The sequence below is a fragment of the Mercurialis annua genome, linkage group LG8 (genome assembly GCF_937616625.2).
Source record: "Mercurialis annua linkage group LG8, ddMerAnnu1.2, whole genome shotgun sequence".
Classification (NCBI taxonomy): domain Eukaryota; kingdom Viridiplantae; phylum Streptophyta; class Magnoliopsida; order Malpighiales; family Euphorbiaceae; genus Mercurialis; species Mercurialis annua.
In genome coordinates this window covers 29,914,806-29,986,894 of record NC_065577.1, presented here as the reverse complement: position 1 = coordinate 29,986,894, position 72,089 = coordinate 29,914,806, and the positions used below count along the sequence as shown (strand labels likewise).

General features: G+C 35.8%; 4 protein-coding genes across 4 annotated transcripts; 2 read left to right on the top strand and 2 right to left on the bottom strand.

The window, feature by feature from the left end:
* The first annotated feature begins 24,350 nt into the window (after window positions 1-24,350).
* On the top strand, window positions 24,351-25,153 carry LOC126659686 (germin-like protein 9-3). Its single transcript, XM_050353013.2, has one exon. The coding sequence runs from the start codon at window positions 24,464-24,466 to the stop codon at window positions 25,079-25,081; it is 618 nt and encodes a 205-aa protein (XP_050208970.1). The 5' UTR covers window positions 24,351-24,463; the 3' UTR covers window positions 25,082-25,153.
* A 15,608-nt stretch (window positions 25,154-40,761) lies between these two features.
* LOC126661864 (uncharacterized) lies at window positions 40,762-44,047 on the bottom strand. Its single transcript, XM_050355744.1, has 5 exons — window positions 44,044-44,047; window positions 43,898-43,996; window positions 42,163-42,428; window positions 41,234-42,015; window positions 40,762-41,095 (listed from the first exon to the last, which is right to left on the bottom strand). Exons 1-5 carry the CDS (start codon window positions 44,045-44,047, stop codon window positions 40,762-40,764), a joined length of 1,485 nt encoding a protein of 494 aa, XP_050211701.1.
* A 2,703-nt stretch (window positions 44,048-46,750) lies between these two features.
* On the bottom strand, window positions 46,751-47,620 carry LOC126661863 (uncharacterized). Its single transcript, XM_050355743.1, has one exon. The coding sequence runs from the start codon at window positions 47,618-47,620 to the stop codon at window positions 46,751-46,753; it is 870 nt and encodes a 289-aa protein (XP_050211700.1).
* Window positions 47,621-63,957: 16,337 nt separating this feature from the next.
* Window positions 63,958-65,280, top strand: LOC126661304 (glutathione S-transferase U19-like). Its single transcript, XM_050355125.1, has 2 exons — window positions 63,958-64,364; window positions 64,786-65,280. Exons 1-2 carry the CDS (start codon window positions 64,050-64,052, stop codon window positions 65,128-65,130), a joined length of 660 nt encoding a protein of 219 aa, XP_050211082.1. The 5' UTR covers window positions 63,958-64,049; the 3' UTR covers window positions 65,131-65,280.
* The last annotated feature ends 6,809 nt before the right edge of the window (window positions 65,281-72,089 follow it).

Here is a 72,089-nt window from a genome sequence, read left to right as displayed (position 1 = left end):
GGCCGGGTCGTGTGTTTGATTTATCCTCTCCTCTTTCCTTGCGCCTCTCCAATAGCCTGGTATACGGAATTTAATACGTCTTACACCTTTTGGTATTATGCAGTCGTTTCATTTTACTCTTATTTTTAAAATTTTCCAGATTTACTTCTTTCTTCCCTTTTTATTCTCTTTGTTCTTCTTGCACTTCTCTCTCTTCGCTTTTCTTTTCCCGACACTTTGACTTCCTTCCTCTTTGACCATGGGTGAAGGTTATTCGAAGGCTGTTTCTTCCTTGAACAAGTAGCCCTGTTCCATTACTCAAGAGTCCTTGGTTTTGCTTCGGGGGACCTATGGTATTCCTGACGATTTCCTCCTAGACCTTCCGATGGAGGGTCAGTTTGCTAACTCGCGTCTTCCTCTCGGTTCCTCCTTTGTTTTTGAAGAACAAATATTGACTGGTTTTCTTGTTCTGTTGGACCAGCTGTTGTTTTGTTTCCTAGATTATTGGGGTGTCGCTTTGTCTCAACAACACCCCAACGCCATTCGCCATTTCATCCGTTTGAAGTCGCTGTACCATTTTCACGGTGAGCGACTGATTCTTATTCGTGTCCACTACTGGATGAACTCTCCCTATTGCCACAAGAAGTTGTTGTTCATCTCTTTAGGATTTCGTTCTGGGTTGAAAATATTTAAGGATATCCCCGATTTGATTACGAATTGGAAAGATAAGTTTTTCATTATTTCGCATCCGACCCGCCCCTTTGATCCTGCTGCATGGCGTTCTCACATTAATCCCCGTGATCCCTTTCAAGTTTTGACGGAAGAAAATGATCTCATGTAGCGGATTAGGGTAACTTATGCTGAAGGTTCCCGGACTTACGTTGATATTATCAGTGACTACTTATGGAGACGCGCTGCTCCTCCGGTCGATTCTCTTCCAGCTGTTTCTCTGTCATCTACTTCTCTTCCTGCCGCTTCTCTTCCGGCCGGTACTCCTACTATGGTTGATTTCTACTCCTTTTATTTTTTTTTCTTTTATTTATCGGCTTTTGTTTGTTTTCTCACTATTTTGTGTTTCGGCAGGCCGCTATCCTATTGTGTCTACCGCTCCTTCGGCTAAGCCTGCCACTGTTCCTAGGAAGAGTTTGCGGAGTGACAATTTGGATATTCCTCCAAGGAAGAAGCCTGAGATCCCGCTCCTTCCTTCTGGGACTATCCCTCCTTTTTCTCCTTTGTTATTGGTGGGTGTTATTCGTTTAGTTTCCTCCGGTGGTTCAGCCCTTTTGGCACCCGCTCCTCTTTCTTCGACTAGGGCTCGTACTCCCCCTTTAGATCCTTCAGCTGCCTCTGTTGCTTCGTCTCCTCCGACTGGTGAAGATGAAGAGGAGGTGATTGTTGTTCCTGATAATGTCATTCACCGAAGTTCTCATCTAATTCTTCCCATTGGTACAGATCCGTGACTTTGTTGGGATGATGGAGCCTGCTTCCATTTATAATCATCTGGGGAGCAACGATTTGTATAATTAAATTTGCCAAGGGTTTTTTAATGTTGTTAATGGAGTACGTGTTTCCCAGCAGCGTTTCATTGCCAAGGAGTGCAAACTGGCTGCGGAGCAGGCGGACCTTAGGTTCTACACTTTGCAAGTAAAGGAGGCCTTGATTTAACAAGACCTTTTGCGGAAGGAGAATGTCAATATTTATGTTGAGCTTACCCGAGTTAAGGCTGATCATGTTGCAGTGGAGGAGGATTTGAAGGATTCTACTTTCCTTGTTTCTCGATTGTTGAGGTTGCATCTGAGAGCTATCTGTGAGAATTATATGGCTCTGCATCCTGGTGGGGATACTTCTTTCCTAGCTATTGATGCTTTTTTGTTGAAGGAGGAAGCTCAGCGCTTACTGGCGGACCACAAGCAGGCTGTGGCTGCACTACCTCGGGTTTGTTTACCTTCTTCTACTCTTCCAGCCGCTTTGGTTCCTATTAGCCATCCTAGCCTTCCTCCGATGTCTCTGTGTTTTTCTTCTCCTTTTGCTTCAAAATCTTTGGCGATGCAAGATCCTAGCATGCCGTTCCTATTCGAGGCTTTTGGGTTTCTGAGTACACCCAACGGGGGGGGGGGGTGACTTTTATAGTAGTTACGCCTTTTGTTTGCATTTGCTTGTATGATTGAATTAAATTGAATGTTCTCAACGGTGGTCGCTTGTCTTGTTGTATTTGTTGTTGTCGTTGTTATTTTGTACATATATTATTATATATATTTTTTGCTTTTGAGGAATGTTCCTCAAATGTTTGGCTGTTGCCTTTTGGGAGATGCCTCCTAAATATTGCTCTCTTTTTTCTTTGAGAAATGTTCCTCAATCGAAATGGTCGTTGCCATTTGGAAATTGTTTCCCTGTGTTGTTTTTTTTTTGCACTTTTTGTAGCTTAGGACCAATATTTTCTTGTAATTTACTCATGGTACAATTTTAGGTGTTCTACATTCCAGAATCTAGGTACTTATCCTTTCATTGTTTCCAAGTGATATGCTCCTCTTCCAGTTGTCTTGATTACTTGATATGGTCCCTCCCAGTTGCTTTCTAGCTTGCCTACACCAGCGTTGCCTTTTCCTATTATAGCATCCCGTAAGACCAAGTTTCCTACTTTAAGGTCTCTCGCTTGTACCCTTTTGTTATGGTACCTGGCTGCTTAACTTCGATAAGCTTTTGCCAGAATGGTTCCCGCATATCTCCTTTCTTCCAAGTGGTCCATCGACAGTCTCAGCTCTTCTTTGTTAGTTGTCTTGTTGTAGTGCTTTGTTCTTATTGTGGGCATTCCGATTTCTACTGGGATGACCGCCGCCTACCCCGTATGTTAGGCGGAATGCTGTTTCTCCCGTTCCCTTTCTTGGTGTCGTTCTATATGCCTATACTACACTATTTAGCTCCTCCGTCCAGTTGCCTTTTGCTTTGTCTAATCTCTTCTTCAATCCTATGCATATTGTTCTGTTTGTGACTTCTGTCATTCCGTTAGTCTGAGGGTGTTCAACTGGTGTGAATTGCAGATTTATCCCTAGTTTTTCGAAAAACCAGTAAAAGTGGCGCTGTCGAATTGCTTTCCATTGTATGTTACTAGCGTCGTGGGTATGCCGAGTCGGTACACCACTTCTCTCTAGAAAAATTCCTCAGCTTTGGCCGCATTTGTCGTGGAAATTGCTTCTACTTCCACATATTTAGTGGAGTGGTCGACTGCTACGAAGATGAACTGCTTTTGGTTATTCGCCGTTGGAAATGGCCCGAGGATGTCCATTCCCCATTTTGCGAATGGCCAAGGGCTGTGTGCTGGCTTAGTCTCCTGAGCCGGAATGTCCGAGCTATCTCCGTGCTTTTGGCATATCTCACATTTCTTGACCAACTCCTTTGAATCTGCTTCCACAGTTGGCCTATAATATCCTTGCAAAGATGTTTTTCTTACCATGGAGGTTGGTCACTCGTGTGCTCTGCATATTCCGTTGTGTAACTCGCTTGAGATATATTGTCCTTCTCTCCGCGATACACAGTTTTACCAGGGGTGACTCATGGTCGTTCGATACAACGTCCTTTGGTAGATTACATATCGGTTGGCCGCTTTTCTTATCTTTTTTGCCTCTCCTCTTTCTTCAGGTTTTTTTTACCTCTTCTAAATACTCCAAATATCCATTCATCTATTTCTTGTATGGTGTAGCTTTTTGGTGTATCAACAGTTGGCGATGATATTTCCTCTTTGAGTTCCTTTTGTCGAAACATGTTTCTTTTTTCTGAGGCTGCTTTCGCTATTACATCCGCTTCTGCGTTTTCTTCCCTTCTTATCTTTCTTATCTGCCATTGCCCTCCCCGCTTCTCGACTTCTCGCAACAACTCCTTCGCTCTTTTGTGATACTTTATCAAATTTTCTTCCTTTGTGGAAAACGTTCCGTCTATTTTTCTGATACCGAGTCGCAATGGATCTTCAAGTTTTCGGTTCTTACCTCGACTGCTAGTGCTAGTCCCGCTATCAGCGCTTCATATTCTGCCACATTATTGGTTGTCGCAAAGCTCAGGTGGAGTCCGTATTTGATCCGTACTTTGTGCGAGCCTTTAAGGATGATCCTGCTGCTGTTCCCTTTTCATTCTTTTCCCCGTCGATATAGAGGTCCCATTTTTCTTTTACCTCCGGGTGTGCTACGGAACATCTGGCCAGTTCCACTACAAAGTCGGCTAAGGCTTTGGCTTTCATTGCTTGTCTGGGTTCATAACTGATGTCATGTTCCCCTAGCTGTATCGACCATTTAACTAATTTTCCCGAGAGCTCCAACCTCTCAACTTCTTAACTGTTTTTGTTAGGGCTAGTGCCATCTTTTCGATTTCCGGACATCCATGCACCGCATCTTTCAAGGTACGACTGACGTAGTGCACTAGTAGTTGTTAACCTGCTTCTTCTCTTACCAAGACCGTTGCGGTTGCGTTTTTGCATACTGAAATGTACAGGTAAAGGATTTCTGCATCTTTTGGTCGGCTTAGTAGTGGTGGTCTCAATAGGAACTTCTTTAGGTCATCAAAGGTTTGGTCGCACTCTTCTCCCTATTTGAATGTTTTTTAGTGTGTTGTATAACGGGAGGCATCTCTTTGCTGATGATGAGATGAACCGTCCCAACGCTGTTACACTTCCGTTGAGGATTTGCACCTCCCGCTAGTTTTTTTGGTGGGGTCATTACCAAGATGGCCCTTATTTTCTCTGGGTTTGCTTCCACTCCTCTCTGTAATACCATGTATCTAAGGAACTCCCCCCCTTCTACTCTGAATGTGCATTTCTCTGGATTCATTTTCATGTTGAACTTCATCATTTCTTGTAAGTCCTTTGGGTGATCTTCTTTGCTTTTGCTTTTCACAATCACATCATCGACATACACTTCCATTGTCTTGCCGATCTGGTCTTTAAAGATATGTTTCATTAGTCAGTGATACGTCGCCCCACATTTTTCAATCCAAACGGCATCATCGTGTAGCAGTAGGTACCCTCGTCGGTAACAAAACTTGTCTTTGTTTGATCTTCTTCCTCCATCGAGATCTTGTTGAAACCTTGCGCCATGTCCACCACGCTGTATAGTACATATCCTGCAGTAGAACCAACCAGCTGGTCAATGTTAGGCAGAGGAAAGCAGTCTTTCGGGTATGCTTTGTTTAGGTTTGTGAAAGCGACGCACATCTTGTGTCTGCCATTTTCGTTTTTTACTAGGACCATGTTGCTCAACCAATTTGGATACTTGACATGCTTGATAAATCCTGCTCCTAGTAACTTTTCTATCTCCTATGCTATTATTTTCTTCCGCTCCTCCGAGTGTCTTCGCTTCTTCTGTTGTACTAGTTTCATGGTTGTGTTGATGTTTAGTTCGTGGAATGCTACCTCCGGGTCTACCCCTTTCATTTCCGAGGCCTTCGTTGCGAATGTTCCTCAAAACTTGTGGAGCACTTTCCGTATTTGTGCTTCTGTCGATTTTCTCATACTGGTGCCCATTTTGACGCTTTTTCCAGCATGGGTTCCCCAAAGCTTCGTTTCGCAAACCGGTTCGGCCGTCGATTCTTTGCACGGTAGCTCTAATATTTTGTCTATGGGAAGAATCTCGACCATGGACAAGGAGTGGCAGATTGCACCCTCTTCTCGGTTTCCTTCAACCGCCATTGTTCCCCCTTCAATGGGGATCATCACTCTCATATTTCTAGTGTCGATTGCCGCCCCTGATTCATAGAGGAATGGACGCCCTAGTACGAGGTTGTACAAGATTTTTCTGTTCATGATATGGAATGGGGAGATAATTGACCACTCCTGTCCTCTGTGATCTATGAAACTCATCCGGATCTCCACTACTCCTATTGTCGGGAGTATTCCGCCCCCGATTCCTTATACATCTCCTGATTTTCCTCTTATCCAGATCTGACTTCCTCCTGTTTCCCCATAGGCACCCTCAGTGATGGTGTTAATGTTTGCTCCCGGATCTACCGATATTCTCCGGACCTCACATCCTCCCACCTTCGCATTTACTACGATCAGTCCTTCCAGTTCCCCCGCTTGAGAATCGTGGTTATATTGCACTCAACCATCGGCGAGACAATCTTGTTCCGCTTGTATCATTTTAGGGGATCTTCGTTGTTCGTCGCTTTCCTTTTTTTGGCAGCTAGGTTTCTCCCGGGCATGTTCATCTTGGCTCGGTTACAGGAATTTATTTTTCAGAACAAGTGTTTTCCACAGACGGCGGCCAAATGATAGATATGGGGATGTTACAAGTAGAGTTTTATACAGAATCAGACTTTTTAGGAATACATTTGACTAGACTGTTTATGTAGATGAGGTGTCAGGGTGTCCGATCCCTCTAAGAGTTTGGGATCGATCTACTTATAGGTGAGAGTGTATCCCTTACTTCTCGTAGTCGATGTGGGATTTGTATGAACCGTATGTTTTATGGTCTTATTCCATCATTAATATTTTGAATTTCAAACCAATTGGTTTGATAAATAGTATTTTTTAAATTGATTTCCAAAAAAGTGTTAGCCAATTGGCTTTCTCCAATTCTTCCCATAGTTATTTCAGAGAATCAACTTTGTTTTATTAGAGGTTGGACTATTCATGATTGCTATATGATAGCTTCAGAAATCATTCACATTGCTTCTTGTTAGAAGGAAAAACTTTTTCTTATGAAGTTAGATTTTAAGAAGGCTTTTGATAGTATTCTTGAAATTTTATCCTAAAGATATTAGTAGGAATGACTTTTGACTTTACTTTACTTTACGGAGATGGATTTTGGCTTTCTATGATTCCTCGCATCTCTCATGGTAGTCCTACTAAGAACTTTCTGATGGAGAAAAGGAGCCAGACAGAGAAATCTGCTTTCTCCTACATTGTTTGTTCTAGCAGTAGAAGGTCTAAAATCTTCAATTATACAAGCTATCAGTAACAAATTTTTGGAGGGGGTTCACATTAAAGGGTATTATGATCCGATTTCAATCATTCAAGTAGATGATACTCTACTGTAGAAAATCTTGTTGTTTGTCCTTTTAGCAGCACGTCTGACGTCTTTTGTTTGAGAGGGAAGGCTAGGTTATCAGATCAAAGGATATTTCTGCTTTGCTGCAACATCATCTTTCTTTAACCTTGTTGACTAATAATTTCTTTATATTCATTGGCAACTTGATTGGAGAAGTAGTCACAGTTCATGAGGAAGTCGCGGTGAAAGATCGCTTAGATGTTGGTGCAATTTTAGTTTCATTAAAAGGTCCTCGTGTCAATAAACATTTGAACATTAATTATAACAATCAGTTTTGCATGGTCCATGCACTAGAAACTGATAGAGTTGTCTCCTTTACTTCGAATGTCGATGATTCGCAATATGCATCTTAGCTGATGATAAAGATGAAGTAAATGATGATCTTGAGCCCACACAATTATCTTCTCCTTCCTTTTCTTCCTCTTCTTTAAACAGCAACAAGATCCCTTTTTCAGCAAGGGATAACCTAGAAAGCAACAAGATCCTTTCTTCTGAAAAGGATACCCCCTCTTTTCCCATCTTGACCACGTAGGTTGAAACTATCGTTCAAGACACTTTTTAGAATGATGGTGTTCTAGAACTAATTCATGATGACATCGATTTTCAACAAGAGACTAAGGAGTTGCCTGCACTATCTCAGCAGTTTTGCGCTGCAATCTGCGTCTCGTCACTTGAAGATCGACAACTGACGCCAACCAGAAGCAGTTGTGTTCCGTATTGTCTTGCCAATATTACACTCAGGAAGGGTAAGGTTTATAAGAATTTTTTTCTAAACGGTATATTGATTTTAACCTCAGAATGGCAGCTCTCCTCAGCCTCTAAAGCTTATTTTGAGAATATGAACAATCTTTATCCTCTCTGCAAGAGAAAAGGCTGCCGAATGGTCTGGTCCTCTAATGAAGCTCTAAAAATATGGGATGCTGGACATTCTTTGGGGTTCGCAATGATCCAAAGGCAGCGGCAGTGAAATAGTTATTTCTTAACATGGAGCAAGACTTGGAAAATAAAAAATCATTATTTTCTTTGTCTCAAGTTTTTTCATTGTTTTAATGTCTATGTTGTTTACATTTATTTCTTGTAATTGCAGGGGTGGTCTACTAAACCATCGAAAGCGGCTTTTTATTCAAAACATGGTTAGTAAATACAACCTTTCGTTTTTTGGTTTGTTGGAAACAGAAAAGGATTTCAATTGATGCTTTTCTTGTTCAAAAGCTTTGGCTGAATTTAGGCTTTGATTTTTCTTGGGTTCCATCGGTTAGTACATTAGGTGGTTTACTTATTATTCGGAATACTGTTTTACTTCAAAATATTGCGATTGTCTATGGCTCTCATTTAATTTGTTTGGATGTTATGTTTAATTCTTTGTCCATTCGCCATATTCTCATTTATGCAAGTAATCTAGCTTCTGTAAGATTGTCTCTGTGGAATGACTTGCTGCCACTCACGATCTACTTTGGTTTGGTTTTTATAAGCTAGGATTTTAATGAAGTTTCGACTCCTGCCGAACGTCTTAATTGCCCGGATTTCTCGCCATCTATGATAGCTCTTCGTGATTTTCTAAATGAGTCTGACTTGGAAAATTCTTTCTCAACATCAAGAATTGATAGGTGTTGTTCTTCTCTGTTACATGTTCCTTATCACCGTTGCCTCGAGGATAATCTGACCATGTTCCCCTATTATTTCAATCAAATGCCAAATTTGATTGGGGACCAAAACCCTTTTGATCAATTGATTCATGGTGGGAACATTATGAGTTTAGTAGTTTTGTTAACAGTTCTTGGGATTCTTTTGGTTCAATGGATAACCTTTTACCTTTAGTTCGCAAGTTGAAGTAACTTGGGGAAAGGGTTAAAACTTCTAATGCTGAAGTGTTTGGAGATCAAAACAAGAAGCAAACTAAGCCGCTTCGGAATTAGCGCAGCTGGATATTATTGCCGAGTCGAGAAGCCTCGTGGATGTGGAAATGAAGCGGTTAGCTGCTATTAAATTTCAACTTTGGATAGTTGAAAAATGTCTAGAAAGTTTGTGGTTATAGAAGTCTAGACTGAATTAGTCCATCAAAGGTGATAAGAACTCAAAATTTTATCACACTACAACTTCGATGCACTACCAAAACAATCAAATTTCGACTGTTACTGTCGGAGATGTTACCTATACTTAACCTAATGATATTCGGTTGCAGATAAGAGGATTCTATTTTTTTATACACTAAGAAACATGAGGTTTCAGTGGATAACACCGACTTTAATTTTAAGTGTTTATCTTCGGAGCAAGCTACAAGTTAAATCCTTCCATTTCAAGAATCTGAGATATTTTTGGCGCTGAGTTCTTGTAATAATTCTAAAGCTCCGGGTCCTGATGGAGTTAATTACTTTTTCTATAAGCGAGCTTGGAATTTCATTTAGAGGGATATTTTGTAGTGTTTTTAACTCTTTTCATAGTTCGAATTTGCTGCCTGTTGGATTGAACTCTTCTTTTATGATTATAATTTCAATAGTTCTTGGTTCTTCGAATATTAATGATTACAGCCCTATCATCTTTGTAAATGGAATTTATAAGCTGATATCAAAATTCATGTGCTAGATTAGCTCCTCTTCTTCCCTATGTGATCTCGGATCATCAACATGTGTTTATTAAGGGAAGGAGTATTATGGACTTTTCAATGATTGCTAATGAATTAATCCATTTTGCAAGGAAAAGAAAAGACAAACTTCTTGTTCTGAAGCTTGATTTTCATAAAGCTTTTGATTCTCTAGATGGGAATTACCTACTGAGTGTTATAAGATCTATGTCTTTTCAATACAAGTGGATTGCTTGGATGTCTAATTTCTTATCTTCGGCGTTCACTTATGTGCTTTTGAACGGAAGCCCCAATGATCCTTTCATGCTTAAAAGAGGTGTTAGGCAAGGAGATTCAATCTCTCCTTGTTTGTTTTAGCTGCGGAAGGGTTGAAAAGTATTTTGCAAAAAGCGAAGGAGATGGGTCTTATAAATAGGTTTGCTTTTTCTGATGATCACGACCCTATATCTGTTCTCCAATTTGCAGATGATACAGTCTTATTTCTTCCATATGATTTACAGCAACTTCGTAATTTTACTCAAATCATGCGCTGCTTTGAATTAATTTCAGGTTTGAAAATCAAATTTCATAAAAGTTATTTGCTTGGAATTAATGTTTCTAATTCAAAGTTGAGCTTAGCATCGAAATTAGTGGGCTACCGTGTTGAAAATTTCCCTATTAAGTACCTGGGATCTCCTCCAGCTGTTCACATGATTCCTTTTGCGACTTGGGATCATGTTATTCAGCAATTCAAATCAAAATTATCCCTTTGGAATGGTAACTTGCTCTCTCCGGCAGGGAGGTTAGTGCTTTTGAAATCAGTTCTTTATAGTCTTCCTATCTATTTTATGTCAATTAATGGGATGCCTGTTTATGTCCAAAATCAGATAGAGACTTATATGAGAAAATTCCTTTGGAAAGGTGAGAATTCTACAACTAGAGTTTTTTTGTAGAATTTCGTGGGCAATTATTTGCAAAGACTTTGATAATGGTGGTTTGGACGTTTGTAATCTGACAATTCAAAACAAAAGCTTAATTTTTAAATGGTTATGGAAGTTGCCTACGAACAATCGAGACTCTTTATGGTTTAGTGTGGTTTCTTCGTGTTTTTCGTAAACTAGTTGGATGCTTCTTTATGGTGATACTCAGCAGCTCTTGTTTATTTAGAAGGGTATTAGACGTTTTTGTTGTCCTGACGCGAATGTTTGGCAGCTTTTTTTACTATAAATATGAGTTTTAAAATTGAGAATGGTGATTCGATTTCTCTCTGGCACGATAACCGGTCTGGGAATGGTACGGCAATGGTTCTCTTTTCCCGTTTATAGCATCTTTCAAACTGTAAACAAGCTAAGATTAGCTCAGTTCTAACGGCTAATAGGAGATGGTGAAGAAGGCTTAGACTGGGAGAGAAAGAGAAGTTCATGGAGCTTCATTTGTTGTTTTTGCAAAATTGCAATGTCCATAATTTGGGTGAAGATGAGATTATTTGGAAGCTTAATAGCAGTTACAGCAGCAAGTATGGCCAGAATCATCATATCAGCTGCTGTAGGAAATTAAATTTCTTATCGGCAGCAGCAACAGGTTTCAGCAGCAGCTGGCAGTAGCATCTCTGGTCAGCAGCAGCAGGTTTTGCAATAGCAAAAAAGCCTCAGCAGCTACTTTCTGGAAAATTTGAGATTGTGAGGCACCTTTGAGAGTGCAATTCTTTATGGACGGCTTTACATTATTGTACTCCGACTCTTTCTTTTCTTGCTTCTCGAAAGATTGTTTTGGATAACAATACTAGGTGTGGTATTGTGGTGAAGTAGAGACTCAAAATCATATTTTCTTATATTGCATTTTTTCTAGGAAAATTTGGTATGAACTTCTCCATATGAAGGGTATATCTTGGGTAATGCCTTCTTCTTTTGAGGACTTCTTTTTACAATTGAATGATATTATTTCTAAGCGAGGTATTTCAAAGCTTTGGACAACTATTTGGACTATATTCGTTTGGGAGATTTGTAAGTGACGTAATTTGCGAGTTTTCAGCATAAGGATTCGACAACGATGGAGGTGGTTTCAGGAGTTTTACTAGTGCTATCTTTTATTATAAATGTTAACATCCCTCTTTTGTTTACTCTGGGATAGATTTGTATAAAAATATGGATTCTATCTTTTTGTAGTTTGCTTTCTTCTCTCTCGAAGTCGTAGACTTAAGTGGTGTAAGCTTTGAGTATGGTTGTTTTGCCATTTCACTACTAAATTGTTTAAAATTAGTGACAAATTTTAGCGACGGATTGTAAATCACTCGCAATTGTCTGATTTACCAACCGATATACCGACGGACAGAGTCCGTTGCTAAATGGATACACATTGGCGACAAATTATTCAAAATCCGTCGCTAATGTGCATAGGTTTTTGGCGCCAAAGTTGGTGCCTAAATTTTTTTTCTGATTTGGAAAAAGAAAACAAAACACACCGTTTTATTATGTGACTTATCGACGGATTGAGATATCCGTATAGTGACGGATATCTCAATCCGTCGCTAAGTCACCCTAGATGAAACGACGCGTTTCATTTGGGTTGAATTTAGTGACAGACTGAGATATTCATCGCTAAATTCAATCTAAATAAACCGCTTTATTTTCTTTTCCTCACTTACTCAGATTCTCTCCCTCACTGACTACCCTTTTCTCTCCTCCGACGATTTTCTCTATTTCCCGCGATTTCTATCTTTTCCTTGCTTCCGTCTTTTCTCTCTATTGCCGCCGAACCCAGGAAGTTAAAGTTTCTGCCGCTGCCGTCTCTCCTCTCCCTCTCTTGCCGTCTACCTGTTGCTGTCTCCTCTCCCTCGTAGTCGTTCCTCTACTGCAGCCGGTCACCAAATTTGGTAAGTAGTTTATTTATTTGACTTTACTAATTGATTTCGTTAATTAGTTTAATTATTTTTATTTTTTAAAAGAAAAAGGTGGCTTCCCACATTGTCATCACCGGCCACCGACTTGCTGCTTCTAGTCAGCTCAGTTGTCGCCCGATGCTCTGCCTATGGTAAGTCCGCTGTAATTTGTTTAATTAATTGTTTATTTAATTATCTTTTATTGGTATAATTAGGTTAATGATATTAGATTAGGTCAAATAAATTTAATTAAATTAGATTGTTTAATATAGTTTAGGTTGATTTATTAAATTATTTTTGTAAATATAGTTAATTAATTTTGTTTAATATATAATTTTTTTAATAATTTTATAGTTTACTTTAATTGTGTTTAATTTTAGTTTAGGTTAATTTTTTAATTTTATAGTTTGGGGTAATTTTGTTAAATTGAGTATAATATATTTTTATAGTTTATGTTAATTGTGTTTAATTTATACTTTAGGTTATAATTTAATTTAAAAAATGAGATTGTAAATATATAATTTATGTGAATTGTGTTAGTTTATATCTAATGACTATTTAGTTAAGGTTAATCTAATTTAATTAGTAAGCTTAATTAGTATTAGTGTTATTACATCAAAATTAGGTTAATTTAATTTAATTAGTAAGCTTAATTGGTTTTTAAATTAGTATTATTTGGTTACATTTTAAATAGTAGTCATAATTGTAATTTTAAAAAATTGATATAATTTGGTGTGCTGGATGTTTTTTTAAATGCATTGTTTGATTACAGGCTTTCCCTGAAAAATGGGTGATGCTCATTTCAGGGAAAATGCTGCCAGATTTTTGTTTAAAATGTATATATAATAACAATTCGAAAAGTATTTGAAATAGTTATTTTTTTGGTGTTTTAAAAAATTGATTTGAAACTAATAATGTAGGTTTGTATCCCGTTGACGATTGTTGATAGTCATTGTTGTCAGTTTGCGTTTCCTTTTTTTCTTGCGGTTCTGCTCTTCAACAAGTAAATGTTGTTGTTTATTATTTTCAATTTTGTTTTTTCACTTTATTTAGAGTATGTAGACTAAATAAAACTAAAACAAACTAAAAACGATTTTATTCACACCAAATAAAATCTCACCTAGCCGTAGAAAATTCATCCCGTGTCCTCAAGAGATTGAACGATACAGATTGTACGTGTGTACAGTTTGCAAAACTGGTGTCTACATAATTCAATCACGGTAAAATATATGTGTAGATAAGGTAGAAAAATATATTTGGTAGTTATCCGTTGTATATTCTCCGGGTGGCTATATCTTATATATGCTGCATAACGCTATTTTCTAATGAAATGTGTGTTTGGCGTTATTCAACATATATTGGATAATGCACTTGGAGAACTGCGCAGGAAGGCTGTCAAATATTTTTCTCCGTATTTATGCATATATCGTGATCGTATTACGTAGACCAGTTTTGCGGATGGGATAAAGCCCTACCTTTTTAGCGGTTAATTATATTGACTTTTCTATCACCGAGTATTTATCCCACATTAATGTACGTGCTATAAAAATAAATTCAGACAACAGTTGGATGTATAATGGGAGACTAGTCAGAGGGTTGTTGACTAAAGGGTACACTAGTAACGTTAGGTAGTTTTTGAACTTTATTATGCAACACCCCGAGTGTATGAGTGGGGCTAAGATTAAATGCCCTTGCCCTAAACCTAAATGTCGGAATACTTCTTTTCGATCTGTTGATGTAGTGGATTTACATCTCTACACAGACGTATTTATGAGTAATTATTACATCTGGACGCACCATGGTGAAGAAAATAGGAGGGTTGAAACGCTTAATAATGTTCTACAAGCTGATAGATGTGGGAGCATAGAAATGAAGGTGAGGGTTGCAGTTCGATCCGGAGAATGGTTACTGATGCTGGTGGTCCCAAAGTATGGACGGAAGAGCCTCAGAATGCAGAAGCTCAGAAATTTTATATTATGATGCGTGCGACCGAAGAACCCATATGGCCTGAGAATGACAGACATTTCGGTTTGTCTGCAACCATAAAATTTATGGAATTCAAGTGCCAATTTCAAGCATCTGAAGGTCTGATGAATGAAATGAGCGAGTTTGTACAACAACTGTTGCATGAAGACAACAAGTTGGCGAAGAATTAGTATAGCATTAAAAAGCTAGTCAGAGGTCTGGGCTGCCGGTTGAGGTTATTGACTGCTGCAAAAATATGTGTATGATATACCGAGGAGACGATGCGGGTTTGACGGTGTGCAAAGTTTGCGTCCATGAAAGGTGGAAACCAGCAATAGCGGGTAATTCCAAAAGAAGAAAGACAAATGTGCCTTTTAAAAAATACATTACTTTCCTACAACCCCAAGGTTGCAGAGGTTGTATACTTCAAGGGCTACAACTAAGCATAAGAGGTGGCACGCTGAACACGTGATGGAGAATGGTATGATGAATCATCAATCTGACTCGCCAGCTTGGAAACACTTCTTGGAGTTACACCAAGATTTTGCAGCTGAAGTTAGAAATATCATACTTGGGTTATATACGAATGGGTTTCAACAGGTTGCTCGATACCAGGTGAAGTCGGGAACAGGTTGCTCAATACCAGCACAGTATCCAGAGACATACTGACCACTGTTAAAGGTCGGTGGTTCCGAGAAGGGCACGCTTGGAGGTTTTTGACAGAGGAGTCTATTTCCTTTTATTTTGAGGAGTTTAAGGTAATTTAATTAGTATTTAGTAATTTTTGTCTATATTCATGATAATAATTAATTATTTGATTTTAAATATTATGTTAACACTTTTGCGGAAACAATTCTTCTAAGAGGATGAGTTCGAGGATGGCGTCATCTGAAGTACCTTCGAGAGGCATGTTGCGAACCAGTATTCTGACTTCATGTCCACTATGAGGACTACTCATGTGAGATATGTGAGCATTCTAGTGGCAATGTGGGACGCGTGGATGAGAGTTCGGGACATCTAGGAAGCAACAAGGGAAATCAGAGCAGGCACGGGCCAACGAGATGAGCGAGCCCTGCAGACTGGGTAGTGGACCGATGCGACATCGGAGGTTCGAGGTCTATTTTTAAGCATAAGGCAGTTATGGTATATCTCATCTTTTAACTATTACTATATTTTCGTTTATCGTATTTTGTTATATTACCTTAGAAATTATTTCATTTGACTAGTAGGCTGCGGAGCTGGGGCGTGAGTTGACTCATGCTGAACTGCACAAGCGGACCCACACCCTGAAGGGTAATCTGATGCAGTTTGTTGATGAGCGAGCGAGGATTGCTGCTGTAAGTAAATCTTTACGTTACATATCTGAATTTTATTGATATGACGTTATTAAGCAGTACATTTGTTTGAATTAGTTATAACTAGTTAAATGGATATAGCATTATTAAATAGTTTGATTAAGTAGTTCAATATTTTTAATTAAGTAGTTAAATTGGTTGAATGTAAGTGACATGGTTGTTGGTATGCGTTATTTTATGTTTGCAAGATTTCCCTGAAAAATGGATGATGTCCATTTTATAGACAAAATGCTGTCGTATTTTTATTATAAGTATAAATTTAAGTTTAATTTAGATTAATATTTTAATTCATATTAAACTAATTGGATTAATATTATTTCTGTCGGAGCGTTTTGAGCAGGAAATGCAGGCGGCCACACAGACGGCCGAGAGGAGCACAACCTCTACTCCTGTAGACCCGGACCAGATTTATCTCACTGTTGAGGGGGTGAGGAAACAACGTATTTACAGGTTAGGCTCAGTTGACTCTGTGTATGTCGCCTCAAAGCGGGGTACTTCTAGTAAACGGCCGGGAAGCTCTTCTTAGATTGTGGCGCCTGGCGCCGAGGAGAGGATTTGTACTAACATCATTGCTCGTCTTGGGGATACGATCCGTGATCAGATCCAGGTTACAGTTGCAGCAGCGATGCAGCAGCGGGCCCAAAGAGGTGTACTCCCCACCCCTCCGCCCCGCCCCCGCCACCGCCTCCACCCACCACTGATGGCGGTGTCCCATATGATGACGACACAACATACTTGTAGTGTAGGGTCGATTTAGCATACAGTTTATGTATCATTTATTACATTTATATATATACTCAGCGGTTTTATATAGTTTTTATGTTGTTTAGCTTAATTGCATTTTCATGAATTTAACAGGGTTTAAAATTAAATAAAATTCCGAAAAATGGAAAAAATTTGGCTGGGAAAAGTCAATTTACCGACGGATTTTTGGGTTTAGCAACGGATTTCAGTCCGTCGCTAAACCCTTCTTTTGTCATGAAAGATTGATTTGACGACGGACATGAATTGTCGCCACATTCCGTCTGTAATACCCCGTAAATTGTTAAGATACTAGGACGTGCCACTTATCCGAAATTAAGAAAGTTTGGATAAGGTGATCGGGAATGAGAATCAAAATGACAAGTATTGTCAGAATAAGTGTATTAATTGGATCGCGGAATAATAAATTTTAAGCAAAAATTTAATATTCGGAGTGATTATTGGCGGGACTAAAGGGAAGCCAGAGTAATTAAAATAAAATAAAGTATAAGTCTCGAGATAATAATTTTCACGTCAAGGTCCGTGAAATATTTTTAAGAAATTATGGAAAAAGTTTCATAATCTTTGGACGTCGTTTAGTTAAGCACGACGGTTAATTGAGAAGATGAGTTAAAATATAAATTAGCCACTTTAAGGACTAAAGTGGACTTTCAACCACAAAATTCAGAAGGAAGTTGTGTTTTAATCTATTTTCTTAAGATAAAAAAATAATATCGATAAACTGGTTATCGATAATCATTAAAATGAAATATTGGACGAAAAAGTGCAAGTTAGCTCAAAATAGAATTTTGAGCGTTTTTGGCCAAAATTGTCAAAATAAATTATTGGAAAGTGAAGTTATAAGATGTGAGACTAATATTATTTATTTAGAAATAAATAATATGAAATTAATCGGACCTAAAAGATTTAGCGTTCGACGGACTAAATTTGACGACTGAAAAGTTATGGATTAAAGAATGAGGAGGTGGCAATTTTAAAGATTTAAGTGGAAATTATCCAACAACTTTCTAAGTAAGTTGTTGACTTCCTACATCCATCTCTTTTCTAATTATTCACCAATTATTCATAATTAAGAAAGAAAAGAAATGAGAGAAAAGAAGAGGAAGCCATGGGAGATGAGGTTTTGGAGCGTTTTTGCTGAAATCGAGCTACGAAGCTCGTTTTTCGACCAAATTGGACGATTTTGGTGGATATAGATTCAGGACTCAATCCTCTACTCAAGGTAAGCATGAATTCATGAATTCATGGTGACAAATTTGATGAGTAAAGGGCTGTTTGTTTCGGCAATTTCATGAATTTATGGTTGAATGTGTGTTTGATGATTCTTGATGTTTAGAAGCTTTGAATTAGGTGTTTTAATGATTGAATGGTGATTAATCAAGGCTGGGATATTAGAGAAAGGTCATGGCCGAAATATATTGAGCTTTTAATGGTTAAAGTTGATGAAATATTGATGATAATGCATAGGTAATTTGTGGTATAAAAAAGTATTGATGTTTGAATGTTTGTTGTATGATGATGATGAGTTTGGATTGTGAGTTTTATGGTGAAATTGTGGATGAGCTAGGATTAAGATAAATTGATGAAAAATGGATAGGATTTCGGTAATAGGAGTGTTCGAATTGATTGACGAATTGTGACCTGTTTAGAAAATGTATATGGAGAGTCGTAGTGATAAAACGTTGTGCGTTTGTTTACTAGGCTCGGAAAGGATTCCGGACAGCCATGCCCTACCCCTACTAGGCAGAGGAATGCATATGAGCTTAATGGGCAGTCCTCACGCGCCGAGTACGGAAGCATTCATCAATTAGTAAATTCGATGGGCGACGGGTCGAGGTAAGTTAAAGAATTTAGTTCGACATTTCGAGTTTGGTTATTGAATTGAACTTTGGTGTGATTAATGTTTAAGGTATGTCACGACCCAAAATATTGAGCCGCAACCGGCGCTAGGGAACGAGAGTGGTAGCTCCGGAACCCGTAGCAAGCCTTAAATCACTATTAATTTTTCGCAAATAATAAACAAATAGCATAAAGCAACAGAAGCAAGTATACATAACATGTATACACAAACATTTACACTAACTGTTCCGTTATCCTCGCGGGCTCTAGTTACCGTACCTCGTACGAACTGGCCTCGCGGTACTATATACATCAGTTAGTGTATCCAACATATCACTGGCACCTAGTGCCGTGCACAACATATAAACACGTAGCCTACAAAAAACATGTAAACCGGACAGCAAGTAATATGTACACTCAATGTGTACTGCTGTCTAGACTACGACTCTGTCACACGGGACCACTACTGCAGCGTTCACAGAAGTCAGATACTAAACATACACAGCTGACTTCTGGACTTCAAAATTGGCCTCTAGCTAGGTCCACATACTAAGCACCTGAAAGACATCAAAGGTGAGGGGTCAGTATTTGGGAAAATACTGAGTGAGTTCGCATTTACTAACGGTATTATTATAAAACATAGCATCGCATCTCAAGAAAACAATAATATAAAACATATAGACAGGTATTTGATCCGTACGAAACTAATATCCTAGCATGCGACACATCTCTCGAATAATCATATATCATTCAACCCAATCGTAAATATCAATTGCGAGTCCAACTCGCTGGTGGCCCAGCCACTAGATACGGGGACTCCAGACTACACCGTAGCCGAGTGCTCACTCGTATCAAAATCATATACCTAATCGTAAATTTCATAATAATCATCAGCTCCCAGCTGTGTCAAGTCATTTCTCAAATGCAAACATACTAGACTGACTCAATACTGGTGATAACACAGCCTATTGACACCCAATAGGTAGCTAGTTTCTTCGGATCGCATACTAGTTCTCGTATATAGAAATTGATAAAGCATATAACATTTCAATCAATTATATATAATGCGATGCGTGTAAACAATATATATATCTATATAAAATGACTTTATATATATAATACACGAAAGTAAAGTGCAACTCACAGTGACCGCAATCCAATCAATAATGTGGTCAATGAAATGATATGCCTTCGCTATCCCGCGTCTACTGACCTCTCTGCTCGCTGACACGTCTGATAAATAATTAACGTTTATTGATTAGATGTTAATCTCGTATTCCTATACATATAATACTTTTAACTTTTAGGATTTAATTTCATTTTATATTTATTTACGTATTCGATGTCTCTAGTCGTAGAGATAACTTAGCGAATACCATATCTCATTATTGAGAATCGCTTAATGTTCTTGACGTTTTCCATTATTGTTATTTATCTAAAACGTCGAGCTAATTTCGAGATTAATGATTCTCAAAGTCCGAAACTCGTCCTTTAGAGTCAAGTTACTTAAAACGTCAAATACCTAGGTCAATTAAAGTTTGCATACGCGTAGAGGCGAGTCAGGGTGCACGGGCGTGCCCTTTGGTGGGTACACGATCGTGCAACCAAGTACACGTTCGTGCACCTCAAGGGTACACGTTCGTGTACTTTTAATACACGTTCGTGCACCATGAAAAGTGCACGTTCGTGTACTTCAGTACACGATCGTGTACCTTGCTAGGTGCACGTTCGTGTACTTCTAGTACACGTTCGTGCACCCGTGGTGCACGGTCGTGCACCACGTGCACAGCCCCGGAAATCAGATTTTCCGGGGTTTCTCCACGATCCCGACGTGCTAAACATATCCACGCTCAATACCCATATCTCGGTTTCTTCAAAAACGCCATAATAACATCAAAAACGTCAAATTCACTATCAATACGCTATTTCATTAAAACAGCCCACTAAACTCAAATTTCAACCATAATTCTCGACCTATCACCTCAATTTGATGCCCGGAGATGGTAGACCTTTCAATTCCTCAGAAATCGCCGCGAAAATCGCTCGAATCGGACGTCGAACGGCGAAACGGCGGCGAAACGACGGTATCGTCGATATTTTTCTTCACTTCTCTCGATCCTTCTGCCTCCTCTCTGATTCATATCCTTTCCTCTATATATATATTGGCTAAAATTCCACTTTAATCCTTGTTCTTTTTGTTTCTTATCATTTATCCTTTAAACTTTTCTTTTATTCAATTTAATCCATAACTAAATCAATAACTTCTTAAATTATTACCTTTACGTATTATTTATATCCGATAAATAATACAAAGCTCGATATTAATACTTTTTCGTCAAAATCCAAAATTTCCATTGTCGACACAAAGTGGCTAAATTACCACTTTGGTCCCTGTACTTTATTTTGGACTTTTCTTGACATTTTTCCTTTTAATTCCAATTCTAACTTTAGAATTGAAATATTAACCTTAATTTTCTCATAGTTAGTTTCTCACAACCGACCTACTTGAAACTTATTTATCTTAATTTTATCAAAATCTTTCCGATTTCGCCACTCTGGCGAATCTAAACTGGACACGTGGTCCAATTAGATAATTAAATATTTTGGGGTATTACAAGGTACTTGGCCCTATTCTAGTACAAAGGTTTATGATATAAATGCTAGGGTCTAAGGTTCCGTTAGGCTATAAGTTACGAGATAAAGTTTACGCAAACAAGTAGGACGTTTTGCAGAAAACTGTTCTGCAAAATAGCCATGTTCCAAAGGCTATATCTCGAGCTATATAACTCCAAATTAAGTTCCGTTTGTTGGTAAGGAAACTTAAGGATGTTATCTAAATATTTCTAAGTGTAAGTGTCTGCAACATCAGAAGGTAAGATGTTCATTTTGGACTGAACATTTTATTCTGCAGTCTGCCCTACACTTGTAATCAGCTTTAAGGAAATAACTTCGGAGCTAATTTCCGACACCTTCAGGTGCTAATCTCAGTCCGAGACCTCAATAAAAAAATTTAGGAGACGTTCTAAAATTTAAGAATGTTAAGTTTGTTTAGAGGTAGGACTGTTTTAAATGAGCGGTTTCGATAGCGAAGTTGGCTACAAATTATGTTTTGGATATTTAGCATATAGTTAGAATGTTAATAATTTAGGTTATTATCGAATTTTTGTAGACTCGCCGAGGCGACTACTAACGGAACACCGAACGTGACGAACTATATTGCTTTATTAGGTTTACAAGATTTTGGATAGCAAGTGATGAGTTTACAGTCTACTTTTGCGTGTTATTAATAAAAGTTATTCATTTTGTTTATTATTATTATTATAAATGCATCGCATGAAATGTTATTATATATAATGATTATTATTTTTATTAAATGTTTATTCTTTTTGAAATAAAACTAGTATAGTGATCCGAGGAAACGAGCTACCTATTGGGCGTCAATAGGCTGTGTGATCACTAGTGTCCGGGTCAGTCGTAGAATTAGTGTCGATAGATGTTTGTATTTGAAAATGTTTGATTTGAGCTCGTTACATGATGATCATGTTTGTGATTATGAAATGGAAGGAGGATTATGTTTTACAGATACGAGGTAACTCGGTAGATCTGGGATCTCGAGACCTGTATGTAGTTAGTAACTTGGTTGGACTATCTCGGAACTCACACCTTGGGATTAAGCAGTGGCATGAGTAACTCGGTTGAACTATCTCGGGACTATGCCACGTGGTAGCGGTAACTCGGTCGAACTATCTCCGGATTGTACCACTCGGATTAAAATGATTTGATATAATACTAAAGGATACAATATGAGTAGGATACAGATAGGAAATAGTATGACTTTAAGATTAAGGTTTTAATCAGATCTAATACTTGATATATACTATGTTCATCTATATATGTTTTGTTTTAAATGCGATGTTATTTTACATAACACCATTAGTAAACGTAAACTCACTCAGTATTTCCCAAAATATTGACCCCCCTCATAGTGTTTCATTTCAGGGTCATAGTAAAGGGTGTAACAGACTTCTATCCTTGTTCCAGAAGTTCGGATTTTGTACAGAATCAGTAATATTGCTGTAGTCGAGTCCTAGTAAGCTTGTAATGGTTTGTCAAACGGTTTTGAATATATAAACTATACTCTGATATGTATGATAGATTTTGAAACTGCGCTTTTAAACCGTTTGTTAAAGGTGGAACGGGCTGTGCTAGATGTGAGACATCGCACTATAAGACCCAGGTTCTTATGTAATGGCTTCAGGTTTTGAATTAGACGTTTGTGTACGTCAAGAATGTAAAGGCTTTCGTGGAAATGTTTTTGTATATGATTATGGTTTTGTTTTATCAATTTATTCGCGAAAAATTTATACTCATTTTAGGCTTGCTACGGGTTTTGGATACGAAAATTCTCATTTTCTAGCGCCGATCGCGGTTCGAGATTTCGGGTCGTGACACCGTCGCAACTTGGCGACAGACTATGGTGACAGATCATGTTCGTCGCTAATTGGCGATGGACCAGACCGTCGCCAAATCAGTCGTTGTCCATCGCCAAAAGCGTCGGTCAACAACGCCTTTAACGACGGACGCTGCCCATATTCGTCGCCAATCGGCGACAGATTCACTTTCCCCATCACTAAATAATTTAATGACGGGGTTTTTGCCGACGGATCATTTCCGTCATCAAATCCGTTGGGAATATGTTTCGCGACGGATTTCAGCCTTTCAGCGACGAAAAAATTCATCGCTGAAAGGCTATTTTCTAGTAGTGTTTCTTATGACTTCTTAATAAAGCATTTATTCATAATAAAAAAGGTTAATATAAAATAAAATCACAAACTTTACAGGTTTTCTCATTTTAATCACGCAGTATAAATTTTCTCATTTTCATGCACGAATTATGACTTTTTCTCAAATTCATGCACGGTACTGAGGTGGCACTCATTCATTGGTGTAAAATGATCTCCACCTCAGCGAATTGCACCAATGGAGCCGTGACATCTCAGCACCGTACATGAATTTGAGAAAAAGTGATAGTTCGTGCATGAAAATGAGAAAATTTAAACTACGTGATTAAAATGAGAAAACGTGTAAAATTAGTGAACTTTTATAACATTAACCCTAAAAAAACATATACAAGAAAAATTGGTCTCTTTATAATTAAATAAGTTACTACTTTAATGTCTCATTTAGTATCACATAGGAGTATTAAATTTATAAGTAAAATATAAATTTTAATACTGGTATTTTAAATTATCAAAAAAATATTAGTATTTTTAATTAAAAAAATATTGGTATTCAATGTATTATTATTATCATTATCATTATTATTATTATTATTATTATTATTATTATTTAATTTGGCTACCAAATATAATAAGATAATTAGGTAGTAACTAACAAATTTTAAAATTTAAAAGACTTAATAATATTTTAATTAATATAAATTGATTTAGTGATCAATAACTATTTATTTTTGAAATAATGATAATTTAAGATAATTTTTATGTAAAAACATTATATTTAAATTAATGAATTATTTATGAAAAAAATTCAAGACTTAAAAAAATCTAAAAATAAGAATATCTTATACAGAAAATTACAGTTTAATGTGGCAATACATTAGTTTAGTATTTAAGAAATAAAAAAAAACATAAAGGACTAATTTGCAATTGTTATAAACATTTTGTTATAAATAATTTCATTTATAATTAGTTTATTTTAAATATAACTAATTTCACACAAAACTTAAACAGAAAATTCGTGCATATTTATTTTTCAAATGTTGCATTTTCCTTATTTTCTTTATTGCTTTCTTTCTCTCTTGTAAATTTTGGTTTGTATTCTTCATGGTCTTAACCAAGTAAAACAAGTTTTTATTTATCATTGCAGGCCAATTACTGTTTTAAGTGCACTTTTCGTTGTTTGCAGCTCCCTTTTGGATTACAATTTAAAATATAAAAAGCTAACTAACATAAAAATCTTCAACAACATGCAGCTGGCGAAACAAAGTTGAAATGCACAGCCTTATAAATACATAGAAACCACAAATCAATTACCACAGCACTTAAATATAGATCACTTCCATCAATCAATCTTCATGGCCTCGAAATTGTTTTCGACCGTAATTTTATGTGTATTAGTTAGTTTGGTTTCGGGAAGTGATCCAGATATCATTACGGACTTCATAATCCCAGCAAATTCTTCAGCTCCAGCAATCGATGGAAATTTCTTCACGTTCACAGGACTACGCAGCGTAGTTACTGGCGACGAGCCATCAACCTTTACGGTGACAAAAGCTAGCATGGCAGAGTTTCCGGCTCTAAATGGGCAGAGCGTATCTATAGCAGTTCTTGAATTCCCTGCAGGGGCAGTCAACCCACCCCACACTCACCCTCGCTCCGCCGAGCTTTTGTTGGTGGTAGACGGGAGCCTTCAAGTTGGTTTCATCGACACAACAAACAAACTTTATACGCAAACACTTCAACTGGGTGACATATTTGTGTTTCCAAAGGGTTTGGTGCATTTTCAGTCGAATTCTGATCCGAAGCAACCTGCTACGGCTGTCTCCGCCTTTGGTAGCGCAAATGCTGGCACTGTTTCGGTTCCTTTAACTGTTTTTGGTACCGGCATTGATGATAACATCCTCGCAACCGCTTTCAAAACTGATGTTGCTACCATCCAGAAGATCAAGGCAGGTCTTGCACCAAAGGCTTGAAGTTTCAATTCTACTTTCAATAAAATTGATGGCTTTCTGCTATCATTCCAATTATTTTTCTCTTAACTCTTGTTTCACAACATATTTGTCTCTAGTTCTCTTCATTAATAAAATAATCGACAAACATAGTTAATTCTACATCAATAGTGCAAAATAATAGTTTCAATTAGCAATAAATCAACAAATTAATCAAATTAAATTTCAAACGCTTAATCACAAGAAAATACCACATATTTACGAGTTTTATCAGTTATATCCAAACTTTTATAATCGGCATATTTAGCATGTTTTAGCATATTTAATACCTTATATAACCATTTTTTAAATCGAACCAATTCTTTTACCAATATATCAGCCATACTCGGTAGAGCTGGCCATGGGCCGGGTCAGCCCGTGAACCGGCCCGGAACCGGCCCGGTCAAACCCGGCCCGGAACCGGTCAAACCCGGAACCGGACTAAACCCGGCCCGGAACCGTTAGTTAGACGGATCCGGGCCGGTTCCAATTTTTTTGAACCGTGAACCGGCGGTTCCGACCCGGAACCGGCGGTTTAAGGGTCGAACCCGTTATTAAAAAATATTTATATATAAATATATAATATTATATATTTATATATCTATATATATTAGTTTTATTATATTGTATTTAGTAATATACTAATATTAAATTATACATTTATTAATATATTTTAGTAGATAATAATATGATATTAATAATAAATTAAATAAATATATTAATATATTATATTTATTATATACTACTAAATGTTTAGTAACAGACTAACAGTGTAATGTGTAACACAGTAGGCATTGGCTCATAGCAAATGGCCAAATGTCAAATGGTCTTTGTGACAATTTTTGCAAATATTGCAAAGATTGCAAACGGTCCACTGACCGTTTGGACCGTTTGAAATCTTAAGTAATAATATTAATATTATAAATATTTATTAATAGTATATTTTAATTAACATATATATTATTTAATGTAATTAAAATTTAGATATTTAAATCTTATAAAAGATTTTATAAAGATAATAAATAAGATTTAATAGCTCTATAAAACTCACTACACTAATTTATATTTTTACTACAATTATTCTAACTATTTTATCAATTCTCCAATTTCTTACATTCTTAAATATTTCGATTTAATTTTTAAAATTATGGCAAATTTAAGTGAAAACTATGAAAATTTTATGGGAGAGTTACAAGATGATTATCCAAATAATCAAGATGAAGCTTATTGTGAAAGAGTTATGGATGAACAATCGCAAAATGTTCCAATTCCACAAGAAGAACAAGTGCAAAAAAGAGAAATCCAATCCAATATATTCTTGGTGCACTTTAAAAAAAAAGAAAAATCGGATGGTACTATGGAAGCTATATGTAACTATTGCGCTCAAAGTTACAAACATAAAGTTGGAGGTGGTTATGGCACACTACAACGACATTTGAAGAGTAAACATCCAACACAAATGGGTAATCAAAAGTCTCAAACGCAAATGTCAAGGTATGGAAATTCCTCTTCTTCAATTTTATTTAAATATTCCGATGAAAAAAATAAAATAGAATTAGCTAAAATGATTAGTATGGAGCATTTGTCTTTTAGCTTTGGTGAAAAAGTAGGTTTTATTAATTATTGTCAAAATGCTTTAAATCCTTCTGCAAAACGCATACCTAGAAATACATTAAAAAGAACAATTATCAAACTATATCAAGAAGGAAAAAATGATTTAAAAAAATTCTTTTTAAATTTTGATGGGCAAGTCTCAATTTGTAGTGATATATGGAGTGATCATTGGCAAAAACATCTTATATGGGAATAACTTGTCATTGGGTTGATGCAAATTGGCTTTTATAAAAAAGAATAATTGCATATAGAATTTTTAATGAACGTCACACCGCCAATAATATTTTTCGAATAATTCAAAATATTTTACAAGAATATAATTTAGTAAAAAAATTATTTTCGGTGTCATTTGATAATGCCGCGGCAAATACCGCTTCAATTAGTGATTTGCAAAATATTTGTCAACCGAATATTGGTGGTAAATTTTTTCATATTAGATGTGCATGTCATGTTTTAAATTTATGTGTACACGATGGTATTAAATCACTTGAAATATGCATTGCTCCAATTAAAAAAGCACTTTCATATCTATGGACACATCCACAAATAATGAAATCTTGGTTTAAATTTTGTAAAGAAAATAACAAAAGACCTAAAAAATTTCCAAGAGATGTTCCGACTCGTTGGAATTCAACTTATGAATTACTCAAAGAGTCATATGAATATAAACAATTATTATGCACTTTTATTTCTAATAATGTAGATCAAATTAATTTATTTCCACAAAATTGGAGTGTTTGTACAACACTTTTGGATATGTTAAAAGTTTACTCGGTAAATTGCTGACATGACAACACTCTCATCCAACAAAACCTAATAACAAAATGCATGATAATTAAACCAAAGTCAAACTTAATTTTAAATCAAATTAATTAATTATATCATTATAAAAGTTATATATTAAAAATAATTAATATTATTTCATTAATTAATTTAAATTAACTTAAAATTCTAATTAATTTAACTAAATTTAAATAAGCTTTTATTTAAATCAAATAAATTTATTTATTATTAAATCTCAATTTATATCGAGATTCACATTAATTTCGAGATAAAATCAATTCTGGCATCCTTCGTTTCCGCCGCCGCCGTCTCGTACTCCGGTTACCGTCGCCTTCTCCCTCTCCCACAACGGCCGACCACCATTGTTTGCCTTCTCCAAATTGGAGAAAATGAACAGATCTCCTTGGAAAAGACGAGCAGACCTAAATAATACCAAACATATCATTAAGCATAATACCAAACATATCATCACTATCAAGATCAATTGAAGAAAGCCCCATTTCGTCTGTCATGCCAAATAACAGTCATACCGTTTTCTTCAAGCGCTGATATTAGAACATTACATTGATGTCATAGTTTCGTAAGAGAATTATGATGAGGCTTGAATACTATAGATAAAAGGCCAAATGACCAGAAAATGCCAAACCTTTTATGAAAGTTTTATAAAAATTCAAATCTTTCAATTTTATCAAATTTGTTTTAAAACACATGATTTCATTTCAATAATGTTCAATTATATAATTTTGCTCATGTGACGCTGATGTGGCATTGCCACACATCAGCGTCACATAAGAAAAATTGTGTAATTTGACATAATTGAAATGAAATCATGCATTTTAGGACAAATTAGATAAAATTAATAGATTTGGATTTTTGTGAAACTTCCATGAAAGGTTTTGTCTTTTTTGGTTATTTGGACTCAATAAAACCATAAAGGTGTCTAGCTCTGCTTGTCTGGACAATCAAAAACTAGTTTCTCAGCAATTGAAACCAAGAATGGTCTTGTAATCTCATCTTTTTGTTTTTTAATTATAATTAACTCATTTTGTTGTTGAAATTAATCAAATGGCTAGTCATTAATTTGATTGATGAACAAGAAAATTAGTAACTTTTTAAGTGTTTTAGGTGGGTGTTTTCTTGAGTAATTGAAAGGAACAAAATTAATTTACCTAGAACAAAATCAATCGTCTTCTCCGAGCAGATATGTTCGTCTTTCCCATAGAAGAAGACGAACAGTGGTGGCCAGCCGTTATGGAAGAGCGAGGAGACGGCGGTGGCCGGAGCGCGCTAGGGCGACGGCAGGAGCGGGAGCGGAGGATTTCCGAATGTAAAATTTCGGAATTAATTTTATCTAGGAATAAATGTAAATTTCAAGATAATTTGAGATTTAATTAAATAAAATAAAATTTAGTTAGAATTTTAATTAATTTTATTTAATTAATTAAATAATTTTAAATATATATGAATTTTATAATAGAGAAAATTATAAAAATATTTTAAAAAGTTCCCAACATTTTATGCAGTATATTTTTTTTGGACAACTTATCAAGCGGTACCTTTTTCAGTCAAAATTTCATCAGCACGTGATGATATCAGTGTGCATCAGCAGGCCTGATGCGTGAATATTCACAGTAGTGCACTGTTATGAATAGTGAGTGCACTAGCACTGCACAGGACTGCTAGTGCGCTGTTCATATCCTATATATAATTGTTTTTGTTTTTTTAAATAAAAAATAATAATTTACTTATATAATTATTAATTAAAGTATATCAAAAAATGTTACATAAGTTTTAATTTTTTAAAATACAAATATATTAAATTTAAAAAATTTAAAAAAATACACAAATGATACAATTTTAAAAATTATAATTTAAAAAATTATTTATCGAATATACTGTTAATATATACCGAATACGGGTTTAATGTATAAATAATATATTTACTATGTATAATTATGTATCAGAGATATATCTATTAAGTATATTTAAATATATATATATATTATTTATAAATTATGTTGTAAAAATATAACTATCATGTACAAATTATTTATCAATGATGTATCCAATTAATACATTTAAAAAATGTTTTAGAGATGTATCAAGGATTTATCAAAGATGTATTTATTAAGTACGTTTAAAAAAATGTATTTGTCGTGTATAAATGTAGTAAAAAAATATTTGTATTATGTATAAATTATATATTGGATATATATCAAATATGTATAAAAATATATGTAATAAAACTTTTAAAAAAGATGTATTAAAAAACAAGAAAAATGGTTCGGACGATCAAATATGTATTGAAGATATATCAAATATGTATCGGAAATGTATCCAATATTTAAGTACGAGATCTGAATTACATTTAAAATAAAAAAAAGTATCATATTCCATATTTTCAAGTATAAATTAAAAGGATAATGTCATAAAAATTTACCGACTTTACACGCTTTTTTATTTTAATCACGTCGTTTAAATATCGTCATTTTCATAAACGAACTACCAATTTTTCTCAAATTCATACATCGTTCAAAAATTAAGGAAAAATTGTTGACGTGTCATTATCCGGTTCGTTATGGCATGTCACTATTTGCTGTCAAATCAACAATTTTTATCGGATTTTTGAACGATGTATGGATTTGGGAAAAATTGGTAGTTCGTGTATGAAAATGATTATTTAAACGGCGTGATTAAAATGAGAAAACGTATAAAGTTGGTGAATTTTTATGACATTAACCCTAAAGTAAACCTCATCACCGCCATTGTTGATACTTTGCGAAGACCCCTCTATCGTATTAACTATAATAAATGTATCAAATATGTATAAAAAATATAATCATAATATAAAATTTTGACAATCATCGATTCAAGATTTTGAAAAATAATTAACCCTCCTATGCGTCGTTTAACTATTTATTTTTTATTATAATAAATTTATAATTATCTAATGTATCGAAAATGTATCTGCTCTATCAATAATTCTATAGCGCCGGTCTTGATTTTAGATTTAAAAAAAAAAATTAACTCACCTACGTGTCGTTTAATAATTTTTTTATAAATAATAAATCAATAATTATTTAATATATCTGAGATATATCGAAAATATATCAGAGGAAATACAACATAAAGGTACAATACGACATAATGGAAATAGGACATAAAGGTAGCATACTACAAAAATGAGGAATCGCCACCACTACTACCATTCTTTAATTTCAAAATTATGACCAATTCTTCATTAGAATCCACCTCTGTACTTGAATTCTCAACATTATCACTACCAAGATTTAAACTTTTCCCTTCATTTTTAGCACTATCAGAACTAAAACCTATACCCTTTTCAGAGTTCAAAGACAATTCAAGTGCTTTCTTTTGCATCAACTCCAACATATTCAAAAATTCAAGTGCTTTCTTTCACATTTGACTTTGGACTCTTAAACTGATTGAAAAAAGCTTCAATATTTTGTTAAAAATCAGGCATGTTGTTGTTAGCAGTTTTTTCGTCCGTACCGATTTTTTGAAACAGGTCAAATAAAAGTCGCACAAAATGACCAAATATAAATCTCATAGAAACAATTCAGTCTATATTTTCACATGTCCAAGGACACAAAATCACATCCTTAAAACCCATAGAAATAAATTTTCTCCTTCCACCAATCTCATTGTCAGTTTTCACTCAAAAGCATCATCATCATCGTCTGGAAGAGGTTGAGCGGCTTATTGAGCAACGGCTCTTCCTCTTCCGCAGCAGCGACGACAACGTCGCCTACATCAGTGTTGGCATATTTGTGGAGCGAAGTTAGAGAAGCGATTTCTGCTTGCACAGTAGCTCTTCGCACCGAGAGGTTGACAGCAATTTCTAGGTTGCCGCGAGCACCGGCAGTGGGGTAAGGAGTGGAAGAACGATGGTGGTGGTGGCGGAAATGAGAGCGATGGTGGAGGATGGATGGTGGAGAAAGAAGTGTTGAAATATGTGCCTAGAATTCTAATAGTATTAGGATTCAATTATGGAGTATTTGGGTGAAGGATAACTTTGTTTTCATTGGGTAATTATGAAGTATAATCCAATTAGGTTTAATACTCGTAATATTATAGGAACTAATTTGTTCCCTATATATATCTTACCTAATTCATATTTTATAATTGTACCGAAAGACCCGAATACACAATGTAGATTACACATTGATGTGAATGGGGGGGGGTGAGGAATATAAGTTAATCCTAACCCTTTTTTGTTACTTCTTGTAGAGAGTTAAACACTTTGTGGGTATTTCTTCTTAGGGAAATATGTTCTCTACTTGATGATTCTCCACCAATTTTGTACTCCTTTTAATTATTAGTGGATGTCTCGATTCTTTCGCCCGTGAATGTACACTTTAACGCCGAACCACGTAAATCTCTTGTGTTTTTTATTATTTTGCTTTATTGTTATTTGTGTTAGATTCCATATTAAAACCAATTGGTATTAAGTGGAGGTGCCCAACCAATATATAAACACATGTCCACTCACACACACAATCAATGTGGGATTTTCCACCTTAACACTCCCCTCACGCGTAGCGTGTACGGGCCGAGCAACAAAGTCCCCCCTCACGTAAATCTCACGTGGGCCGGGCCAAACTCAAATTGTGTGAATGGACAAGGCTCTGATACCATGATAATCCAGCAGCAGAAAAAGCAGAAGAGATAGCACCTGGTAGAATATTTTGCATGGTTGTTTGAATCATTTGTTGAATAGTATCCTGTGTGAGATTGGAGGTAGTAGTGTTGGAGTTGACTGTATTCTGTTCTGGATGAAAACCAGAAGCAAGGAGAGCATGTTGATTTGTACTGTATCCTGTTCTGGCTGAAAACCAGAAGCAAGGAGAGCATGTTGATTTTGTTTATTCTTTTGTAACAATCGACATTCAATGATCACATGCCCTTTCTTTTTACAATAATTGCATTCATTCCTCTTCTTGCAATGGGACTGTATATGTCCATAAGCATTACAAAACCTGCATTGAGTTTTGTTGTGATCTCCACTTGATTGTCTCATTAGGGGCCTGTCACGAGAAGCTAAGAAAACAGCATCAACAGAATTAGTTTGAGCATCCAAATTAGCCCGAGTCCGTAATCGAGTTTCCTCTCGAAAAAGTTCACCCAAAATCAAATCAATATCACTCAGTCCCCGATTGATTATGTTGGCTCTAGCATTTTCAAATTCAGGTCTGAGTTTCATAAGAAATTGAAGCACTCTACTCCTATCTCTTTCTTTCTTTAACTCTTGAAAAGCAAAATTCTCAACAAGGTTAAACGATATCATGTCTAATTCAATCCATAGACTCAACAATTCAGAGTAAAAGCTTCTTATATCCTTATCGTTTTGGTTTAGTTTAACTATCATATATTCAATTTCAAATAATCTAGCCTGGTTTGTTGGAGAATATACTTTCTTAAGGTGAGCCCATATTGCACTAGCTGTATTAAAAGATCTCAAACTCAAAGCAATTTCTTTATCAACAGAATTTAAAATCCAAGTAATTATTTTTGCATTATCAGCCTTCCATTTTGCCTTTTCTTTATCATCAATTGGTTTACATAATGATCCATCTAGAATTCCAGAGAATGCTTTTCCTTCTATAAAAATGCGAAACTGAAATTCCCAAAGGGGATAATTTTTCCCATTAAATCTTACAGATATAGAGTCAAACTTTTCACAATCCATGGAATGACCAAAGGTATAGATCGTACCTGAAACTTGATGATTTACAATGGAGTTTGCTGATACCAAAACAGCAGTAGGTAACAAATTACCTATGATAATACGTTGAGATATGTACTAGAATTAAGGCTAAATAATAGATATTTGTCAACTATTAGGATTCTTACAATTTGTTCATCAAATCTATAAATCAGTACCCACCGAATGGTTTCGATTCCGTTGCGCATACCAATCTGATCATGAACTGGTCGCGACAATTGGTACCAGATATACAACAATCGATAGCAATGTTACAATAATTGGTATCAGAGCCAATTTGGTTTTCATATTTATTATAGATTATGATTATTATGGAAAAATTATTATTTGATAAATTTCGCAAGGTACAATTACTTGATACAAAGAAGATTAAAATGAAGAAGATGAAGCACAACAGTAATCATAATTTATTCAAGAATTCAAGGAAAAGTGAAAATTGTTGGAATATGTGTCTAGAATTCTAATAGTACTAAGATTCAATTATGGAGTATTTGGTTGAATGATATCTTTGTTGTCATTGGGTAATTAAGAAGTATAATCCAATTAGGATTAGTATTCCTAATTTTACAACTAATTTGTTCCCTATATATACCATACCTTATTAATATTTTAGAATTGTACCAAAAGACCCGAACACACAATGTAGATTACACATTAATGTGAATAAGGGGAAAACGGGGGTGTGTGTGATGTGAGAAATATAGTTAATCCTATCCTTTTGGATTACTTCTTGTAGAGAGTTAAACACTTTGTGGATTTTTTTTAAGGACATATTTAATAGAGATATTCTCTATTTGGTGATTCTCCACCAATTTTGTACTACTTTTGATGATTAGTGGATAGCTCGATTCTTTCGCCCGTGGATGTACGCTTAATGCCGAACCACGTAATTTGAAGTCAATTTCGAAATTATCAATGTATACCATAGAAAAAGTGGCAAAATGGATGTTTTATATTCCTAAAGATGTCAAAATAGACATTTAGTGCCACTGGCTTTAGGTTTTGGGCAATTGAATTCGTCAAACTAACAAATTGGCCCATAAATTTATAAGGCATAGTAATTAGTCCAATTTCTTATATTTTTATCACAATCTCTTTGAATTTTTATGCGTTATTTACAACAAACACGCTTCAGTCCTTCAAATTTACTGTTGTATATCAATCTAGTACACTTGAATTCTAGCAATCAGATTATTGGACATTTCAATCCCTTGTCACTTTGCTACCTTTTTGAAAAAAAGTGTCCCCACACACACACACTAAATTTATTATTCTAAAAACTCAACTTTTTTGTTATTAATTATATGAGACATATTAGCCCAAATATCTCTTTTAGTTTTTTTTTTTATAATCTATTTTTAAAACAATCTCCATTTTAAAAAAAATTATTAGATTTCAAATTTAAAACTGAATCTAACATGAAGGTCTAATATGTACATTTGGTCTTATTTTATTATTATTTTTTTAAAAAAAATAAGTTAACATCCCTTTTGCGACATTAATATTTTTTTTGGTTAAATACAAAATAACAATGAGAGATATAGTTTTATAAAAATAAAAAATCCTTCAGTTAATCTACGTGACATAACATGGTACAATAGAAAAATGTATCACATAGAAAATAACTGTAACAAAATAATAAAAGTGAAGAATTAAAAAAAATAGATTAGAGAAATAATTCTCTCAATGCTTTATAATAGATGTTAAATATAATAATTTTTTTTGATACAAGAAAAAGAGGCAAAGCCTAAACCCGATTACATAAGAATGTTTCTAACATATGATATGCCATGCAAGTTATGAGCAAGCCAATATAACAGGCTGGGAGGAGGATGATCATGAGCAGAGAAACCAATAAGATAATCATCGGCCAGAGAAGCAAGGTGGTCTGCTGCGTTATTGGCTTCCATATAAATGTGTGAAATCTTAACTTCCCAATCTCTTCTGATAAGAGCTTTAATAGCAGCTACAACATTCGACAAATGAGCTGCATTATCCTTTCCTGTAACTGTTAGCAAATTTTACTTACGAGTATAAGTCCGGATTATCGTACCCACAAGAATGAGAGGTTCAAAGTGAGTGAATTAGATTTTGAACTTCAATTCGTTTAGCAAGAGAATAAATGTTTTTGCTTAATAACTAATCAACCAACTACTAACAACTTAAGCTAATCTAGGAATTAACAATTTACTAATTTAAAGAAACGAGTAAACACTATAATAATTAACGAAATTCAAGTGATAAAGAGGTCTGGGAGCTAATAATCCTCCTAGGTCATGCAATCAAGGGTATCGGGTTTAGGGTTCTAACGAGAACCGAGTGTTCTAGACCGCAACTCCCGCTCTCTCGAGCCTCAAAGAGCTACAAAACCGCGACTAAACGAGCTTAACCTACTCTCGTAGCACTAAACGCAAATAGAGGCAATTAACAAATAATTCACAACTCATAGGCCACCTAATTACTAACCCACTCTCATGGTGTTACTAATTAAGTCTCTAATTAATCAAATCCAACTAATAAACCCTCTCTCAAGGTGAGAATTAATTTAAGAATAATACTTAGGTAGCTAATCTAAGCAAGCTTTAGGCTCCTTAATTAGAACAATCAACACAACCCCAAAACCCTAACCCAATCATACACAACTAAGATTCAAATTAACCCCCAAACATGGGGTTTAGCCAACCATGGTGAAGATAACAAGAATTACTAATTTATCAACAAACATTAAACATCTATTGCTATTCATAATGAGTAAAAGACAATTACCTTAAGTAGAGCTTGTGTGTAAATAAAAGTATTCACTAGATAATGAAGCTTGAAATAATAATAAGACTTGTAGTAGAAGAAAAATCATAAAGGAAACTAAAATCTGGAAATTACTTCTCAAGAACAATAAGAACAATTGTAGATCTCTACAAAAGGAAATAAAAAGTACTATATTAGGATTGAGGCTAAAAGTGTAGAATGTTTTACCCTAAAAACATAAAAGGCCTTATATAGCCAAGCCAAAAGAGGCTAAATGACAAATCCACTAGTACAAAGGTTTGGCCAAAAGGGGAAAATGGGCCCACTAGCACACGGACCCAAAAAGATTTTACTCCAGGTTTTTCTTCATGTCTCGATAGAGAAGCCTTTGTAAGAAAGCTTCTCGATCGAGACCCTATTTTTAGCATGCTCTCGGCTTCTTTTGGAGACCCTGGTCTCGATCGAGAAGCTTAGTACAAGAGCCTTCTCGATCGAGACCTGCCTAAAAACTGGCATCTCGATTTGTACTCCTTTGTCTCGATAGAGACCTTGGTAAACCTTGGGTCTCTTTTATCTTGCGTTCTAGCTTCCGTCTTTTAGATTTCTTTGATACTTCGCCCTTTATTGACCAAAAACCTTCATATTCGCTCCGATTACCTGAAATTGCACATACACGTAATAAGGCATACAATTGCTTTAAAAACGCATATAAAACGTTCGAAGCGATGCTAAAAAGACTCGAACCGGTAGGAGTATTTCACTCCTATCAAACCTCCTCACACTAATCTCTTGCTTGTCCTCAAGCAAGAACAAAACTCACTTATAACTAGGATTCAAGAACTTAGCAAAACCGACTACTCGTCAACAAAAGTACTCCCAATCGATGAAGGTGCAAATGTAATTGTCTAGTGTCAATAACTCATGATTCATGCAAACAAATGAGGAATGCAATAGATAAGGCATATGAAGATGGCACTCAAGACAAGTCATCAAGTTTAACAAATTTTCAACCGACAATCATAAGAGTACTATCACTTAAGGGATATGCGATCATTTGGTCAATCTTAGAATATGAACACAATGGCAATCACTCATAAGCATTAAACACAAGCAAATATTTCTCACAAGATTTCGCTCTCACACGCAAGTGTTTAAGACTAAGAAATGAAGCACACAAAATACGGAATTCCCATAAGTTTGCTCATAGTCCTAGACTCCACTACTTAGCTCGATGATCGACAATTATCATATGGTCTTTTCCGGGTTGTAACGTGGCCAAGGGTCGGGGTAGGTCAAAGTTGATATTTCGGCTAAAACTTGACTTGGAACTAGATAAATCATTAATCATCAAACACTTGGGCTAGCTTGGAATTTAGCACATTTGAACTTCTTTTGACTCTTATTTCATTCTAATGCCTTTATTTTTCTTTTCTCTTTATTCTTCGTTTTCTTCTTTTTGTATTTTCCTTCTTTTCTCTTTTTTTTCTTTTTTTTTCTTTCTCTTCTAACTTTCTAGGCATGGAATTTCCCTTTTAAATTCAAGTTCAAACTCTCTTTTTCATCAAACTACTACCTCATCCTCCTCACACTAGTTCTCAAGTCAAGTTCGGGTGTTTAAAGTGGAAATGGAAGAACGGGATTAGTGTGTGAATACGGTCATATCAACAAAGGTCTAGGCCCAAACTTGGCTATCTAGAGGTAAAAGGTAAGCATTTAAAGTGGTCTCTAGAATTGGTTACACCTAATGCCATACTCATCTAATCATCGATCATTCAACAATGCAATCTCGAATGGACACCGAGCAAATTCTAGGAATTCCGACAAAACGACACTCACAATAAACTATTAGGCTCAAAATGCTCAAATAAAAGGGTGGTGTCATGCTCAAATGCTTAAGTCTTATGAATTCATGCCAAAATATGTTCATACTCAAAGTGACATAAGAATTTCCATTAAAGCACATATCATGCATCCGAATCAAGTACCTCAGTCATGTCCAAAAATCACACAATTAATGGACTCGTCCTAATGCCACTAAACATGTCCAATTCCATTGCATTTCATTAAGCAAGCATCCACCATGAATTGTTTAAACTAGATGAAAATATTTACACGTTTCATAGCCCGGGAGATATCAATTGTTGACAAATTTTCAAAAATTGCATAAATTCTCATTTCCTTAAACATGATTTCAAGACAAGAGATTAGTGCTAGGCAACACTACAACCTACACACTATCACAATAACAAAGCTTACAAGAAAATAAACTAAACAATCCTAACACAAGAAAACAATAAAAATAACACAAACAGTCCTACGCAACTACATTCAATTTTCCAACCCTCCTCACACATTTCGATGCAATGTCCTCAATGCTAAGAAATTAGACATATAAAAATTGAATAGGAGTTGAGTTTAGAAAATCAAATCTCAAGTGTTCAATCGAACACCGGCGGTTCGGGGGATGGTGTCGGCGATGGATAGCGAGGCCCCCCCTTGGGCATTGAAGTAATCCCTTAGTTTTTTTTTTCTTGTCGCCTTTTACTTCCACATTTCCTTTTGCTCTTTCATGAATTGGCATTGCTCCGCCTCAAAAGCACTTCCACCCGCAAAAACATTTGGAGCCGGTTGCTCCCATTGCACTCCTTCCGGGACATCTCCTCCTTCGACACTTGGTTCGGCCGGTTCGTTACCCTTCCTCCTCACACTTTCCTTTTTCCTCCTTGGTGCGGGATCCTCGCGATAATCTCGCATCGAGACATTGTAGAGTAGAGAAAAAGGTAGTCGGAAGTGAAGTCAGAATTTTGTTTGGGCGGCTTTTGGTGGTGGCTAAGTGTGGTGGATGTTTTGGTAGAAGAGAGAGACATAAGCTTTTTGGCTATGGAAGATTGCTAGATAAGGAAAAGAAAGATGGAGAAGATGAAGTGTTGGGTGGCTATTTATGGCAAAATTTGATTTTTTTTGAAATGGATGTGTGAGATTAAGATAACTCAGCAATCCATGTCAAATGTGTTTCCCTTGAACGGTTTAAGATCGTGCCACCTCAGCAATCCATGTGCTTCTCTTTTGTGTCTCTTGGAAATTGCACACTTTTACTGAATTCAGAGGGCTTCTCGATCGAGACCCACCTGGGAAAACGAGTCTCTATCGAGACGCCAAAATGGCATGCTCTCGGCTTCTCAAAGAGAGGGAGGTCTCAATCGAGAAGCATAGTTCCAAGAGCTTCTCGATCGAGACCATGACAAAATCTGCACCATGGTTTCTCAATGTACCCTACACACCACAACCAAAACACACCGGCGTTATCTTGAACAAAACAAAGAAAATACGGAAAATAAACAAACAAACATAAACACTAAACAACTATAAACACTAAAAACAAATGAAAGCACTAAGACGAACCTCTTGGGATTGCCTCCCAAGTGCGCTTGTTTAGAGTCGAAAGCTCGACTAGTGATCCTCAAATTCATGGAGGATCAAAAAGAGCGACTTGCTTGCGACTTTCATCGATCAACACTCTAGGATATGGTTTGCACCATTCTCCAAGCACCTTAAAAACATCTCCATTGGCCCCCTCCAACTCAATCAAACCATCATTCAATTTGCGCCGTATCTTAAATGGTCCGCTCCACTTAGAAATCAACTTCCCCGCATGTGAATGTGCTTGAGAGGTTTGAACTTGGACGTACTCACCAAGAGTAGCAACTTCCATGCATATATGTCTCTTGCTTGCGGTTGCTATCCCGTTGAGCTTCAATTTCCATGATGCCCAACATCTTGGTTTTCCCTTGCGTGGCTTGATATGAGGTGTTGTTTCGATTTTTGCACACACAACTTCGGGTTCTTTCTTAGGAACCTCCTTTATTGGCACATGCAATGTGGGCTCAATAGTATCAATCTTCATGCATTTCTCCTCCTCACACTTGCTTTTGCCATGCTTGATGTCAAACACCATGCTCTCATCATTCATTCTTAATGTTATCTTCCCCGCATTAACATCAACCAATGCTCTCCCGGTATTCAAAAAAGGACGCCCGAGAATCATGGGGCAATCTTTGTCAACCGCATAATCAAGCACAACAAAGTCCACCGGAAAGATGAACTTGCCCACTTTTACTAGCACGTCTTCCGCAACCCCGTGCGGTCTCTTGAGCGAATGGTCGGCCAATTGGAGCATCATGGAAGTTTGTTTTATCGGTTGGTTTCCACATATTTTCCTGAAAAGACACAACGGCATTAGATTTATACTTGCACCTAAATCACAAAGACAATTAAGAGAAGTAGAAGTGCCAATTAAGCAAGGAATCGTGAAACTCCCTGTATCTTGTAGCTTGGTCGGTAGATTGCTTTGGATAATAGAACTACAACTTTTCGTTAGAGGAATTGTTCCGCCTTGTTCCCAACTTCGCTTGTTCATAATTATGTCTTTCAAGAACTTAGCGTATTGGGGCATCTCTCGCAAGGCATCCCCTAGGCTCATGCTTATTTGAAGTTTCTTGAATATTTCAAGAAACTTATGAAACTTTTCATTATCCGGAGCCTTTCTCAACCGACTTGGGAATGGTACTCTAGGCACAAAAGGTGGTGGTGGTGGTGGCCTCACATATGGTTCTTCAACATCAATATCAATAGCCACCTCCTCACAAGACTTTGGTAGCTCTTGACTAGAGCTTGCAACATCTATTACCACTTGAGGCTCAACCTCCACAATCATTGGCTTCTTGCCATTAGCTTTTTCAAAATCCTTGTTATGATCAACATCAAGGACTCTACTGCTTCAAAGCTCCACAACTTTGATGGCTTTCACATGCTCTCTAGGATTAGTTTCCGTAGTGGACGGCAATCCTCCTTGAGGTCTACCTTGAAGATTAATGGCAAGTTGGGAGATTTGAGTCTCTAAATGATGGATCGTGGAAGCTTGGTTCTTTTCCCTTTGCCTAGCATCAAGCTCTCTTGGATCCATTTTATCCAACTTCTCTAGCACCTTGTAAAGCACATTCCCATCATCCACATTCCGTTGTGGTTGAAAACCGGGTGGGTGTTGAGGTCTACCACCATAGTTGTACCCTGGACCTTGATTGCCTTCATAGTGACCTTGTTGTTGTGGAGGCCTATTGTTGCCTTGAAAACTTGAACCCACTTGATTAGACCCTTGAGCATTGCCTTGCCCTTCTTGATTTCTCCACCCAAAATTTGGATGATTCCTCCATCCGGGATTGTAAGTGTTGGAATAAGGATCATTTACTTGCCTTTGTCCCCCAGTGTAGTTTACTTGCTCACTCAAAGCTTGCCCCGTAACTAGGCACTCTCCTCCCGAATGGCCAAAGTCACCACAAAATTCACAACCTACTTGAACATAAGCCACCGGAGCATTTCTTTGCATAGGAGCGACTTGTTTCTTGAGAGCATCCACTTGAGCTTGGAGCGAAGCATTTGCAGCTTTTATGGACTCCATCTCCCTCACTTGATCAAGAGTCATAAGCGACTTTTGAGTGGTTGGTGCTCTTCTATCCATAGGACCCCAAGTACTACTAACCACGGCCAATTTCTCCACCAATTCAAGAGCTTCTTCATAAGTCTTTTGCATAAGCGAACCGCCCGAAGCCGCATCGATAGTAGCTCGGGTAGTGACATTGGTCCCATCATAGAAAATTTGTATAACATGCTCTCTATTGAGCCGATGATGGGGCACACTCCGTTGTAAATCCTTAAACCGCTCCCATGCCTCATGAAGTGATTCTCCTTCAAATTGGACAAACTCAAGTATGTCTTTGGTTAACTTTGTAGTCTTGCCATGGGGGAAATATTTGTTAAGAAAGTCTTGAGCCAACTCCCTCCAATTGTGAATGGACTCATTCGGTAGAGAATGCAACCAAATGCTAGCTTTGTCCGTCAAGGAGAAGGGGAACATCTGAAGCTTAATTTGGTCCGCCGTTATCCCATGAAGCTTGAATGTGTTTAGAACACCCAAAAACTTGGCGATATGCTCATTAGGGTCCTCGTGACTCAACCCAAAGAAGGCACAACGATTCTCCAAAAGTTGAATGGTACTCGGCTTGATCTCAAAAGTTGCCGCTTGAACCGGCATTGCGAAGCATCCAAAAGTGGCATTATCCACATCCGGCAAGAAAAACTCACCCAAAGTTTTTCTTTGTTGGTTTTGCATTTGTGCGTGCACTTGGGGTCGATCATCCCTCGGGTGGTCTTGTTGCCTTGGTCGGTTCGCATTCCCTAATGGAGGAGCGGGTGGATATTGTTGCTCCCCTTCATCCATTAGAGGATTGAACCGCCCTTGTTCATCATAATTGTTTCCCTCGTTGTTCATAACTTCGGGTATACGAGCTCTTCTTCTTACACTCCTTTCGTAATTACCGAGGTTATCATGATAAGGTTCTAGTGGTAAATTTGCTCGTCGCGTATTGTGCATACACGAAAAACGAATTCCTTCACAAACAAAAACAAGGAAACCGAGCGTAAATCACGAAATACAATTAATAACAATAAAATCAAAATGAAAACAGAAAATAACGCTAACTCGACCGAATTTCGAAATACTTTCAATCAATTGAACGCAACCTCATTCCCGGCAACGGCGCCAAAACTTGTTAGCAAATTTTACTTACCAACTTGTAAATAGTGGACTATAAGTCCGGATTATCATACCCACAAGGATGAGAGGTTCAAAGTGAGTGAATTAGATTTTGATCTTCAATTCGTTTAGCAAGAGAATAAATGTTTTTGCTTAATAACTAATCAACCAACTACTAACAACTTACGCTAATCTAGGAATTAACAATTTACTAATTTAAAGAAACGAGTAAACACTATAATAATTAACGAAATTCAAGTGATAAAGAGGTTTAGGAGCTAATAATCCTCCTAGGTCATGCAATCAAGGGTATCGGGTTTAGGGTTCTAACGAGGACCGAGTGTTCTAGACTGCAACTCCCGCTCTCTCGAGCCTCAAAGAGCTACAAAACCGCGACTAAACGAGCTTAACCTACTCTCGTAGCACTAAACGCAAATAGAGGCAATTAACAAATAATTCACAACTCATAGGCCACCTAATTACTAACCCACTCTCATGGTGTTACTAATTAAGTCTCTAATTAATCAAATCCAACTAATAAACCCTCTCTCAAGGTGAGAATTAATTTAAGAACAATACTTAGGTAGCTAATCTAAGCAAGCTTTAGGCTCCTTAATTAGAACAATCAACACAACCCCAAAACCCTAACCCAATCATACACAACTAAGATTCAAATTAACCCCCAAACATGGGGTTTAGCCAACCATGGTGAAGATAACAAGAATTACTAATTTATCAACAAACATTAAACATCTATTGCTATTCATAATGAGTAAAAGACAATTACCTTAAGTAGAGCTTGTGTGTAAATAAAAATATTCACTAGATAATGAAGCTTGAAATAATAATAAGACTTGTAGTAGAAGAAAAATCATAAAGGAAACTAAAATCTGGAAATTACTTCTCAAGAACAATAAGAACAATTGTAGATCTCTACAAAAGGAAATAAAAAGTACTATATTAGGATTGAGGCTAAAAGTGTAGAATGTTTTACCCTAAAAATATAAAAGGCCTTATATAGCCAAGCCAAAAGAGGCTAAATGACAAATCCACTAGTACAAAGGTTTGGCCAAAAGGGGAAAATGGGCCCACTAGCACACGGACCCAAAAAGATTTTACTCCAGGTTTTTCTTCATGTCTCGATAGAGAAGCCTTTGTAAGAAAGCTTCTCGATCGAGACCCTATTTTTAGCATGCTCTCGGCTTCTTTTGGAGACCCTGGTCTCGATCGAGAAGCTTGGTACAAGAGCCTTCTCGATCGAGACCTGCCTAAAAACTGGCATCTCGATTTGTACTCCTTTGTCTCGATAGAGACCTTGGTAAACCTTGGGTCTCTTTTATCTTGCGTTCTAGCTTCCGTCTTTTAGATTTCTTTGATACTTCGCCCTTTATTGACCAAAAACCTTCATATTCGCTCTGATTACCTGAAATTGCACATACACGTAATAAGGCATACAATTGCTTTAAAAACGCATATAAAACGTTCGAAGCGATGCTAAAAAGACTCGAACCGATAGGAGTATTTCACTCCTATCAGTAACCTTCTAAACCACCGTCATATTATCGACTTCGAGCAGAATCTTACGATACCCCAAATTCCAGCCCTGTTGAAGACCATGGAGCACTCCTCTTAACTCTGCTTCCAAAACGGAGCCCTCTCCAATAGTTGTAGAGAAACTACCAAGCCATCTACCTTCTGCATTACGAATGATGCCTCCGGCTTTAGCGATACCAGTAGCAGAACTAAACGCACCATCGGTATTAATTTTAACCCACTGAAACGGAGGGCATTTCCAGCTAATTAAAATATCACATCTGTTAGAATGGCGCTCGTCTTGACGGAAAAGATTCCCATGAGTCTTTGTAACATAGTGGACCTTATTTTGGATGTCCAAAACCAATTGCGAAACTGGGATACGTTTGTTGCCAATAATAACAAGGTTTCGCCAATTCCATAATTTCCAAATGCTTATCCCAAATAAACAACTCCAATCTTTGCTTTTGTTGAAATTTAATTTCTCAGCAAGGTTCAAAAGAACTGAACTTGAAGTCTCTTGTCAATGACCCTTAGCCAGTACTGTTTAGCAAAAAAAACAACTTCTAAGGACATGATTGACATCTTCTATGGTCTCGCCACACCTCGGGTAGGACTGATCTTTCGTTAAATGCCGACGGAACCTCTTTGAATTACACATAAGTCACTCATGAAGTGCTAACTAGATCGTGTGCTTCACTCTTTCAGGTCCTTTCCACTTCCACAAAATACTCCAGTCAATCTCATCTTCATTCCACGGGCTGTTGGCTAAGGAGTTGTAAGCCGTTTTCATCGTAAAATGACCTGAGGGAGAGAGACCCCAATATTGAAAATCATTGCCAAGCGAAAGGTGAGGAGGGGTAAATCTTGCAATTCTCATTAGCCAAACACTTGGAAGATGCGCTGCAAACTTGCTCCACCACCAATTGTTATTTCATCAACAAACTCCCAGACCAACAATGTAACATATTATCAGGGATACTACAAATAGCAAAATTAAATAAAATAGTGTTATCACCCAGCCAAGGGTCCAGCCAGAAACAAATTCGCCTGCCGTCCCCAAGAGCCCAGTGCACGCCATTCCTAACTTCGGGCCAAAGACTATTTAAAGCTCTCCAGAGATGCGTAGTGCCTGCAGTTTTAGTCATACACAAAGGGTAATGGGAGTCAAACTTGTATTCAGCAATAATAAATTTACCCCAGAATTTATCTGGGCAGGCAATGATTTGCCAACAAAGTTTCATGAGAAGAGCATGGTTCATGATAACCATGTTCTTGAAACCTAAACCTTCATGCACCTTAGGTTGACAGACCGTCGGCCAACGGACCATACTAAGTTTCTTATTGTTCTTAGTTGAACCCCATAAAAATTGACGGCAATGTTTCTCCACTTCCTCACAAGTCCCTTTAGGTAACGTCGTCGTTTGCATCGCGCAAACATGAATAGCTTCAATCACAGATTTAGCGAGAGTGGCTCTACCGGCCAAAGAAAGAGTATTGGCCTGCCAAATAGAGAGTATAGTTCACACGCGATTAAAGATCCCAGCGGTGTGAATTTTAGATAAACGCCCATGCAGTGAGGGAATACCTAAATACTTCCCCAGGTCATGAGTTTTGGAGAAACCCAGCTTTTGATCAATCAAATTACCATAGCCTGCAGAGACATTATTAGAGAAAATAACTTCCGATTTTTCCTTGCTGATTCTTTGACCGGAAGAGTTGCAAAAAGTATTTAACACCCTATTCACCACCTCAGCTTGATCAAGCGAGGCTTCACAGAACAGTAAAAGGTCATCCGCGAAGAAAAGATAGGATAGAGGAGGACATCCCCTACCCATAACATGAGGTTTCCACTGCCGATTATTATGTTCCTGAGTGATAAGATGGGAAAGACGCTCAATGCACATAAAAAAATAAATACGGAGATAGAGGGTCTCCTTGGCGAATACCGCAAGTAGGGTCAAAGGATTTCAGCGGGCTACCGTTCCATAGAATCTTCATAGAAGGCGTTGTAACACCTTGCATAATAACCTTCGACAGAATATCCGGAATGCCAACCTTGTTTAACGTATCTGATAAAAAGTCCCAAGAAAGTTTATGGTAAGCCTTCTCCAGGTCGATCTTTATAGCCATCACACCTTTCCGACCCTTCTTCCTACGCAGAGAATGCATCGCCTCTTGAGCCAAAATAATGTTATTAGTGATGTTGCGGCCAGCAACAAAACTGGTTTGGGCCGGACCAATGATGAGAGGCATAATTTTCTTCAGCCGATTAGAAATTAATTTAGTAATGATTTTATAGGAAATATTACATAAACTAATAGGTCTAAAAAACTTAAGGGAATCCGGATTCTCACACTTGCGAATAAGCGTGATCAGGGTTTGATTAACCTCTTTAGGAATGTTATCACTGTCAAAAATACCTTTGGTAAAAGCACATAAGCTATTACCCACCACGTTCCATTGACTTTGATAAAAGAGAGCATGTAAGCCGTCCGGACCCGGAGCTTTAAGAGGTTGCATATCCCATAAAGCCGACTTGATTTCCTCAGAGAGAATAGGAGCCGAGATAGAGTTATACATATCTTAATAAATTCTGGGAAACATGCCTTTGCAAGGGAAGGGAATAAGAGGAGTGTTATCTCTAGTATAATTTCTGAAAATAATCACGAGCCATGCCCTTAAGCAAAGTCTGGTCTTCCACAATCTCACCATATTCATTCTTTAACACTTTGATGTTGTTCATCCGACGCATGTGAGAAACATTTTTATGGTAGAAAGCCGTATTGCGATCTCCATCCGTTATCCACTCGGTTCTAGACTTTTGAAACCAAAATAACTCTTCTTGAAATAACACTTTATCTAACTCAATCCTTAGATGTTTCTCTCTATCTCTTAGGTTCTGGGAATGATGCATATCCAAGGCTTTCTGGATCTCTCCCAATCTTGCCAAAAGAGAGTTCTTCTTTTTGAAAATATTGCCAAACTCCTTAAAGTTCCAATCCTTGACAACCCCTGTAAACTTCTGAATAGAATTTGAGAAAGTGTCTGGTTCGCTCCAAATATTTTTAACCAACTCGGGAAAGGCCTTATCTCCCAACCATGCAGCCAAAAATCTAAACGCTTTAGGCTCAGATTTACTCACCTTCTGGATATTAAACTGGAGATAGATCGGGTTACTCACCCAGAGATCATTACGAATAAATCTATCAAGTCTTTTAATCAAATTGCCTCTCTTCCAAGTATAAAGAGAGCCAGTAAAACCGAGGTCAATAAGATTAAAATGATCAAACCAATTTTTAAATAAACGACAACCTCCCAAAATATTAACAGCTCCACCTTTCCTTTCCCAATTATACAGAGCAGCATTATAATCACCGCCAATAATCCAAGGCTCGGAAATAGAGCTAGCCAGAACATCCAAATCCTGCAAAAGGTGCTTATGGAGGCTCGCATTCAGATTAGCATAAACCATTGTCAAGAGGGTGGTACTAGAATTGTCTTCCACTTTCATGTGAATGAAATATTTATTGTTCTCAAGAATATTAATCTTGATTTTACTGTTCCAAATAACCCATATGCTACCCGAAAAACCACTAGCTTCCACTCCATGAGAATTATATAAACCATACTTTTTTTATAAAATCATCCGCCTTCTAACCGCTAATTCTGGGTTTGAGAATACCAACAATATCAAACTTATACTTCCTGCAAAAGTTATTGAAAACTCTGAAACTCGTGCCGAGACCGGCGCTAGAAAATGGGAATGGTTGTTCCAAAACCTGTAGCAAGCCTAAGAAAAACAGTAAAAACTTTTCGCGTTTTGGGAACATAAAAGGTCTCAATCTCTTTTCATAAGTATTTGAAAACCTTTCGATAAACATGAAATCAAAACCGTGCGATTGTATTTTTGGACTCAGATTAGTACGTGTACACAACACGTATCCTAAAACAACCCTGTCCGAAAACAATGCCAGCGGTGCAAACCAGTTAACATATCCAGTAACCAGTTAAAACATGCTAAACAAACATAAAGCTTTTATCAAATCCAGGTTTCTTTATAAACAACTGGCAAAAGCCCTTTTTGTATAAAACATTCTTTTGTCCCAAAATGATACCGACAGTAGTTTCATATCAGAGTTTAAACATTTACAAATGAACTACTGTAAGGAGCTAGAACTACTCTGCAGCTTTAAAGTGACCTTTATTTAATTACAATTTCCGGAGAAAGAACTGGCATGTCAAAATGGCATTTACTTGTGAAAGGGAAATCAACGGGGGTCAAATATGAGTGAATTCACATAGTTATTTAAGCATATTAATAAAAGCAGAAATCGCATGTAAACACACTTTGTGCATCCAAATAATCGATCCAAATAAAACCCTAGAGAAACCCAAATTTGGTTAACTATGGTTAATACCACAGTTCATGCTCACTTGTTTAACACAGGATGAACTGTGAACTCATGTTATCACAGTCATCTTATCTCTGTGTAAGGTTTGCTGGGCCGTAATTAGAGTTATTGGCTCCCCAGGATAACATGTTAGGTCTAGGCCGCTTTGCAAGCATCTGGCCAAAGAACCCAACTAGTATGCAATGCAATGATTTATTAACACCGGTGATCACACAGTCCTATTGTTGCCCAATAGATAGTACGTTCTAGTGGATCTATATATTGGTTTCAAACCAACTCTATGCAATGCAATTTCAAACAATTTTTTAGTTATAAATGTTTTGACATCAATATTCAAAAGTAAATATGTGAACTCACAAAAACGTTATCCACAAAATAGTTTTTGGTCACCCTCTACTCTCCTGGTCCGATAACTTGCTTGCTCGTCGGATCTAGTTAGAAAACAAATGTTAAACACAATTGAAACATGAATTCTAACTCAAAAGAGTAGATTCTTTATAGACATTAATAGACATATAACGTATATAGTTTATCCTTATCCTCGATATAAACTCATAGTCCTCTAACTATTAATCACTTTGATTAATAGAGGACCTAATTACATCTCTAAGTTTTAATTAATCGAACTCCCTTAATTGTCCAAGTCCTTTTTATTCCTTTAAACGTCCTAGTTCGTGTTTCAGAGTCCTTTTAAATTCTATATTGTTCAAAATTGTTCGAACCACGTCGATTCGGAACTAGATGTGCGAATGCACGTCGGAAACGCGCGCTGGCGCGAGGCCTGTGCGCCTGCATAGGACACTGTGCGCCCGCACAGTGTCCCTGTGCGTCCGCACAGGTGATTGTGCGGTCACATAGTCTCAAAGAGACTGTGCGCTCGCACAGTCTGGCTGTGCGTGCGCACAGCCACGGCAACTCGATTATACAGTCGAGCTAAAACTTTGTTTTCCGATCCAAAACGCTAATCTACATACCAAACAATTCGATTATACAGTCGAAACATAAAAGCAATACGTATACGCTCGATTCAATACGGTATCCGTTATATATTCGAGTATAATCCATTTTCTATATAACCAAATTTAAAATAACGGTTATAACTTCGATTAATAATGGATTACTGAAGAAATTTGAGTTAGAAACGAGAAATTGGTTCGAAATCGGCGAACCTACCGTCGTTACCTTCGTTGCGGTTCTCTGAATATCAAAACCTAAGTTTGTTAGGTTCTGTAACTAATGAATTCTTTTGAATTCAAATTCACTTATATAGTTTGGCAAAATGTCAAACTAATCCTTAGGTATTCACGCGTTACTTTAACCCAAATTCTTAAATATTCGTCCGTAACTAAAACGGACAACGAACTCCGAATTTTATGAAATTTTAACCATGAAATTCATAGAATAAACACGTGATTTTTATTCTCACGGGACTTCTATTTTATTTTTAATAAATCATTTAAAATTTAGTAGGGCTAAATTAGACCCACTTAATAAAATTTCTATCTCCATATTCTATAAAATTTTAGGAGTAACTTTCTAAAAATATTTCGTGAATATTGACTCCAAAAATATTCACACGGGACTTATAAATTATTCTATTTTAATTTATAAGCATTTCTTAATTTCCGTCAGTTAAAATATAAATATCCAAATTTTATATTTTAACTTCTATAACTATTTTATATTTCCGGAGATACTATAAATTAAATTTATCCTTAAATTTAATTTACGTTCTCCCGGTCCTATAAATTATTTCTTTCGTGGAATAATTTAGTCCTTTAATTTTACGGGATATTACATCATCAACCATTTGAATGTCTGAAACCAGGTTAATATCTCTATCTTTATTATTATCATGTCGAATATTCTGACAACGAACATTGCTGGAATTGCCTAAGTCCGGGGCCAAAGGTTCTTTCAACAAATCTTCATCGTTAATATCCTGCATGGAAGTATCTTGTTTGGAGAGGTTTGGGGTACGTTTATCTTTGGCGGTATTGTAATGGACAACAACAGCTGTATGGTTAACGGGTTCTAAAGAGGTTTGAACAGGGTTAACAATAAACCGGGCATTGATAAATGGGCTATAGGGTTGGGCTCATTACCAAGGCTTTCTTTGTTAGTCTTATGATTATCTTGTTTAGGGGTAAACCGCCATTTCTTGCATGCTGCATGCTATTTGTTCCATTAGAAGAATTGGAATGAAGAGAATCAGGGCATTAACGGGAATTTCCTCAATCTCATCACCTTCCAAATTAGCATTATTCTCCCCCATATCGCCTTCCAAAATAGGGTTAACATCCCTGGTTTCCTCCTCTAGAATTTGAAATCTAGATCCCTGCTGCATCTTTCCTATGATGGAGTTTCCATGTTGGTTATCTTTGTTTTTACCGTTACCAATGGTTGACTTACCTCCTTTGTTCACCAACATCCATGGGCCGAAATTAGTTTTTTCCGGTACTTTTTCACCTCCCGCCGGCGAAGGGACACCCGACTGCACTCCTTCCTTCATACCATCCGCTGCTGGTTTTTGTTGGACTATTATGTCAGGGCAGAATTCCTTAACATGGCCAAACTTCCCGCAATTAAAGAAAATACGAGGGAGGCATTCGTATTCGACGAACTGAACTTTACCGTCGAGGCTGAATTGGGATACCGGTGGCTTGCTGAGATCAAGTTCCACTGCTATACGAGCAAACTTCCCTCTTTCTGCGGCCTCGGTACAATAGTCGATTTTAATGACATTTCCCACTAACTGACCAATGTACCTTAAGACTTTCTTGTTATAGTAGTGAATTGGCATTCCCGGTAACCTAATCCATGCCTGAATAGATTGAATATTATCAAAAATGCAATCAAATTTTGGATATAATAATTTTTTGATACATATACAAATGACTCTAATGTTTCCATCTCAAACGCAAAGTTTACCTTAATGATTTGAAAGGTGAAAAATGGGGTTAATGCCTATTTAACTCTTCTTTTTGTTATTTATTTTCCACATTAGCTTATGCATGGAAAAAATTCGCACTTTGTGCCTTTTTCCATATGCAACTTATATAAATCTTCTGCAAGTTAGCGACTCAAAGAAGTTTTTCGCGAGTTAAGGTAACTTGCAAAAGACTTCTGTGAGTTGCTGATGTGGCTCCACATGCGAAGCAACATCAAATTTATTGTAACTCGCAAAAGTTTTCTGCGAGTTACAATAAATTTATTGCATGGCACCATTTGATTCCTTGCACTGATCGGGAGAAAATTCTCCCAATGATTGAAAATAATAAATAATTTTTAATAGATGTTAAAAATAATAATTTTATTTAATTTTTCTTGTAATAGAAATAAATTTTAAATTAAATCTAAAATACATAAAATATAAATATTAAATATAAATACAAATATTAATATTAAATTATTTAAATTTAATTTACAGTTTTACATTTTTCTATAACAATTAAATGTAATTTAGAATTTACTAATCATATATTGAATGTTTTTTTATTGAACTTTGAACGTTTTAATTATTGAATTTTTTTAACATTCGACCAAAATTATTGTACAAATATGAAAATATATTTCTATTTCATTAAACAAGTATGAAAACATAAATTTCTATTTCATTAAAAATAGGAAAACACATTTAATAAACAAACTAATCAACGTGTTTATCGATAAAATAAATAAAATATGAGATAGCAATGTGAAAATGACAAATAAAATCACTGAGGGGCCTATCGTCATATCTGGCAGTGACCGGGAGCTTTAGCCGCAAGTTGTGTATCTGACGGTTAGCATGCATGCCTGTACTGACTATGCGATAACGTGGATGTCATCGATCACCTCCTTCGCCCCCCCCCCCCCCCGGCCTGCATTGTCGTTGTTGCCGTCGTCCTCATCCTCACTCTGCTGGTCCTCGACAAGGTCAATACTCGTCGTGGCCGCCACCAGGGTAGAAAACATGTCGCGCTGTTGCATCATCGAAGCCTCCATGTTGTCTAAGCCTGGCCATCTGTTACCAAATGGAAAAACGTCTCTGCCCCCTTATGTCGGCTGATCCCACTGAGTATAAACTGGAGGCGATAGTCTCGGATAATGTGGAGAAGGCAAATCCGGGTTATAAGAAGGCTGCACAGAATGTGGAAATGTTTGCTGAAATGGTGAAGATGCTAATGGTGGGAACGTCCCAATTGGACTGTAGACTAAAGCGGTGACTCCAGCCCCTGAACCCTGGAAGAGCTGCGGTGCCGAGCCCTGTAAAACTGATGAGAGGATGAAGGCTGGTCTGATGAAAACATAGGCTGTGAAGAGATGGACCTAGCTTAATAATGATGTCCCCTAAAAGGATGAACACCCACAGGGGGGCGTAGCTGTAATACCCCGAATATTTAATATAATTAAATCGTGCCACGTGTCGTAAATTCTGATAAATTAAATTAATATGGATTTAATTTAATATTTTTGGGAAATGTTCACTAATTTTCATTAAGCGTATTAGCGGGATTTGAGGAAAAGGTGAGAAAATTAATATAAAATAAAATATAAATCTCTTGATGGATATTAGTTCACCAAGGTCCGCGAAATATTTTATAGTATTTGTGGTAAAAGTTTCGGGTCAATCGGACACCTTTTAAAATTAGGACGCAGCTGCGTTTTGGGCTAAATTTCAATTTTTGAAAAGTTTAAGGACTAAAGTGTAAATTAGCCAATTGGACCTCGAAAATAGAAATTAGAGGGTTATTGACGGAAAATAATAATTTTAGAATCGTATTATTTATTTGGTTATAAATAATACGTACGTAATTGAGTAAAGTAAATAATTAACCGTTTGGTTAAATTAGAAAGTCTAAAAGAGAATTGGTTTAAGTTAAAGAAACGAAGGATTAAAGTGGAAAATTTTCCAAGTTATATATATTCATTTCCTTAAGAAGAAGGAAATAAGAATGGATCAGAAAGCATGATCCAGAGAAAGAAGAGAGAAATGGCGATCAATTTTGCTTCGTCGCCGTTTCGCCGTTTCTCGTCAGTTTCTGACGTTCTATAGCTCGAATCTATTGTATTCAGTGGCGAATCACGGTAAGCTTGACGTTTCGCCTTTTTAATGGATGAATTTGATTATATATCGAGTTAAAGTTTTAGGCCACGGAACGGTTTTATCGTTTTAACGATCTAGGATCGATTTTTAGTGTTTTAGTTTTAGATTTCGTGTTATAAACGTTTCGGAACGTTGTTTGAATAATGGGTATTCGAAAATTTATCGAAAGCACGTCGGAATGGCCCGAGGGCGAGTCCTGGAGGTACGTTGCGCGGGCGCGCAAGTACGTTGCGCGGGCGCGCAAGTAAATTGTGCGGGCGCGCAGCTTATTCGAAGCACCTAAAGGTTATTTCCGCCCCGCTATGACCTCGTTTTCCGACTTTATGAGTGTCGGACATTGAAAAGGAAACACGGACCCTGAAAACGAGAAATTTAGATATCGAACACGACGTGTTCGACTAGGGTTTCGAGATATAAGAAACCTATGATTGGAATTCAATTAATAAGAGATATAACAAGTATCTCGACTAAGTATTAGAACACGATCAAAATTAAAAGACGTATTTAGAATAGGATCGTGTTAACCTACGTTTATAACTTAGGATTTTAGCATTAAATTTACGTTTATGAATTAAATGTACAGGTAATTCGGATAAGTAATTGATGTACCGACAAGCTACCAGGCCGACGAGCTGGAATAGCTACGAGATCAAATGACGTATGGAGCTTACGCTTGCGGGATTATAATATTGCATATTTGTATAGCGGTCACAGTGAGTTTTTAAAAAGTATATTTTTTTTATATCGTAAATGCTTTATATCATTTATTTACATCGCATTTGCTTATATCGTGAATGTTTATATGGAATTTGCATTCATACCTGTGTGATCACAAATTTTTATTTGAGAAGTTATGAAAAGGGCCCATATTATCGAACATCGAATATCGAATATCGTATCGTATCGAAATTGGAATATATATATCGAATTGGATACGAGGTTTAAATCGGTTGAACTTTCTCGGGACTCGTATCCAGTGGGTTTAACTCGGTTGAACTATCCCGGGACCCACAACTTGGGATAAAGTGACGGTAGAGGTTGAATTTGGTTGAATTGTCTCGGGACCCTAACAATTGAATCGATCGATTTGATTATTATCGTTATTATCGTATATCGACATATATTTGAAGAATAGGGTTTCATCCGGATTAGTTACTTGACTTCATTTGATCGAATTGGTTACATTATCAATTTTATATTTTATTTAAATGCTTATTAGTAAATATGCAAACTCACTCAGTATTTTCCCAAATACTGACCCCTCACTGTTGATTTCAGGTGACAGAGTCGGATCAGACAGACCATCTCCTTTGTGTCAGGAGGCGCTTGGACTTACACAAAGTATGAATTCTTGTAGAGCTGCAGTAGTTCATAGGTGTCAGTATATGAGTAGAGTTTTGATTTCTATACCAATTTCCATGAATAGAATTGGTTGTATTTATGAGTTGAAACAGGGCAGTGCTGGATGTGAGACATCGCACTGTAAGACCCTGGTTCCTGCGAATCATGTTGCGTTGGTTTTTAGAAAAGGTATATGAGATTTCGATAGAAGTATTTATATTAATTAAAGAGGCTTCCTAATAACGTTTTTTTTATATAATAATATATTTTATTCCCTAGCACTGGTCTCGGCTCAATAATTTGGGTCGTGACAATAGCGTCGTCTGGACACGACACTGGTGTGGGGGGGGGGGGGTGACGCCGCTCTTGCCATCGATGTCGTAGCTTAGTCGGATCTATAGGTGCTTCTGGTATGATAGGCAGCCGATATGAGTTTTGCTCTCTTTTTAATGTAAGATAATGCAATTAATGAGGACATATATATATAATTCAAGCATTCAGAAAATAAATTACTCCCTATAATTTGGGACAAAAAAATTCAAAATAGTGCTTATCAATTTGAAACGGGGGGAGTAATATTTATTTAATCCTAAATTATATACTACGTTTTTTAAATTAATACTACGTACTAAAATAAAACATTAACCTAATTTATATTTCAATTTTAATGCAAAATTTTCTAATTGTATACAATAAAAAATTTATGTTAACGTTTATAAATTCTAGGGTTAATTCCTAAAAAAATCACGAACTTTACACGGAATTTTATTTTAATCATGACCTTTAAAAGTTGCCATTTAAAGGCACGAACTTTCATATTGTTTCAAATTCATCATTTCAGTATATTTTTATTGACTAAATTCTTCACTAAACCATTAATTAAAGACCCAAGTTATTAATTAACATCAAATCTTATTATCTGTCAGTTAGAGTATATAGGATTAGGAATTTTTAGTCACATAAAATACACAAAATTTTACTTTGGTGATAGATTTGAAATAAAATGAAAGTTCGTTCCTTTTAATGACAACTTTTAAAGGTCATGATTAAAATAAAACTTCGTGTAAAGTTCGTGATTTTTTTAGGAATTAATTCTAAATTCTAACTACATTTTAACACATTACATACTAACCTAATTTATAGTATTTAAAAAAAATTATCTAAACTTAATCTATAACATTTAAATATAATACACATCAAATTTTGGCATTAAAAATTTCATTTACTTTTCTCTAACAATAAATTTTTTTATATTTAAAATATAAAATATTTTTCTATAATTTTTACTTTAAACATATATAACTTATAATGTTAAAATTCTAACTCATAATTTATAATATTTAAAAAATAATTTTTAATTTTTCTAAACTTAATTTATAACATTTAAATTATAATATACATTTTTCTAACCATAAATGTGACATTTAAAATTTAATTTACATTTTTTCAAACATAATATTTTTTAATATATAAAATGTATAGCATATTGTATCATTTTTATAGCATTTGTAAAAATATTTTTCTAACTATATTTTTTAGAAAAAATTAGGTAAAATACTCTATTTTCTAAAATAATAGTAAATTATATCTCAACAAGGAAAAGATATAGAAAATACCTCACCTTTTTAGCACTTTTATTTTTTTACTCTATAATCTTTTTTTTATTATAATAATACTTATTTCTTATTATTTTTTAGGCCTAATTACTTAAAAACCACCCACCTTATAACTTGTTTTCATTTATAACATGACTTAGGAAAATTTTCAATTGTACCCTATTTTCGATTTTTATGCTTCATTTGTACCCCATAATTATAAAATTTGATGATTTAATTAATTTAAGGATGAAAATATTAAGAACAATCATAAATGATTAACATTAACGTTTTATCAGAATATAGGTTAAAAATGAAGAACTAATTTAAACACTTTTTCAAAAGAAAATAGGTCAATTCAACTCATTAGGGTAGAGATGAAACATAAAAATAAAAAATAGGGTACAACTGAAAATTTTCCTAGGTCATGGTATAAATGAAAAACAGTTACAAGGTGGGTGGTTTTTAAGTAATTAGGCCTTATTTTTTACTCTAAGTATTTTAATTTTACTCTAACATGTATATCTCTTTTTTTTCTCAGATTTACTTCTCTCTCTCTCTCTCTCTCTCTCTCTCTCTCTCTCTCTCTCTCTCTCTCTCTCTCTCTCTCTCTCTTATTTTTCATTTTTTTCTTCTTTCTCCATTTTCTTCTTCTTCATTTTTTTTCTTTTTTATCACGCCGTCGTCGTTCCTTCAACGATCCTCTCCGCTTTCAAATCGTCTTCGCTCCGCCGTCGATTCGTCGTTCTTCCATATTTTAGCAATTTTTTTCTTAATTCGTGGTGATTATTACGATTTATTTTAACTCTCAGATCTAAAAAAATTATTCTTCAAATTTTTTCAATTTAAGATATGAAAATCTGCATTAAAAAGATTTTCTGATCAAAAAAGCGACCTGCAGAAAAAATGATTTTTTGCAGAAAACAGCGTCTGATTATCACACCGTTATCACTATGACGTTATTATATCATTATCTGTAGAGAAAAACGATTTTTTGTCAAGAAAAATGTTTGATTATCATATCGGTATCATTAACGTTAGCATGTCTGTATCATAACGTTATTATATCAATATCATAATATTATACGATTATGATAATAGTATGGTAAGGTTTATAATAATAGTATGATAAGGTTATGATATAGTTATGATAAAGTACGCTATGATAATATTTTATGATATTGTTATGATAAAGTATATTATGATAATATTATGATAAGGTTATGATAAAAGATTACGATATAGTTATGATAGAGTATGTCATGATAATATTATGATAATCTTTTATAATACTGTTATGATAAAGTATATTATGATAATGTTATGACAATTTTTATAAAAATAGCTTATGAAATAGTATGACAAAGTTAATAATAATAGTATGATAACGTACGAAATTTTTTTTTTTACAGAAACATTATGATAACGAGATGATAATGTCATTGCTGCTTTTATGATAATATTATGAAAAAATTGTCTTTTTACAGATCATTTTGTTTGCATATTTTTAAATCAAAAACTAATATAATCATTTTTTAATTAATTGCAAGCCGAAATTAACATAAATTATTAAGAAAAAAATATTAATAATTTATAATCTGTATATTTGTCGTATATGTAAAAAAATAAAAATAAAAAGTAGGTATAAAATTATTACTTAATTAAATAAGGGTTAATTACATCTAAAATCATGATCTTTGCACCAAGTTTCAAAAATAACATTACCTTTAAAATGTGTCAATTATAGTCATCACCTTTCATTTTTTTTCAATTTCATCATGGGTTTACTTTTTGGTGAAATTTTGCTGACTTGGACATCCGATGGGTCTGCCATGCCACGTCAGCAAAAATGCCACTAAAAATCGCAGATGTTATTTTTGAAAAAAAATGAAAGGTGGTGTCTATAATTGACACGTTTGAAAGGTTATGCTATTTCTGAAATTTGGCACAAAGATCATGATTTTATATGGAATTAATCCATTAAATAAAAGTTACAGGTTTAAAAGATGAATTGAAAAAGGAAAAGAAAAAAAAAGAAAGAGAGAAAGAGAAAAAGAAAAAGAGAAAAAGAAGGCTATGTCAGGTTATGTCATATTGTGTGAGAAAGAAAGTGTCATATAGCTAGAGTAAACTTATAAAAATATAAACACGAAGAGTAAAATAATAAAAGACTAAAATTGTAAAGTAATTTTGTTAATTTTTCTTTAATGAGGCAGCGCAATTACTTTATTATTTTAGGTAAATTCCTAAATAGCCCTATTTTCTAACATTTATATCTTTTTTTTTGGTATAAAAAATAGAGGCACAGCCTAAGAAAAGAAATTAAACACCAACGATATTTCTGGTATAAGAGACACCATGAAGATCATGCGCAAGCCAAGCAAGAACACTAGCCGGAGGAGCGTCATGCGAAACATAACCGATAAGAGAGTCGCTACTAATCGATGCAAGATGATCCGCCGTAAAGTTAGCTTCCCTGTAAATGTGGAGAACGTTAACCTCCCAATCTTTAGCCAACATGGCTCGAATAGCTGCCAAAATACCGGAGAATTTCCTTACTTCAGAATTATTCTTTATCTTCTCAACCACTAACAAGTTGTCAACTTCCAGAATTATTTATTTCCGACCAAGCTTCCACCCAAGTTGAAGACCATAAAGCACTCCCCTAAATTCTGCTCCTATTACAAAATCCACCCCAATAGTCATTGCGAAACTCCCTAACCAGTGGCCATTGTCATCTCTAATGATTCCACTGGCTTTAGCTATTTCTATAGTCTAATTAAAAGCACCATCTGTATTAATCTTGGCCCAGGACTGAGGCGGACATTGCCAACTAATAGAAACATGGGTTTTGCTAATATTGTTGGAGTTTAAATGCTTCAACTTTTTATTAGCAGAATTAATATAATCAACTTTATGAAAGATTTCTTGAAGCACCACTGAAATAGGACTAGAAGTACCTTCAGAAACAGACACAGTCCTGTTAAACATATTAAAGATTAGCAGATTTCAGTTCAGCCAAGTCAGCAGTCCAGTTAGCAAGATCCAGTCAGCATTGCAAGATATGTGTGTTAGTCATTTATTATGCCAGGTAATAAATAAGGCAGTTAGTCAGTTTGTACTGTTAGTCAGTTAATTGTAATCTGTTAATTATTTAACAGAAATAGCCGTTAGAGTTATAGCCGTTAGTCTGTCTTTATAAAAGCTGTATCAACACTTAATCTTTTCTTAATGAGAATTTCACTGATTTTATTCAATATTTCCTTATACAAAAGCTCTCTAAATTCTAATATGGTATCAGAGCAAAGAACTCTGTAAATTGTTTTCTTTTTCTCGAGAAACAAACATTAATATTTTCTCAGCAACCAAACAGTTCATCTGATTCTTCTTCTTTTTCTTTTATCATTCAATCATCCTGTTTCTTCTATAATCAAAAATTCAATTACTTTTTCTTCTTATTACATTCTTTGATTGAAATCTTTCTTGTTTAAAGATTCAATAATGGCTCATACTAATCTGGATTTTGAGAATCCTTCGAGTCCATTCTATTTGCATCCAAGTGAGAATCCATCTTTGATTCTTGTTTCTCCGGTGCTCAATGGACAGAATTATCATTCTTGGGCAAGATCCATGAGAATGTGCTTATTATCTAAAAATAAGCTTAAGTTTGTCAATGGAAGCATTTCTGTTCCATCTGTTAATGATGAAATATACCCTGCTTGGGAACGTTGCAACACAATGGTGGTTTCTTGAATCTTGAGGTCACTTTCTCCTTCAATTGCACAAAGTATATTGTGGATTGACACAGCTTTGGATGTTTGGAAAGATCTGTTTGACAGATTTTCACAAGGTAACGCTATTCGTGTATCTGATTTACAGGAAGAGATTTATGCGTATAAACAAAATAACTTGTCAATAACTGATTACTTTACTCAGTTAAAGATTCTTTGGGATGAGTATGTAAATCTCAGAATGTTACCTGTTTGTACCTGTGTTCCACAATGTAAGTGTGATGCTATGAAATCTGTTAAGAATCAGCAAGATGCAGATTATGTCATAAAATTTCTTAAGGGTTTAAATGAAAATTATGGTACAATTAAGACTCAAGTTTTAATGTTAGATCCTCTACCAAAGATTAATAAAGTTTTTTCTTTAGTACTGCAACATGAAAGGCAGTTAGGGATTGGAATTACAGATTTGAGTTCCTTGAATGTTGAGTCTTCTGTTTTTGCTGCACAGAGTAGTAATTCATATCAAAAGAGGTTACCTAATTTCAATTCTACTCAAGGAAATAAAGGTTTTGGTGTAAATAGATTCTCAGCTGGGCCTAGTAATTTTAGACCACAGGGGGGACAAAGGAGGTTCTTTAATCCTACAAATAATACTAAACCAATCTGTAGTTATTGTGGATTCAGTGGACATACAGTAGATATATGCTTTAAAAAGCATGGCTATCCACCTGGATATAAACCAAAATCTAAGACTCAGAGTTATGTTAATCAAGTGGGAGAATGTGTGATGGAGGATGATCAAGAAAACTATCAAGATTATAATGGTTTTTAGGATCAAGAACAAAGATTTGAGACATTAGAGGATTCTTATAATTCAGAAAGAGCTGTGGTTAATTCTCAGAATAATAATTTGATGATGAGTTCTCAGTATAATAATGCTAGCAACAACAGCAATAGTGTGGCTCCTATGATTACTCAAGAGCAATACAGTCAGTTGATGAGTCTTCTGCAACAAAAAGGGGGAATAGCATGGAACAGGTTAATTCTGTTAAGTCTTATCTTGATGACACCTTCAAAATAAAAGATCTTGGAGAGGTTAAATACTTCTTAGGATTGGAAGTAGCTAGGACAAAGGAAGGGATAAATCTCTGTCAAAGAAAATATACATTAGACCTTTTGACAGAAACTGGATATCTTGGATCCAAGCCTGCCAAAAATCCTATGACATCATCAACGAGGCTTACCAAAGAAGATGGAGATCCATATCCAGACATTACAGAATATAGAAGACTAGTGGGAAAGCTCATTTATCTTTGCAGTACCAGACCAGACATAGCATTTCCAGTTCAGCAGCTTTCACAGTTTCTTTCTTGTCCAACCACTACTCATCACAGAACAATATCCAGAGTTCTGAGGTATCTTATGAAAGCACCTGGACAAGGGCTTTTCTTTCCAGCATCAAATGAGTTAAAAGTTAAAGCATTCTCAGACTCAGACTGGGCAACATGTTCAGACACAAGAAGATCTATCACAGGATTCTGCATTTTCATTGGAGGATCATTAGTTTCTTGGAAGGTTAAAAAGCAGGCCACTGTTTCAAAGTCAAGCTCAGAAGCAGAGTACAGGGCCTTAGCTAATGTCACCTGTGAAATCCAGTGGCTCAAGTATCTTCTTCATGACTTGCATATTGCTTCTTCTTTCCCAGCTATGGTTTATTGTGATAACCAGTCAGCATGTCATATAGCACACAACCCTGTGTTTCATGAGAGGACTAAACACATAGATATAGACTGTCATATAGTTAGGCAGCAACTGGAATCTGGACTCATTCATTTATTTCCCATCTCTTCTAATCAACAGCTAGCAGATTTCTTCACTAAACCATTACCATCTGCTACTTTTCTGAGTTTCTTGAGCAAGCTTTCCATTCACAATGTTTATGGTCCAGCTTGAGGGGGGATGTTAAACATATTAAAGATTAGCAGATTTCAGTTCAGCCAAGTCAGCAGTCCAGTTATCAAGATCCAGTCAGCATTGCAAGATATGTGTGTTAGTCATTTATTATGCCAGCTAATAAATAAGGCAGTTAGTCAGTTTGTACTGTTAGTCAGTTAATTGTAATCTGTTAATTATTTAACAGAAATAGCCGTTAGAGTTATAGCCGTTAGTCTGTCTTTATAAAAGCTGTATCAACACTTAATCTTTTCTTAATGAGAATTTCACTGATTTTATTCAATATTTCCTTATACAAAAGCTCTCTAAATTCTAATAAGTCCTCCACAAAGAAACACCAAAGAACGTCTTCCAGTCACCCCATCTGCTCAACGGAGATTTACCCAGGACATTATTAAGAAACCAGAGCTTCAGAGGAATATTAATGAATTGCGGCATCAAATCCACTGGAATGACTCTCTGCCACAACTGCCGAGTGTAAATACAACCCCTAAAAACATGATTTAAGTCTTCCTTAGTGTCATGGCATCTAGTGCAGGACCTATCCGTAGATAAATGGCGACGATACCTCTTGCAGTTTGTCATCAGGCTCGAATGCGCAAACAACCAGAAAAAGTGACGGATTCTCTCCAGGCCCTTCCAATCCCAGATAGCACTCCAAATTTGATCCTCATCATCCCAATCTTGCTTGGCCAAGCAGACTTAGTTGAAAACTCCCCTGACGGATGAAGTCATTTCCATGATAATCATTAGGGACGGGAACTTTTGATAACTTGTCCAGCCAGAATGTAGGAAGAAGATCTCTCAAATTATCAAGACACCAATCCTGATTGAATTTTATTAAAATCGTAGGAAGAAGATCTCTAAATGATAAATTATTATAAATGATAGACTTCTGCGAGTTACGTTGAAAGTATTGCATAAACTTTTGTGGTTCGCAGAAGACATCTGCGATCCACAGCCCCTATTTAAGGGGGAATGAATTCATTCGTTCCCCCACACTTAAACCATATAGAAGTGAATTCATTCCCCCACACTGAAATCATATAGAAAAAAATTACTCTCTAGAATGTGCTCTTTAGAAATTTTTGTGCTTTCTTAAAAAATTTGTATGCTCAAATTATGTTCGGGAAGTTTTTTGCCGGAATCGAAGATTTTTTGGCGGAATCGAAGATTATTTTGGCGGAATCGAGAATTTTTTCTATTATATTAAGCGGGGACTACAAAGTTTCATTTTTTTTAATAAAATTCAATTAGTAAATTATTATAAATGATAGATTTCTCGAGTTACATTGAAAAACATAAAAGATTAAATAGAATGTTAGATAAACAATAGTGTCTTTTCTTTTTATATCGGATAAAACTAATGAAATGTATCCGTTGCAATGCTGAGCTGGATCAGCAAAAAAGGTCGACAGAGAAATAAATAAAGCACGCCTCTTTGGTCAGACAATGTTGGTGCCAAGTACGTGTAAACATTAGAGAGGCACAGAGTGAGTTACGTTTACGTGTGAAAATGAAAGAAATAGTTAGACAATGTCGGTACCAAATACGTGTAATTTTATTCACAGCACAAAAAATATTTTAAATACAACACAAATAAAGAAAAAACCACGTAAGCAGAAAATGACAAATGCTCTTACGTCATCACTAATGGGATAGAAACTGGTTGGCTTAGCTCTTACAGATCTCTTATATAAGCACATCACTCTCCCCTTCCATTTCTATTCATTTACTTCTTTAAAATCTCTATCTTTATTTTTTAGAAGAAAAATTAAAACAAGTTTAAAGAATTTTTGATTCTTGAAAAGGAAAAAAAATGGGCGATGAGGTTATTTTGGTGAGTGCATGGGCAAGTCCTTTTGGGATGAGGGCTAAAGTTGCATTGGCAGAAAAAGGGGTTAAATATGAGTACAAGGACGAAGATCTGAGAAATAAGAGTGATTATCTCTTACAAATGAACCCAATTCATAAGAAAATTCCAGTTCTTGTTCATAATGGTAAACCCCTGTCCGAATCTCTTATTATTGTGCAATATATCGACGAAGTTTGGACCGATAAAGCTCCGTTGCTGCCCTCTGATCCTTACTTGAAATCTCGAGCTTTGTTCTGGGGTGATTTTATTGACAAGAAGGTACTTTTTTTTCATTTCCTCTTTATTATTAAAGCTTTGCTAAATTTGGAAATTTTGTTATGTCTAACACATGATTCAGATCTGAAATGAGATGGTAGAGAATGATTTTTTTTTCTATTTAGATTTAGCTTAAAAATCACAAATTTTTAACGTGTTCTGCATATTTAACACAATTTTTAAATTTGGCAACTTTAACACTACAAATTTTCCCGTTAAGAAATGATGGTGTGAACATTGGAACGGTCTTTATTCCGGTATACATATCAACATTTTTTAGACGAAGTGAGTGCAGACTGTTCAAGTGAATTAAAAGATTGTGGGTTCAAACTCCGCATATGCAGATTTACTAATTTTAGCAGTCGAAACTTCATCTATGTTAAAAAAAAATGAATGTAATGGTAAGCGATACGGTGTGATGCAGATCTATGATCTAGGGAAGATGATATGGGCAGGGAAAGGAGAAGAGCAAGAAGCAGGAAAGAAGGGACTGATAGAAGCCTTGACATTGTTAGAAGAGGAGCTGGGAGATAAGCCCTTTTTTGGAGGTGAAAGCATTGGCTATGTGGACATTGCTCTCATCCCATTTTACACCTGGTTCCATGCCTATGAGGTCAGTGGCAACTTCACCATTGAGACCCACTGCTCCAAACTCATAGCCTGGACCCAAAGATGCATGGACAGGGACACTGTGTCCTCCTCTCTTCCTGATCCTAAAAAGATTTATGAGTTCATGTTGATGTTCAGGAAAATATTGGGGGTAGAGTGAACATCAACTGCCTTATTCATTACTTATTAGTACTATTGATTTATCCTAATGTTTAATGAGACTGTTGTGTGTTTCATACTTGTTATAGTTCAGAACTACACTATGTATTCACTGTTTTTATTTGAATAAATTATTATTTATGTGTTTAAATTTTTTGAAAAAATTATCAGTTTGTAATTTAAAGGCAAATTATTCATTACTTATTAGTACTATTGATTTATCCTAATGTTTAATGAGACTGTTGTGTGTTTCATACTTGTTATAGTTCAGAACTACACTATGTATTCACTGTTTTTATTTGAATAAATTATTATTTATGTGTTTAAATTTTTTGAAAAAATTATCAGTTTGTAATTTAAAGGCAAATAATTCACTTTCGCACACTTTAATTAAATAAGATTAATACTTTTTATTTTTAGATGAATATTTTTTATTTTGAACAATTATGGTCAAAATTGGATCAAAATCGTCATTAAATTCATATTGTATAATTTTATCTTAATTAATTTGAAAATAGAATGTATTTTTCGTTGTTTAATGGCTCAATCAGTTAAAAATATCTCATATTTTTTGATTTTTTCGTTTATAACCACATCTTTCAATATCTTCAATTTTAGTTCAATTTTTAGTTTTTAAATTCAATTGTAGTCATTTGTTCAAATTGGAATGAAAAAATGTTCAAATAAATCACTCATATTACTTAATTTTTACAATCTATTATGAAAAAGAAAAACAATTTAAATAATTTAAACAACATATTTGAACTTTTTTCACTCCAAATGGCTACAATTAAAAATAAAAATTAAAAAATTGGTTAAAATTGAAAATTTAAAAGATGTGGTTATAAACGAAAAAAACTGAAAGATACAATATTTTTGAATGATTAAACGTTAATTGATTAGAATTGTTAGAATAGCTGAAAGTGAATTATTTGACTTTGAATCGCAAGTTCGTGTACTACATTAATGTAAATTTCTCTTTCTTTAATAATCTAGATTGTTGTTTTGGGCTCTTTTCGTAAAAAATCTTTGTTAAAAATGCTATTTTCACTTTTTAGGATGTTGTATGGCAAAAAGAACAAGTTCACTATCTCGCCACATACCACGTCTGCATGTCTTTTTCAAATATATGCTATAAAGTTCTATAGTGTTTCAAGTAGCTTTCTAGTTCTTTTTCCCATAGTTAACATATCAATTTTATGAAAAGTATCGGTTGACATACATGTTTTTCTTCTGCTTTTTCAAAAAATATTTGCACATTAATTCAAATATTTTACTTTTAAATCAATTTATTTTATTTCTTAAAATATTTCATCGTACATTTTAATTTTTCACGCTTTTACATTATGTAGCCTAAAATTATTTTTCATGAAATATAAACTACTAAATATGTACAAAAATAGCGTCGGTTTGTATAGACCGACATAGCAAAATGAAAATGTACTTGTTCCGGACAGGTAAAAAGTGATAAGAGATTAAAGCGTACAATGATGATTTCCATAAAAATCTGTTCGAGTGACGAGCTATTGATTTGATTGCTGGAATTTAAGTAGGCGTAATCTGTGCATAACTGTAAACTTGGAGGATTCAAACATAATTAGTTGTAAATAGCTTATAATAATCCGAAGAGACTGTAGTGTAAGTTCAAAAAAATGGACCAATTGCAATGTTTTAGAAGTTTATGGGCGAATTTGCAAGTTTGACGGACTAAAATTGACCACACCCAAATAGTCATTTTTAATACTTTCGGGCATCAAAATAAGCTTTTAACCCTATTTTGCTTGGCCATCAAATTAAAATACGAATTTAATTAATAAATAAGTGTTTATAGCTAATCCTAATACCTCATGACTTATCACTTAACAATTTCAACCCAACACAAGTCTAAGTAAACCCTAAACCTAAACACCCCTATAGATACAGCTTAAGACAATCGAGTCAGGGATCGGACTAAAAACACAAAAACCCTACAACTAAATTCGACCTCCCCCATAAAAACCCTAAAGTAGCCAAATTTTACACTACACACAAATATAAAATAATTCAATCTCAGTCCCTAAAACGCCTAAAATAAGCTTTAATACTCCAAAAACACAACTCTGCACAGATTTGAAGCTAAATTAATGTGTTTTGTATGCTTAAATCTAGAAACCCAGTTGATTAAAACACCTAGAGTGCATGTTTAGGTTGTTTTGAGCTTATTTTGAGCTTATTTGTCATGGAAAATACTTGCTTAAAGCTACTATAAATTGGTTTTTTAGTATTCAAAATCAGTTATAAACACTCTTTAATTGCCATATTTGTATTCCTTGTATTTTCATGCCTCTTTGGATGTCTTTGCACGAAAAATGGAGCTGAAACGAGTGAAGTCGGAGCTGAAAACGATGAAAAACGACTTGTTGTCTTTGCTGTCCAGAAACCGCCACCACTGCCACCACGATGGACTGCCGTCGCCTCCGGCTTATACTGCTGGCCTGGTAGTATATGGTGATGCCGCTTGCCCTGAAGGTGGCGGCACCGCCAGTTCTCCCCCCTCCCTAGAACTTGATTTCCCAAACATCGATCTAGGTTTCCGGGCTCGTTTGGACTCGAAATTAGGCCCATTTTTAACCCAGACGTAGGGAATTTCATGTACTTTAAATTTATGCATTGCAACGGGCCATGTACTTTAAATTTTTGGATCTATTCTCCCACTTTCTCCAGAAACAATAGGCGCCAAGTCTCTACCTTCAAAACTCAACGCCAAAATCAACAGGCACTAAGACTGCATTCTCTAGAAACACCCAGAATAGGCAACATGCCTCCACCACACAAAGACGATATCCGGACAATAGAGGCCATCAAAACCTTTATAACAAGCATCAGGCCTCCATTTAGGTAATCTCCCTCCAGAAACAACAGGCTCTGAACCTCCATCTACACAAGAATCAGAACAGGTGTCAGCCTTACTCCATAATCAAGACATGCACTAGCCTCTCTACATTTAGGGGGAAGCAGGTCTCCAACAACCAGAAACAAAGGGATATTAGATATCCAACAACTAGAAATAAAAGGGGCATCAGGTCCCCACCAGCCAGTAACCAGGGGGCATCAGGCCCACACTGAACAGAACTAGGGGATATCAGATCTCCAACAACCAGAAAGCAGGGGACATCAGGTCCCCACTAGTAAGAAACCAGGGAGCATCAGGCCCACGCTGTCCAAAAGCCGGGGGCATCAGGTCTCCAACAACCAGAAAACCGAGGATGTCAGATCTCCACGACCACAAAAAAAAACCAGGGATGTCAGATCTCCACACTAGCCAAAAATCAAAAATATCAGGTCTCCTTTAATCAAAAACCAGAAATTAAGATACAAAAGTCTCCTATAACCCAAAACACTTCGGATCACAAGCTCTTTGCTATAAACACCGGAAAAGCTAGACTAAGTACAATAGAAAATAAAAACAATGACACGGTACCTAGAATAATAGACATATAAAATATTATGCTAACATATACAGTCATCGTCAAAGAAAACATTCAAAATGTAACAACCATACAAAAACTAAAAATATTGGGGATAGAGTAAACATCAAGTGGCTTATTCATTATTTATTAGCTCTATTAATTTTTCCTATTGGTTTTGTGTTTTTAATGTTCAATCAGACTGTTGTATGTTTCAGATTTGTTATAGTACAGAACTACACTATGTATTCACTGCTTTATTTGAATAAATTATTATTTATGCGTTAAGATTTTTGAGAAAATGATCAATTTGGATCCTTAATTAGTAATTTAAAGTCAAATAATTCGCTATCGGACATTTTAATTACACTAGTGTCGCTTTACGTGCTACACACGTGGCTCTAGTGTGACTCGTCAAATATTTATTTATAATTTATAATAAATTCAATTATATCAATAGATTTTATATATAATTAATATCAAATTATTCAGGATTTTTATCGGATTAGAAAGTAATTTTATGAGTTGCATTAAGATGATTAATTAAATTAATATATTATATTAATGATAATAAGTATATCTTAGGAATATATTTTATAATTAATATAATTTAATTAACAACCGTCTTATTGTTTAAGTAAATTTTTTATAAATCATTTTTTTTAAGAATATAAATCATTTTTTATATTAACTAATAAGTCTTTTATCCTTATTGGTTGAGTGCTTCTATATATATACAAACAATGACGCCCTATAATATTATAAGTGCACTAGAAAAAAATAGATGGGATGAAGATATTAAGGTTTGCAAAACAAATTATCCAACTTTGCAGGAAATCGTCTTCTGGATCCTGCAGCAGAAATTATTATAGCAGAGGGCGAAGCGATGTTATTCGGGCTTAGAGCTGCGAAAAAATTCGAAAATTCTGTATCGAAAGTGTTATGCTGGAAAGTGATAATATTCAGTTGATAAATGCCTTGAACTCGGATATTTGCTACTTGAATGAGATTGGAGATATTGTGAATGACATTAAGCAAGTTGCAAGATATTTTAAACGTATAATTTGGGATTATGTTGGTAGAGAAGTAAACCAGTTAGCTCATGAGCTAGCTGCTCTAGAAGACTCAAAGAATGGCAATTGTTGGATTAATAATTTGCCTCCAGGTTTGGATGATATCTGCTGCGTGATAAAGTGGGAAGAGTTGGTGGAAGTGGAGTAGTCATTTAATTTAGTTTTCCTTTATGTTACTTGTTTTTCATAAAAAAGAAAAAAATTATCCAAGTAGATCAGTTATGAAGGCTCTAGCTAATAAAAGTTCATATGATTGTTGATTTTACATATTAATTTATATTATCAAAAGGTTAGTGCGTTATTTTGTATCGTTCGTATTGCCTAAATTTAATGATAATAATATGCCTCTTATATTTTAAATCAATGACAATTACAATTTTAAAAATTACTTTGCATGAACACATTCCTAATGACCGTGTTTAGCTTCAGTAGTTGATACACATGACATTGCATAGTAATTTTAATCAAAATATTGCATCCAGTAATCTCTTTAGATCTCTTAAGATTAGGGATAATTTTCTCAGAAAAAAACAAAAAAAATCAATTTATTAAATATTTAATCATAGTACGTGATATATGAAGGAGGGAGGACAAATAAATTTTTTTTTTTTGAGAAAAAAAAAGAGCTTTATTGATCAAATAATAGGAATTACAAGCTCATTGATCGGGAAAGGAATTTCACCGTCAAAAAATCTATCTTTACCAAAGAAAATGCCCCATTTAGCGAGAGCATGAGCGACACAATTGCCATCTCGTCGGACATGTTGAAACTCTACATCTCTGTCTTTCACCATGTCTAAACAATCATCAACTAACAGCTGAGTATGATCAATAGCCGTTCCAGGCTGATTCAACCGAGAAATAATATTAAGAGCATCAGATTCCACCAAAATCTTACGATCCGGAACAGACAAGGCAAGCTGCACACCCAGAATAATGGCTTGAGCTTCAGCAAGCTCATCATCGACAACATCATGCAGAATTTTCACGCCACAATTTAAGACCTTCCCACTCTCATCTCTGCACACAGCAGCAGCAATGGATAAATTCTTGTGGACAGCAACCGCAGCGTCTGTATTAACCTTGACAGCATTAATAGGAGGTGCTTGCCAGCTCAGCGGAGTCTTTGAATGAGGAAGACGACCCTGAACCTCCACTCTCTGATTTTGAAAATAACTAACGCATTGGAACAAACCGGATAGCTCACCACGACTATTTCCAAAGACTATATTATTTCGATCATTCCACACAACCCAAAGACAGATCAGAAAAACCTGGATATCCTCCCCCTTAAGAGCAGCAAACATCCCCTTAAGCCACTCCTTCATAGACGTAACATCATAACCATCAACCCTCAGGTTTAAAGGAGACAGAAGCCATAATCCACGGATATTATCACATGTTTTGAAAGCATGAAGCTCAGTTTCAGGCGCCACTCCACATCTTGGACAACAACTATCAGAGACAGCCGACCTCTTTAGTAAGTTTTCCTTGCATGGGAGCGTACCATGACACAACCGCCATAGGAAATGGCGAATTTTAGGCGGCACTGAACTACTCCAGATCTTTTTCCATAAGTCATCGTGATCTGAATTGGTAGAGGAGCTAGCTACTTCTCTGTTCAAGATATCTACTGCTCTATAATAACCAGACCTGACCGAGTAAAACCCGTTTTTGGTGAGAGTCCAGGACAGTTTATCGGGGGGAAGTCTTCTACTAATCGGAATTTTTAGGATATCACTGACCTCTTGAGGTGAGAAAGTCACAGCCAACTTATCACGGTCCCAACTTGGGGAAGGTGCAGCAATAAAATAACTGACAGTGCAGTCCATCGGCACATTCAGCTGACCGACCGGCTTCATATAACGCGCCGACGTAATCCAGTTATCCTTTCTAACATCAACCGACATACCATCACCAACTCTCCAGGCAATACCCGACTCGACAACCTTCCTACCCTCCATAATGCTTCTCCAGACATAGCTAGACCCACGCCGCACCTTAGCCTTGGAGAACTCAGTGTTTGGGTAATATTTCGCCTTAAAAACCTTCGCACAGAGAGAATCCGGATAGGAAATTAACCGCCAAGCCTGCTTTGCTAACATAGCTAGATTAAAAGCCCTCAGATTACGGAACCCAAGACCGCCCTCTTTCTTGGATTTACAAATAGTTTTCCAACTAACCCAAGCAATCTTCCTTTTGTCGTCAGTGCCACTCCACCAAAACCTAGAGATAATACTCTGCATATCATCACAGAAAGAGATAGGAAGCGCAAAGCAACTCATAATATAAGTCGGGATAGATTGGGCTATCGATTTGATAAGCACCTCTCGACCCGCCTTAGACAAGAAACGCTCCTTCCACCCCAAAACTCTTTTGTGCAGGCGATCCTTGAGAAAGGCAAAAATAGGCTTTTTTGAGCGACCAACCATTGTGGGCAT

Bases quoted from the DNA above. Each gene is read 5' to 3' on its own strand.
- LOC126659686 (XM_050353013.2), top strand. From the start codon at position 24,464: ATGGCCTCGAAATTGTTTTCGACCGTAATTTTATGTGTATTAGTTAGT.
- LOC126661864 (XM_050355744.1), bottom strand. The intron at 42,429-43,897 runs GTTTACCAAGGT...TTGTTTGTGAAG, and splicing joins CAAGATAAAAGAGACCCAAG to GAATTCGTTTTTCGTGTATG. The intron at 42,016-42,162 runs GTGCACGCACAA...CAACTTTTGGAG, and splicing joins CGAGGGATGATCGACCCCAA to AATCGTTGTGCCTTCTTTGG.
- LOC126661863 (XM_050355743.1), bottom strand. From the start codon at position 47,620: ATGAAAGTGGAAGACAATTCTAGTACCACCCTCTTGACAATGGTTTAT.
- LOC126661304 (XM_050355125.1), top strand. From the start codon at position 64,050: ATGGGCGATGAGGTTATTTTGGTGAGTGCATGGGCAAGTCCTTTTGGG. The intron at 64,365-64,785 runs GTACTTTTTTTT...GGTGTGATGCAG, and splicing joins GTGATTTTATTGACAAGAAG to ATCTATGATCTAGGGAAGAT.